The sequence below is a fragment of the Elaeis guineensis genome, chromosome 4, assembly GCF_000442705.2.
Source record: "Elaeis guineensis isolate ETL-2024a chromosome 4, EG11, whole genome shotgun sequence".
Classification (NCBI taxonomy): Eukaryota; Viridiplantae; Streptophyta; class Magnoliopsida; order Arecales; family Arecaceae; genus Elaeis; species Elaeis guineensis.
Window position 1 is genome coordinate 40,724,465 of NC_025996.2, and position 72,089 is coordinate 40,796,553.

The window sequence follows — 72,089 nt, forward strand, 5'->3', positions numbered from 1 at the left end:
TTTTGATTTTATTCTGATTTCTATAGTAAAAGAAGGAAAGGAGGCATGGTTAATTAGAGGAGAAGAATTTCTTCCTTCCTGGGTCCACAAAATCTGCAAAACAAAGTAAGGTTTTGGCTGCCCAAATCAAGTTTTTCAAGAATTGGTTCCAATTCTTTCTAAGTTTGCTCCTCATGCAGAATTAGTTTGGACTCTGATTTTTTTTCATTTAATTCTTTCCAAGATAGCTCTTTGCCACCCAAAATTGGTTGCCATATCAGATCTTTGTGCCAAGAAACACTAAGAAGAATCTGGGTGTATCGGGTGTTTCTTGTTGTGTCCAACATTGTTACCAACTTCAACCTACAGTAGCCACCTCATCTGGAATCCAAATTTAATTCTATAAATTATGTTCCTTTTTTGCTTCTCTCAAAATTTGTAGGATCTAATCTTGCTCAATTTGGAGTCCTGTAGCTTACCTTTTAGGGGTCCTCACACCAAAATATCCAAAATTTAGATTAGTTGATTAGATGGAGAGATTAACTGCTTGATTTATTTTCTACACCTCTAGTTTCTTTTCTGGCTGATGATGCCAAAAAGGATAAGGTGTGGGGTCCATTGATATCTTGATTTGGTTATTCTACTTTGAGATGGACTCTGATTTTGATGCAAGACCTGATGACTCCGGATGACAAACCCTGCTGAATCGGACTCAACCAATTTCACTTAATTTGACCTTTAAAATATGGTTAAGCCCAATTAGGTGTGACTGGCTCAATTACCTGCAATTGACATAAAATATATCAGTTCTTATATTTATTTAGTTAATTATTATACAATTTCATCAAAATCATTAAAAACTAATAATAATAATTACTATAAAAATGCAATACATCAAGATGCAATACTGAACTCGCTATCCAAGTCTTATCTCCATTTCTCACTCATTATAGAATGACAAAGCCTGAAGTAAACTACCACGGATTACTGGGGTTGCTTCAGAACTTTGAGAAGGATCACCAACTCCACAAGGAGTCAATGAACTTAGTGGGAGGTTCGTCTTCTGGTTCTCGATCCTTTAAGAAAGGAAAGAAGAACAAGAAGAAGAAAGTGAAGAAGGTACAAGTTCAGGCTGGGACATCAGTGCAGGGCCAGACCAGAAAGATCAAGCCCGATAAGAGTCAAACTGAATGCTTCTTTTGCAAGAAGCGGGGGCACTGAAAAAGGAACTGTCCTCAGTACATTGCCTCCCTAGACCCGAACAGGCAAAGAAAGCAGCAAGCTGTTGCTGGGCAAGGTATTTATATGATAACTCCATGTAATTTTCTATTTGTAATATAACTGACTGGGTATTGGATACCGGTAGCCTTTACCATATTTGCAATTCATTGTAGGGGATGCAGATCAGTAGGAGATTCGAGCAAGGTGAGAGGTTTCTGAATGTTGGAGATGGAAGATTAGTTTCAGTTCTAGTATTAGAAATCTTGAAACTTATATTTGAGTCCCATACCGTTGTTCTTAATGATTGTCATTTATGTCCCATTTTTTTTTAAATGTTATTTCTGTAGGCCTTCTAGCCAAAAATGATTATAAAATTTCAATAAAGAAATAAGTTTGTAATATCTTTATGAATGGTGTTACTATTTTTTGTGGATATTTGAACAATGATGTGTATATGTTATCACAACCTGTTAACGTAGTCTATTCTACTGGCAAGCACCTTAGATTAGATAGTGTATCAGATATTTACTTATGGCACTATAGGTTAGGTCATATAAACAAGAACAGGATAAACAGGTTGACTCAAGAGGAATCCTCAAAGTCAGTGATTGTGAATTACTTCCAACCTGTGAGTCCGTCTTCTTGGTAAAATGACCAAGTCACCTTTTACTGGAAAAGATGAGAGAGCTACTGAGCTCTTGGCCTAGTACATACTGATGTATGCGGGCCTATAAGCACAAGTGCTAGAGGTGGATATTTCTACTTCATCACTTTTACGAATGATCTATCCAGATATGGATATGTTTATCTGATGAAATATAAGTCAGATTCATTTGAAATGTTCAAACGATTCCGAAGTGAAGTAGAAAAACAAACTGGGAAGAGTATTAAAACTCTTCGATCTGACCGAGGAGGGGAATACCTTTCTGATAAGTTTCTCACATATCTAGGAGAGAATGAGATTTTCTCCAATGGACTCTTCCAGGAACACCACAGCATAATGGTATGTCTGAAAGAAGAAATCGGACTCTATTAGACATGGTCCGATCCATGATGGTTTTGCCAGCTTGTTGATATCCTTCTGGGGATATGCACTCGAATCGACCTGTTATCTATTAAATAGGGTTCCAAGTAAATCTGTAATTAAGACTTCATATGAGATATGGACAGGACGTAAGCCAGCACCTTCACACCTTAGGGTCTGGGGGTGCCCGACCTATGTCAAATGGTTAGTTACAGATAAACTTGGACCTACATTGACAAATGTACATTCATAGGGTACCCCAAAGAGATCAAAAGATATTTTTTCTACCATGCTGATGAACAAAAGGTGTTCGTCAGCCTTAAGGCAATCTTTTTAGAAAAAGAATTCCTTGATGAAGGAACCGTTGCCTCTAAGGTTGAACTTGATGAAGTTCAACAGGTAGAAGGATCGACACCAATAGCTGAACCTAAGTCGAATTTGATTAGATCAGATCCAGAGCTCAATGTACCTGCATCATTAAAGTGATCCATAGAGTACCGCATCAGCCGAACAGATACTACGGTTTCTTGATCCGAGATGATGATCCCATCGAACTTGATGAGAACGATGAGGATCCGATCACATATATGGATGCAATGCAAAGACCTGATTCCGAGAAATGGCTTGAAGTCATGAAATCTGAAATGGAGTCCATGAAGGTCAATGATGTATGGACATTGGTTGACCCACCTGAAGGGGTTAAACCTATTGGGTGTAAATGGGTCTTCAAAAGGAAGAGAGGCGCAGACGGAAAGGTGGAGACTTATAAAGCCCGTCTAGTTGCCAAAGGGTATCATCAACATTATAGTATTGACTATAACGAGACGTTCTCTCCTGTGGCAATGCTCAAATCCATTCAGATAACGCTAGCAATAGCTGCCCATCTGGATTATGAGATCTAGCAGATGGATGTAAAGACAGCTTTCCTGAATGGAGAACTGACCGAAGAGGTATATATGATACAACCTGAGGGGTTTACATCCACAGATGAGTCCAAGGTGTGCAAGCTTCAGAGATCCATTTATGGATTGAAGCAAGCTTCTCGGAGTTGGAACATGCGTTTTGATAAGGTAATCAAAATGTATGGCTTCATTAAAAACAGAGAAGAGCCCTGCATCTATAAATGGGCAAATGGTCCAGTTGTGGTATTTCTTATCTTATACGTGGATGATATTTTCTCAATCGAAAATAACATCTCCACACTACAAAGAATAAATGTTTGGTTGTCATCGCAGTTCTCCATGAAGGACTTGGGTGAAGCATCCTACATCCTAGGGATGAAGATCTATAGGGATAGATCTAAAAGGATGCTTGGGTTATCCCAATCCACGTACATAGACACTGTGCTGAAGAGGTTCAGCATGGAGAATTCTAAGAAGGGCTATCTATCGATAGGTCATGAAATTTCTCTCTCTAAGAAGGATTGTCCGATAACTCCTGGAGAGAGAGAGCGTATGAGTAGAGTCCCATATGCTTCGGCCGTAGGATCTATCATGTACGCCATGATATGTACAAGGCCAGATGTGGCATACTCACTAGGAGTAGTGAGTAGATACCAATCTGATCCTGGATAAAATCACTGAAAAGTGGTTAAAGCCATCCTTAAGTATTTGAGAAATACTAAGGACCAATGGTTGGTTTATGACGAGTCAGATCTGAAACTTGTGGGTTTACAGACTCTAGCTTTCAATCTGACCATGATGAGAGCAGAAGCGTGTCAGATTATATCTTTACTCTGAATGGTGGACCCATCTGCTAGAAGAGTTTCAAGCAGCATACTGTGGCAGACTCTGTTTGTGACGTGGAGTACATCGCAGCATCGGATGCCGTGAAGGAAGCTGTGTAGTTTAGAAATTCATCACCGAGCTCGGAGTAGTACCCTCCCTCGATGGTCCGATCTTGCTCTACTGCGATAGCACTGGTGCCATTGCTCAGGCAAAGGAACCCAAAGCACACCAGTGGACGAAGCACATTTTGCGTCGCTTCCATCTGGTCTGGGAGATCAGGATCAAGATGACGTCGATCTTCAGAAGATCGACGAAAAGAAGAACCTGGTCGACCCCTTCACTAAAGCTCTAGCGATAAAGAAGTTCGACAACCACAAGTCAAAGATGGGTATTAGATACTATGTCGAGTGGCTTTAGGACAAGTGGGAGTTGTCAGAAAATATGTCCCAAAAGTCAATCGTCAGCCTGTTGACGGTTGAGCAACCTTGTATTATAATTGATTTCTTAATAAATAAAATATATGTTTATATTTTCATCATAAGTTTTTATCTTCTAATGAACTCCATTGTTGTGTTAAAATTTTTAGGATTATTTAGGTTCGATAAAGAGAGAATTTATCGATTAGTCCTTAAAACTGTTCATGACCAAATGATAGGCTGTTAATAAGGATGACAGCTTTATCGAGCATAGGTCACTGTAGGCCATATGGGTTGGTTGTCCTCTTAATCTAGGAGTGTGGAGATACTGGTATAGCATACAGATGAGATGTAAGGATACATCATCATTGAACGTGACCAACCCCAGAGTATTCTGCTGTCGAGAATGTCTTTGATGGGATATAGGTATAAGTGTCCTTTAGACCTGAGATCGCCTCAGTGACTGCAAGCAACTCACTGTGCTTTGATAATGGACTAACTGAATTTTAATTCAGTGATGGAAGGCTTCTGGGCACAGTCAAGTACTTATGAAGTCGGAGTGTGATCAAGATGGGATTGACCACTCCAAGAGTTGGAGAAGAATGAGTCGCTATATTTCAATTTAGCAAAACTTGGCCAGGATAATCCATCAGATGGATTTGATATTTTAAAATACAATATGGATAACCTGATCAGAGTTGACAGTTGAACTCTGAGGTGTCCTATGAGTATTTTGGTCAAGAGAATGAATTATATGGAAACTATATCTGTATGAGTTCTAAGAATGTTGTTCTACACATTCGACCTATTCGACATCGGGTACTATTGCTAGATGATCACTTCGATTGGTATAAAAATTTATTTCTATACTATTGGCTTAGTTTGGATCTATGAGATCACACACATTAGAGTTCATGATCCGATCGGATGGTTGATCAACGATTAAAATCGTTCTAGGGTTAAACGATCTATACGATTGACATTTAACCTAGTGCAAGTGTTGCAGGAGGATCGATTAGCAATTCGATTGCTAATTAGCTTAATTTGATTAAGTCAATGGATTAAGATTAAGTCTAATTGAATATATTTAATTAGATTTGTTTGGGTTTGATTGGATCAAGTCCAATTGGTTTATTGGATAAGCCAAGTGCAAGGAAAAACTAGTCCTAGTTCAATTAGATTTGGGTCAACCTAATTTTAATTCAATTAAAAAATTAAATCAGATTTAAATTTAACTTAATTTGATTAAATTATATTCTTAATTGGATTAAGACCTATTTTAATTGGGTTATTTGATTTTGGTTTGATTTGGTTTGAGAAACCAAATTTGAACAAGTCATAAATTGAACCTAGTAAGACTAGGATTCCATCTTGCGCCATCTTAGCCCCCCATGCCCACTCCTCTTATTTTGTGCGATAAAACCTTCTCTCCCAGGCCTTCACACATGCCCAAACTTTTCACTCTCTCTCTTACATGAAATATGGTTGTGGACCAAGTCAAAGTAGGAATTAGTTTGGATTTCAAATTCTATGAGATAGAAGTTTAGGAAATCAAAACTCTTTCCTTATGGCACTGATTTTATCCAAATTTTTTTTGAAATTTTTGTGAGTTTTTATGGCACATATTGTGTGCCCTTTTCTGGTGGTCCATGGCAGAAAAAGAGGGGGCACCCAAGAGTTGGCACCCTTTGTCTTGCCCTGTTTGGATTTTTCTTGACTAGGTATTTGACCTAGATAAGGATTCTTTATATCTCTTGATTTAAGATAATTTTTTCTTAAAATTTTCATGGGTTATAGAGCATTGAGAGACCTTTGGGTCGTATGAAAATAGGAAGAAAGAGTGTTGGAGCGTGGAGATATAATAGACACAAAATAAGTGTTTGGGTTAGAGCAAAGAGAAGAAGAAGAGGGTCTTCTTCTAGGATTGCTGAGTTCACCTCTTTTCTTCCTCCATCTGTGAGTTTGCTGAGAGTGTCTCATATCTAAAACTCCTTCTCCTACTTCTCATCTTTGAAGAGTCAAATCAAGAAGAAAGAGGTATCGATCGACCATCGAAGAAGGATCAGCATAGTACTAGCATACTGTGCTGATTTTCTGGACAAGAACTTCTGATGTGATTCGTGGGCTCATGTGGACGACTCCTAGAGGTGGATGTATGTATGGCTCACAACATCATCCTTAAGCCCAGATCAGCAAAGTTAGAACGTCTAACTTGCAAGGTAATAGATCTGATCTATTATATTTTACATACATTAGATGTAGTATAGAAACACGTTGATATGATCAATATGTAGTTCTTGCTCTTTATTTTTTAATTTTTGATTTAATATCATGTAATAATCATGTAATAGGATCTTAGATCTAGAAATTCTTTAATTTTAATAAGATAAATTTTAATTTATTTTAATCTTCTGCTGTCTGATCCTAAAAAAGTTTCAAGATCTAACCCTGAAACCCTAGATCTGATTTTTTCACGAACCTCTACCACAAAGAGCCCTCCAATCTATTGATTAGCACCCCCGATCTCAATGATCGGGAGAGATCCAACCTGACACAAGCCCAAGCAAAGCTGAGACTTCCCGATTGGGAAGTGCAGGCTCTGTCGTGCAATCGTCCAACACTTCCCGTTCGCCAGCCTAGGTGAGCATGCTCCAAATCACCACCTCCCCTAGAGTTCCACCTGGAGTTGCGGCAATCACACCCAAATCAAGGTTGAACAGATGACCCCTTTCGATCGGAGGAATCTTAGCCACCAGGGTTCCATCGCCAGCACTTGGCTGGTGACCATCCAAGACTGGTCGAGGATTAACTACCTCTCTCCTACCTCCATAAACCAGACCATTAGGTGGCCCCATTCCAAGTTATAGCCTATCACCAACCCCTTGAGCCCCACTCACTGGCGAAACTCCCTGGCCACCACCTCTACCACCACCCTTCAGCCGAGGCTTCTCACGACCACCACTGAAGCTACTCACCTCTTCGTGTCCACCCTGATCTCTTCCTCCGGAAGGTCAGCCACCTCTGGAAACCTTCACATGAGCTCCTTCACCTCCTCCGTTGAAGATTCTGACGAGATCCAAATGTGCGCCCTTGCACCGCTCTCTTCCACCTTGAATCTAGTCGATCCCCCTTGCGAGGCCTCCGAACAACTCCCAACCCTGCTCGCCATCCCCCTGGTGCCGTCGACCACTGTATCCTATCTAGTCACCAATGATCCCATATAAAATGCTCCATGCACAAATCTTAAAGCACCAATGGTCGCTGTTCACTAGTCTACCTATCCTGAAACCCTTTATTCATCTACCTATATAGATCCCAAAGCATCCTTAGTATATATGTTCTATAGTAAAAGATCACCTACTACATAAATCTCAAAGCAACATCTTCATTCATCCACCTACACATATCTCAAAGCACCCTTAATATATGTTCCATAGTTAAGGATCACCCATTGTACAAATCTCAAAGCACATTGAACCCTTTAATTCATCCATCTATACATATCTTAAAGCACTATTAGCACATGGTTCGTAATTAAGGATCATCCATAGTATAGATACCAAAGCACCTAGAACACCTCCATTCATTTGCTTGCATGGATCTCGAAACACCCTTAGTATATGTTCTATAATAAAAGATCACCTATTGCACAAATCTCAAAGCACTCTCAACATCTTCATTCCTCCAACTGCATAGATCTCAAAGCATCATTAGTGTATGACCCAAGGTTAAAGATCACCCACCATACAGACCTCAAAGCACTCCAACCCCTTATTCATCCATATTTAGGAGAATATAAAGGTATTTCAGTTGTATGTAATTGTAGACTAATATTGTCTGGTGGTCGGGAAGCTAAAGGATCAATTTGGAATAGTTTGGAAACTTGAAGACTATTTGGAACTTTTTAAAGTCGAGGGAGTGCCTCTTAGGACAGTCTCTAAGTTGAGAGGGTGTCTCTATAATTTTCTCTAGATATGCCCATATTATACAATATAGATTGCAGGCATCAACCTGTCTGCTCAAAGACATGATTATTACATGATTCAAATGTAGCCCATGATGGTATGAGATGATATGGGACAACTTAGTGAATGGAATTAGACATGGAATTTGAAGTTTTATACAGGTGAAATTGGAAATTGCACCAGCTCATGAGTGAGCGCTGTCAAAATTTTCACCTCGACCTGCAGTAAATGAATTGTTTAGAGACGTGTCAGCATTCGGGCCTAGGTACCTTATAATCATATGAGAAACCATTCAAACGTACGAATTACTCCTGTAGTAACTTCCATCATAACAAACCTTAGCTTGGGTTTTGATTATGTGGTGATCAATTTACATCCATTCTCTGCTTTTATTAGATATATTCCTCTTTTCTTAATATTAGAGCAACGCACCTTTTCTTTGCATCTGCATAACAAAGAAGAAGAGGGAAGAAAAAGCAAGGTCCTCAGAGCTTCATCCTTTAGTCCGTAACGTCCTTTTCCTAGTTTCCAAGTTCCTTTCCTTATTTTGCCTCAAAGTCAACAGTAAATGCCAATAATTGAAGCATGGGATGATCAATTCTCTCCACTTTGCTGAATCTCATACCTTCCTTCAAAGAGGAAAATGTTGCGACAAAGTTAAGAACCGATGCATACTTTCATCATACATCCACATGACAAAAGGGAAAAATTAGGGAGAGGGAATCTCCTTTCCCTTCAAATTAAGCTGATTTCTTACCCTTCTTGTTCCCATAGTTCCCAAAGATCAGTTAGCTGAAACATGGCTGAAGCTCTTGTAATGTCTGTGATCGAAAAGATGGGATCAGATGTCATTGAAGAAGGGCTCAAACTTGTTTGTTCCCAACTATTCAAAGCAGTTTCACCATGGGAGGTAATAACATGCCATAAATTCTCTCAATTCAAAATTTAAATTTTAAATTTTGAATTAAAATTATTGATGTAATCTTTTTCTTATCTTTCTCCTACCTTTTTCTCTATTCAAATTCAAATTCAAATTTTAAATTTGAATTGTTGCTGAAATGTTTTCCTTATTTTCACATATGTATGCTATATATATTCAATACATACTCCGAGAAATTTTAATGAATCAAATGAGAATTTTAGCCATTTTATTATATTTCTTTCATTATATCAGAGTCATAACTTGACATCACTATCTTCTTTATCCAAACTCAACCCTTCTTCTTATATCAAAAATTTCTATACCAACAATGTCAACAACATCACATTCTTTGTATGAATTTCGAATCCTCTTCTGCTACCTCCCTTGTCATCTTCAATATCATAAATCTAATCCCATTCAAGCTTGATGGCAGTAACTATCTCTTTTAGAAGTCTCTCTTTGAACCATTTCTATGGGAATGTAAGCTTATACCCTTCTGTAACAATTCAGGACCTCATTCAAAAAGATTTGCTGGAAGATATTATTTAGATTCTTTGGTCATGGATACCCAAGATCTTTCTTGTAAATAACCAATATGAAACTAAATACATGCTTGCACAAGTCGTCACATACTCTCCCCGTTTAAGTCTTGGCGTCCTTCTCATGCTAAGGTTCTAAATTCTTACATTCATTCATAAAAACCATGATTGGCCCATATTCAGTCCCATTAAACTTGTGTAACAGTATCCTCTAGTCCACATAGGCTATAGGCTGGATCGGTTTTGATATTATTTGTAATAATTTAGGACCTCATTAAAAAAGACTAGTCGGAAGATATTATTTGAATTTTTTAGCCTTATATAAATATCCAAGATCTTGCGAACGAATAACCGATGTTTGACTAAATATACATTCATATGGATCCTCACACCTTCATTGATGGCTCGCTTCCACCACCTTCCCCAGTGCATTCAACCTATGCTTCATGGTATAAATGTGATCAGATGCTCCTTTCTTAGACCAATGCCATATTATGAGAATCGATTTTTCCTTATATAGTTGGAGTCACCTCAATTAAGCAAACTTGGGATGCTTTCTCTCTTGTTGCTTTGCATCCCTTGCTCCTTCTCATATCATCACTATGAAATGACAGCTTCATCACATTAAGAAGGGATCATCCTCTATGCAATATTATCTTTAGCAATTCAAGATTCTTGCCGACAAGTTAGCTAAATATGGATTGCTAGTAAGTGATGGTGATTCACTTATCTACATCCTAAATGGACTTTCTCCATCTTATCACTCATTCTCTTTTTGAATTCGGATTCATGCTCGCACTTGTCCTCCCTCTTGAAGAACTTCACACTTGATTAATCTACGAGGAAATTAGTCTCATGGAAGAGACCTCCATGCAATATACAAATGCATTTATTGCCTCAAGATCTACTAAAGCATTCAATCTAGACCATGATTCTACTCACCATGAAAATAATCGGCATCATAATAATGGCTGATAACCCAATCACCCCTCAAGTGATGGCATCTTGCCATCTCCTAATGAGCATTTTCATTTTTTTCCTCACATGACTACTCTTCACAGTCTACTTGACCAATCTGTCAAATCTGTAATCCTTTTCCTGCTTTTTCATGCTCAAATTTCTCTTACTATATATTATTTGTTGATGATTTTCACGTTATCAATGGTTATTTCCGATGCATTACAAATATGATTTCTTTGATATTTTTATTTCTTTTAAAGCATAAGTTAAAATTTATTTAATAGTAAAATTAAAATCTTCCATGTTGATGGGGGTGGTGAATTCAAAAGTAATATTTCTAAGCATTTTCTGTCTTTACATAGTGTAATATGCTAATATTCTTGCCCCCATACTCCAGAATAAAATAGTATTATTGAAAGAAAACATCATCATATAGTTGAAATCAACTTACACTTCTGGCTCATGCATCTCTTCCTTCAAAATTCTGGTTAGAAGTTTTTCTACTGTAGTATATTTAATATATCAAATACCTATTATTTCTCATCTCAAAATTTCAGCATATGAGAAGCTTTTTCAAAAATCTCCCAACTTTTTTGATTTATGGGCTTTCAGTTGTTTATGTTTGCCTTGGCTTCGACCATACAAGTCCAATAACTAAAATTTCGATCTACTAAATATTATTTCTTAGGATATAGTAGTATTCACAATGGATATAAATATCTTGATTTAGTGAAAAAAATTATATATCACGTCATGCATGTTAATTTTGATGAATATATCTTTTCTTTTTCAACCACCTCACCATCTCAATCAACTTCTCACAACCCCACTTCAACTCTTCACTTTCTTTCTATATAATTACCTTAACTTTCTATACCTACTGACACTATCTGGACTACCAATAACCATATATTCTCATATTATTCTATAGGTAGTCTGAAGATTTTTTTATGGCAACAACATCCAATTCAATCACTATACCATATGACAATACAAGTATCCTAATTGAATCCATCCTACCATCTCGACATAAGATCACTTCTTACCTTTCTTACCCTGAATCTTCTCTACCACCATCTATCACCAAACTCCCCTCTCAAACCAACCAACCTACCTACCTACCATAGGGCACCCATCCCATGACCATCCAATCTCAATCTGGTATCTCCAAATGTAAAAATATCATACCATACCTACTACCCTCTCCCAACTGCCCTTACTAGGTCCCATTCTTTTGAACCCACATATTATCCACAAACCTCAAAAAGTTAGGGATGAAGATAGTGCCATGAATCTCGAATTTACATCTCTTCAAAATCAGTGAACTTCAACTTTTGTCCCTATTTATCTAAATATGAACATTATCGGCTGCAAGTGGCTATTTCAAATTAAACACAATCTGGATGGATTCATCAACAACTATAAAGTTCGCTTGATTGCCAAAGATTTTCACCAACAATCTGGAGTTGACTTTATTGAGACATTCAGTCCTATGGTTAAGCATACTACAATCAAAAGTATTCTCACAATAGCTTTGACTCACAATTGGTCACTCTAACTTGATGTAAAATGTGCTTTTTTACATGATGACCTTCAAGAAACGATATTTATGTCTTTACCTTTTGGCTATATTGATCCATCAAAATCTACTCATGTCTGTCAGATGCTAAATCAATTTACGGACTCCGACAGGCTCCTTGCATGTTTGGTATGAAAAGTTTTGCTCAACTTGTAGAGTTGGGGTTCGTTATTTCATAATTTGATCATTTACTATTTATATATCATCATAATAGCATTACATTATATTTTTTTCTTTATGTTGATGATATTATTCTCAATAGCAATAATAACATTGCTCTCCACAAGCTTATTATGGAACTTTCTGATTCATGTAAGATGAAGGATATGGACTTATTGTTATACTTTCTTAGTATCCAAGTAGATTGAACGAGTAATAAAATTTTCTTACATCAATCCAAATATATTTTAGACTCGTTATATTGCACCAGTATGCTTGGATACAAACCATATTTAAGTTCTTGCTCTATCAAAAAGCTGGATCATATAAATAGCCCTCCTCTTGATAATCCTGCATTTTATTAGAGTATTGTTGGAGCCCTCCAATATATAATCATATGTAGTTTTCTCAGTCAGTCAATTCTTACAAAATCCATTGGAGGCTCATATGGTAGCAATCAAATGCATACTTTGGTTTCTTAAAGGCACCATCATTTTTTGACTTCAGCTATGAATGGGCCCATTAAATTTGGTTGCATACTTAGACGCAAATTGGACCGGCAGTCCTAGTGATAGATGCTCCATAAGTGGTTTTTATGTTTTTCGAAGATCTAATCCTATTTCTTGGAATGCTAAAAAGCAAACAGCAATCACTCGATCATCTACTGAAGTGGAGCATCGATGTCTTATTCAAGCTACTGCTGAACTACAATAGTTATGCTCTCTATTAATTACGTAAATTGCATATTCCTCTCTATTTAGTTTCTTTAATCTGGTGTGATAATATTCTACTATTTCTCTTGCCTACAACCCAATATTCCAAATACTTCGAGATTGACTATCATTATGTTCGAGAATTGATGGGTCGTAACCTTTTAGATATCAAATTCATCTCTTCTATCGATCAAGTCACTGACATCTATATCAAAGTTCTTTACTCCAACCATTTTCGATATTTACAATTCAAACTTTATACTCAACCGAATGCTCAGCTTAAGGGTATCATAAATTCTCTCAATTCAAAATATAATTTTTGAATTTTGAATTCAAATTATTGTTGTAATTTTTTTTTTCTCTCCTATTTTTTCTCTATTTAAATTCAAATTCAAATTCAAATTTGGAATTTGAATTGTTGCTGAAATATTTTTCCTTATTTTCATGTGTACATGCTATATATATTCAATATATACTCTAATAAATTCGAATGAATCAAATGAGGTTTTTAGACATTTTATTGCATTTCTTTCAGGAGGAAGTACACAGCAAAATTAAATTGATAAAGCATGAGTTTGAACTCATGGTAGCCTACGTAAGATATGTGGATACAAGGAAAGATGTTGACAAACGATGGGAAGCATGGGTGAAAATACTAAGGGACCTGGTCCACCAGCTCGAAGACATCATCGACGAATATGCTTATCTCGTGGGAGAGCAACATCGGCATGGATTCTATGATTCCCTCCATAGAACTTTCAGACACTTCAAGTATATCAAGTCTTGGCGTGGCATCAGAAGGAATTACAAGATGTTGAGGCCATACTTGATGACCTCTCAATGCAGAAAGCACGTTACGGCGTCCAAGAGGGTACAACTTACACTGATGACTCTACTGGAAGACGTCAACACGGTAAAGAGCCTCCTTATGCCTTCGATGAAGATGAGATTGTGGGCTTTGAGACATACAAGAGCCTACTAGTAGGATGGCTGACTGATGAGGAACCACTGCGCACCATAATTTCAGTATGGGGAATGGGGGGTCTGGGAAAGACCACTCTCGTCAATGATGTCTACAGAAGCCAAGAAGTCAAGCGGTATTTTGATCGCAGAGCATGGGTGCGCTTTCCCAGAAATATACAACTGAAGATCTAATGAGAAGACTCATCAAAGACCTCTACAATGAAAATCGTGATATTCTTCCAGACAACATTGACACAATGCCTTGCGACACTTTGGCGGAGGTACTTCATGCTTATTTGCAGCAAAAGAGGTATCTGATCATCCTAGATGATATGTGGCATATAAATGGTTGGTTTGATGAATTAAGTCCAGTGCTGGTAGATAGTAAATGTAGAAGTAGAATTGTTATAACAACTCGGAATCATGATGTAGCTTACCTAGCGGTTGAAAGCCGTGTTCTGGAGCTGCAGCCTCTGCAAGAGGGTGACGCATGGATTCTCTTCCGTAATAAAGCATTCTGGAAATATAAGGACAGAAGTTGTCCTTCAGATCTAGAGTACTGGGCTAGAAAAATCTTGCAGAGGTGCCACGGCTTGCCTCTAGCTATTGTGGCCGCAGGAAGCTCGCTGTCATACCGAGAGAGGGAAGAGTTGGAATGGAGGAAATTCTGTGAGGGTCTCGATTGGGAAGAGACTAATATGCCAATGTCCGAAAGGGTAAGAAATATATTGAAGCTCAGTTTTGGAGATCTATCGTATCATTTACGGAACTGCTTTTTATATTGTAGCATCTTTCCAGAGGATTATCTCATAAAGAGGAAGAGGCTAATCCGGTTATGGGTTGCAGAAGGTTTTGTTGAGAAAAGGGAAGGAATATCAAAGGAAGAGGTGGCAGAGGAGAACCTCAAAGAGCTCATTCGCCGATGTATGCTTCAGGTTGTGAGAAGGAATCATTTTGGTAGACCGAAGATGTACAGAATGCATGATATTGTGAGAGAGTTAACTCGAAAAATATCCGAACAAGAATACTTCTGCATGATTTACAGTGGTGAAGAAACTGAATCGATTGGCAAAGCTCACCGCTTATCAGTTCAAAAGGGCATCAAAGATTCGGATCCACACAGAGGTATGTCAAATATTCGCTCTTTGTTGGTGTTTGACATGAGTAGTTTCTCTTTGAAGTCATGGATTTCAAGGTCAACTAGCTTTCGACTTCTGCGGGTTTTGGATCTAGAAGGCGTTCCTATTGAGAGGGTTCCAGAAGAAGTGACCATTTTATTCAACTTGCATTACCTGGGTTTAAGGAGAACCTTGGTGAAGGAGCTTCCCAGATCCTTGGGTAGGCTGAGAAACCTACAAATCTTAGATCTTAACTATAGTAAAATTGAGAAGCTGCCTAATGGGATAACTCAACTCAAGAATCTGCGGCATTTGTTCGCATGGAGCATCCATGATCTAGCATATGCCGAGCTGGCTAGTAATCCTGGTGTTAAAGCACCTGAAGGGATATGGAATTTGAAGAACTTGCAGGCTCTGAAGTCGGTTGAAGCAGATGAAGACATGGTTCGACACATAGGTAATTTGACACAACTGAGAACCTTGAGAATAACCAAAGTAAAAGGCATGCATTCAGTGGAGCTGTGTTCCTCCATATCAAAGATGAGCCACCTGGTCAACCTGGACATTACAACCAGCAACGAAGGAGAGGCACTGCAGCTGGAAGCTCTAAATCCGCCTTCGTTCCTCTATCAGAAGCTGGAGCTACGAGGGCAGCTAGAACACGGGGTGCTTCCTCACTGGTTCAGTTCTCTGGCAGGCCTTCGGCAATTGGGATTGTCTTACTCTAGGTTGAAAGAAGACCCGCTACCGTGCCTGCATGGGCTGCCTAACTTGGCTATTCTAGGCATGTACAATGCCTATGACGGGCAGGAGTTGCGCTTCCATGCAGGAGGGTTCCCTAAACTCAAATTCCTCATATTGGGTGGTTCGAACCAGCTCGATTCAATAAGCATGGATGAAGGGGCATTGCCAAGCCTGTCTGAGTTGTTGCTGCTGCGCTGCACAGGGATGAAGCTGCTACCTCAGGGCATTGAACATATAAAAAGCCTCCAAGTTTTGTACTTGATGGCGATGCCGCTGGAATTCGTTGACAGAATGCGTGGAGGAAATGGGAACATGGAGGAGAGACAGAAGGTTCAACACATCCCCCTAATCAGACATGTATTCCAGAGTGGAGACAAGTGGACAGGAGAGACTCTTTCCTAAAACCCTCTTCAATGAAACTATACGTTGGCAGATGGAAGGTTAGTTTCTTATTCATCTTTTCTTTTCCGGTGTCTAGGCACGCTTTCTAGTTGAGCTTTTTTTTTTTTTCTCATTCCTTTTTTCAGATCACGATTTCGCGGGATTTGTTATATTTTTCGAACATTAATTGTTGAGGCCGACTGTTGCACTAGTGATGCATTTGAAGCCCTGTTTCACAAACAAAGATAATCATGTATGATAATCTAAAGACCGTATTTCATCATCAGAACATGAGTGGTTAGTTGACATAGCTATTAAATGTGATGAAAATAATTATCGTTCTAATCAGAAGTGTTAGGATTTGACGCCTCGAGATTCAGCCCACATTGAGCCCACAGTGAGGTTCGCGGCGAAAAACGGAGTCCAACGAGACCAAGATCACCTGAATCGGAGCTCGGATGGAGAAGATACGAGCTTTCGAAGATAGCACGAAAACCGAGGCGGCGGAGGACCGCCGGCGACCGGCGGCGGGCGGCAGCGGCGCGGCCGCAGGCGGCGGCGCGCGGGACGCGCGTCCCAGGCCCGCTGGCCCGCGTGGGACGCGGGACCCAGGCCCGGGCGGGACGCGGGACCCAGGCCCGCACGGGACGCGCGTCCCAGGCCCAGGCCCGCGCGGGACGCGCGACCCAGGCCCAGGCCCGTGCGGGACTCGCGACCCAGCAGCCTGCTGGCCCATCCCCGGTCCACCGTGGACCGGGTGGTCCACGGCGCGGCCTGTGGACCGCGTGGACGCTTCCCACTCGTTTCTCGCGGTCCACGGCCCTATTCCGTGGACCGAAGCGCGATCTAAGGGTCCAGAGAGCTCCCGGTGTTGATCGGACGGCTTGGGACGTGATTTGGCTTGATTAAGGATTCCTAATCACCCTCTAACCTATGTTTAAGGCTTTAAAAGGCCTGAGACACAGCAGAGAACGAGCGGGTTTGGTTTCTCGCAGCCGTACGAACCGAGAGGAGAGAGAGGCGTGAGGCGTTTTGAGAGAAGGAGCAGGAGGCTCCTGGACAGCGGTCGCCAGGCTCTTCAGGGGTTCAGGGGGGTCTCCAAGAGAGAGAGAGCTTTTGTGAGGGGAACTTCATGTGAGAGAGAATTGGGTGTACAAGGGTTGAGGGTGAGGTCTCCTCTTGTAAAATTTTCTTTTCATAGTGAAGTTTGCATGCCCCGTGGAGGCGAGCCCTTTTGTGGCTGATCCACGTATTTTGATTGTTTTTCCTTTTGTTTTGTTTCTTCTTTCTTCCTGCTGCATCGCGTGGTACTGAAAGGATCTTGGGAGGTGGTGTCCTGGCCAGACATCCACCCAACAAGTGGTATCAGAGCAAGGCAGTACAAGGACGCAGATTGCAGTGGTGGTGAGCAAGACTGAAGATGGAGAAAACAGGAACAATCAGGATGGAGATCAACAAGTTTGATGGTAAGAGCAATTTCTCCTTGTGGCAGGCAAGGGTGAAGGACGTGCTCATCCAACAGGGGTTGATCGAAGCTCTCTTGTGCGATGAGAAACCGACCACCATGGAGGTGCGGGATTGGAAACGGCTACAGATGCAGGCGGTGAGTACCATCCGCATGTACCTGGCGGATGAGGTGGTGATCCATGTGCTGAGCGAGACTTCCCCGACGGTGCTGTGGTCGAAGCTCGAGGAGTTGTACATGGCGAAGTCTCTCACCAACACTCTTTTCCTCTGGAGGCAGTTTTACCAACTGCGGATGACTGAGAGACAGAGCGTGCAGGAGCATCTCAGCCACTTCCAGAAGATCCTCACCGACCTTCTCAGCGTTGGCGAGAACGTTGAGGAGAAGACCAGGGCGCTGGTTTTGCTGGCGTCGCTTCCTTCTTCGTACGAGTCCTTGGTGACTGCTCTTCTAGTGGGGAAGAGCACTATCAAGATGGACGAGGTCACCGCGGCGATACTCCAGAACGATGTTCTCAGGAGGGAGAACCCAGCTTCGAGCTCAGGTGTCGATAGCTCAGCTTTGGTGGCTTCTGGAGGTGCAGGAGGCGGTAGACGGAGCGACAGGAGATCGCAACGAGGGCGGTCTAAGTCCAGGAGGGACTTGAGCAAAATCAGGTGTTACCGGTGTGAAGAGTTGGGGCATCTAGCCAGAGATTGCCCTCAACTGAAAAATCGGACGGTGGCTGCTGTAGCGACGGCCGGCAGCGATTCAGATGGAGATGTCCTGGAGATATCTGACGAGGTATCTACTTCTTCCCAGCAGTGGATATTAGATTCTGCATGTCCCTATCATGTGTGTTGCAGAGAGGAGCAGTTTGACTTCCTGGAGAACAGTGAGAGCACTGTATATCTGCCGAATGGATCGAGCTGTGCGATCAGAGGCATTGGGACGGTCAGCTGGAGGACACATGACGGTGCAGTGAGGAGATTGGGGGAGGTCCGATACATACCCGATTTCAGACGGAATCTTATCTCACTTAGCAGACTGGATTCGAGAGGCTACAGGACGGTAGCTGGTGGAGGAATCCTGAGGGTGCTACGCGGCGATAGGATTGTGCTGGAGGGGAAGAAGGGGAGCAGAGGACATTATTACCTGGCAGGGAGCCCAGTGCGAGGTGGAGCATCGGGAGCCAGGTGGAGCCCAGAGCGAGGTGGAGCTCCAGGAGGTGGATCGGGCACGAGACAGGAGACTCGGGAGGACGAGAGGCGACGTCGCAAGGTAAGATTCCTATTGCCGCAGGATGATGCCCCGAGCAGGTCTCAGGTCAGGAGGAGCACAGCATACGACGGAGATGGGATCGAGCAGCCTGGCTCGACTCCCATGTTTGCCCATCCATGATCAGCAGGCGATTGCCCCAGGGCATGGGGGCGAGGAGATCCAGATGCTCTCGAAGTTTGGAGGAGGCCGAATATCGAGTCGAGGTGGAGATTGTTAGGATTTGACGCCTCGAGATTCAGCCCACATTGAGCCCACAGTGAGGTTCGCGGCGAAAAACGGAGTCCAACGAGACCAAGATCACCTGAATCGGAGCTCGGATGGAGAAGATACGAGCTTTCGAAGATAGCACGAAAACCGAGGCGGCGGAGGACCGCCGGCGACCGGCGGCGGGCGGCAGCGGCGCGGCCGCAGGCGGCGGCGCGCGGGACGCGCGTCCCAGGCCCGCTGGCCCGCGTGGGACGCGGGACCCAGGCCCGGGCGGGACGCGGGACCCAGGCCCGCACGGGACGCGCGTCCCAGGCCCAGGCCCGCGCGGGACGCGCGACCCAGGCCCAGGCCCGTGCGGGACTCGCGACCCAGCAGCCTGCTGGCCCATCCCCGGTCCACCGTGGACCGGGTGGTCCACGGCGCGGCCTGTGGACCGCGTGGACGCTTCCCACTCGTTTCTCGCGGTCCACGGCCCTATTCCGTGGACCGAAGCGCGATCTAAGGGTCCAGAGAGCTCCCGGTGTTGATCGGACGGCTTGGGACGTGATTTGGCTTGATTAAGGATTCCTAATCACCCTCTAACCTATGTTTAAGGCTTTAAAAGGCCTGAGACACAGCAGAGAACGAGCGGGTTTGGTTTCTCGCAGCCGTACGAACCGAGAGGAGAGAGAGGCGTGAGGCGTTTTGAGAGAAGGAGCAGGAGGCTCCTGGACAGCGGTCGCCAGGCTCTTCAGGGGTTCAGGGGGGTCTCCAAGAGAGAGAGAGCTTTTGTGAGGGGAACTTCATGTGAGAGAGAATTGGGTGTACAAGGGTTGAGGGTGAGGTCTCCTCTTGTAAAATTTTCTTTTCATAGTGAAGTTTGCATGCCCCGTGGAGGCGAGCCCTTTTGTGGCTGATCCACGTATTTTGATTGTTTTTCCTTTTGTTTTGTTTCTTCTTTCTTCCTGCTGCATCGCGTGGTACTGAAAGGATCTTGGGAGGTGGTGTCCTGGCCAGACATCCACCCAACAAGAAGGATGTATACCAACTAATAGGAGTCTATTGGAATATGCCCATGAGCTTAACAAACGCATGGCAAACATAAGAGATCTTCAAAACAGAGGGAACCATGTATTTGGAACTTAGTCCACACGCATGTGCACTGACATCCACAGATATGTATGCATGTATGCATGCATGCATTCATCGATCCATATATGAATGCATTTACGCATATATGTACTTATATATGTATGTACGTATATGTGCATATATGTTCTATATACTTTTCTTTGCATTTCATCATGATTCAGTCTTTTGCATATATTAGTGAAGTGAAATTCATGAGAAACTTTTTCATTGGTATTCTGGTGTCTTAATTTCTACCGTGGATATTTTAGATGATATCTGGCTCGCCATTTGGTGTTCTGGTGTCTTAATTTGTTAGATCTGACATGCTTCCTCAATCAGAAGAGTCACAGACTTGGTAAAAAAAAGATTTAAAATTTCGCTAAAACTAGTTGATAAATCTCACTTTCTTTATTTATTCTTTGCTAGGTTTACACTGGGGATGGAATGATGGATGCATCTCTCTGGAAAGGGCAATGACTATGCCATCTTGAGGAATCCACCAAGCAAGCTGGTTCATTGATCAATAATAATTCATCATTGCATTGCAAGGAAATTTAAGCAGTACTGAATTGATTGCATGTATCTCCAAAATCCATCAGCCAGAATTTCTATTGCCATGTGTGCGTGTGCGTCCGCGTGTTTGCATGTCTATTACCATTCTTGCATGCGTTTGTGTGTATGTGCATGTGTGTGTTCTTTATGAGTGTGTGTACGCTAGAAAGTAAAATGTTACAGCATATTATTGTAACTGGTGAGATTACCAATAAAACTGTACTTATATGGACATTATAGCTTGTAAGTGGTATTGCTATTAATCAGCTTGGAATTGCAAGTCTTCTGGTAAAGTTGAAGTTGTTGTTTCTAATTCAACCATCTTATCTGTTAATTTAAATGCATATCACAAATGACTATATATACTTGTATTCAAGTAGCAATGTACGATGCACCTATTACTATTCAATGGTGGATTCTTTCGAGAGAATGAAAAAGAAATAGGAATGGGAGTTAAGCTAGAGCAGGTGCGGTGGGTAGGGGGTTCAAATCAACAAAATTGAATTGCAGAGAGGATCGGGGTGATGAGCATGCACCAGATTCTCCATGATTTAATGCTTCAAGAAGAATAGATACGTAGGTCTGAACAAAGTTGACAAAGACCCTTTCTTTATCAAACATTTACATTGAGAGCAATCCTTTAATGAGTATCTGGAGTGAATTGCAGGTATTGATCGATTGAAAAATCAAATTGCAGCCGTCTAGCGAAAAGTATGAATGGCTCAAAAAAAAAAAAGTTATAAGATACTGAAGCTCTATAATGAACTTGAACTTCCAAACAACTATATTGTCCAACCTAAACTACACCCTTTAGCACCCATGGAAAATAAGACAAAACAACAATAACTGAGATGGCCCGATCTATAGGCTTGGTCCACTTGATTCGTTTGACCAAGATTTGGATTGGCCTAAACTAACTATTATTGATGATCCGATCGAAGAGAAGAAAGATTCTTTTAACCTGCTCAACTCTAATCTCTCAAAAAAAAAAAAAGATAGAAGAAGAGGAGAATTTTCGAAAGTAGCGATCAAATCCCTTTTCTTCTCTTTTTATTTTTTTTATTGATTAAAAATGAGGTACATATCCTCTATTTATAATAACGAGGTCCGTCGGCCTAACACAAATTAGATCGGATTCTTCTTCTAATTCTAAAAGGACTCCTTTATCTAAAATAAATGTGTTTAGTAGAACTAATCAAAAAAAATTAAAGCTTTTTAGGACATAGATCTCATCTTTTATATCAACCTTTTTTGCTGTCACTCTATTAAATTCTTCTCGGATTAAAAGTCATGTTTGGTCAAAATCTTATCCGAAAGAAAATTTTTTGGATTGGCTGGCCCATTTCATGGCCCAAACGAAGGAATTACGTCCCGATCATCGTCATAGATTTCGAAAAACTATCCAATTTTAAAGAAAAGATCATCGAAATTAGATGTTGTATATCAAATTATGACCTCTGAAAGTTTGGCTTGTGAATTGACTTTTCGATGTGATGGATCTTGATTCTAGAGCCTATCCAGCCCCACTCATAATGGCTAAAGTAGTTCACATCGAGATCAGTGATTCTCCTGGATCAAGGCTCCTCCTGTTTGGAGGACTTAGCTTCCACTAAGTCAAAACTAAAGATGGAGAAACATTTGCTTCCCCATCTCGTAGTTGTACCACTTGACTTTGCTCAAAGATGGTTTCTAACCTTGGTCTTCTTCACTCTTGAGTCTTGACAACCAGTTGGTTTGCTCTCAAATCTCAACTTTGTGGTAAGGACACTGTTTGCTATCCTTCCTCATTGTCATCGATGCCTACGGTGACTCCTCTTCGATCTTAATCTCATTTGATCGGCCAGTGGAACAATAGGACAAGAGCTTGGCTGACAATGAGTAGTATCGATTTCTCAAACCATTATCATGAGCTTGTTGTGGGCATTAACAAGATGCTTCGCCTGGGCAGTAGTTGTAACGTTTATATTTTCTTGTGACTTCGAAGCATTGATCATAAATTTTTTTCCATCCTTGATAAGATGATACTCTTTCTATCGCCTGTAGAAGATTGCATCTTGATCTCAAAGATATGGGCTCCCTAGAACAACTTGGCAAACATCCAAAAGAACTACTTCACAAGTTATCTCATCAATATATTTCTCAATGATGATGAGCTTAAAGGTATACTACTTGGTGAACTTTAATTCGACATCTTTTTAAATCTAGCTAAGAAGATAAGGACGTGGATGAGGCTTAGTTTGCAAGCCCAAACTTTGAACTAGATTTTCAATATTAGATCCTTCAAGCTTCGTGATCTAGAATAGCCTCAATGATGCTCTACTTCATCTGGATCTTCAAGCAAAAGAGTTCCACACACACATCTAGATCTGCCTCAATTGTTGTTTTTAGTTTTCTCACCATCAAGCTCAATTTGAAGTTTGCTTGCTCAAATTCAAATAACTCCTCAACCTTCATAGCATCGAGCACAATCTTCTCTTCCTTCTTTTCCTTCTGGGAATCATCATCCTCTGACTTTCTCCTCCTCTTGGGATGCAACTCAGGGTGAAGTTTCCAACATTGTTCCTTCGTATCGATGGTCATAATAATTTGTTTAGGTCACATTAACATACTTCTTGCCCTTCTTGTCTTCTTTAGAGAGATCCTTCTTCTCAATCACCATGGCCCTCATGCTATAGCTTCGCTGATGCCTTTAATTTTGATGAGCTTCAGCTCCTTTCAAATGCTCTCATGAAGACCTCCAACATACTTCATAAAAACTACATGATTGTCGATAGAGATATCGAGGAAGATTGCTTGCTTATGAAACTTGGTAGTGTAGTCTTGGACAGATTGTTCATACTTCTACCATAAGTACTACCACTTGATCTACTGATCCTCCCCATAGCCGATTGGATAAAATTGCCTCTTGATTAGGCTCTCGAATTTGCTCTACATTAGATTAGAAACTTCATTGTTTCTCATGTACAAATTCCACCATATGAGAGCATAGATAAAAAGTTTGAGATAGACAAAAGCTACTTTCTGGATACTAGCTAAAGTATCCATAGATACTGAAGTAGGACTTTAATTAGTCTAGCCAGTTATCTAGCTTTTCTATGTCAACAGTCCCATCATACATGCAGATATCGACTTGAGCTTCAACCTGAAATGATTGAATAGAAAGATTTTTCGTACCTTTAGGTTGTTCATCCTCTTTGCTGGATGGAGGATCGTCATCTCCAAATGTTGGAGATACTTTCACCATCAGAGTTGTTAGCACTTGTGCTTACATTGAAGGTGTCACCAATCTTGAGACGATCTCGATGAGTTAGATAATCTTATTCTCTAATTGTGTGAGATCTCTTCATCGCATCATCCATTAAGGAAAAACTAGCAACCATACTCGTCTTTGTCCTCTAATGTAGTTGAAGCATGGATAACCCTTCTCCTGATTGTTTGTATTGATCACATATCTAGACTATGAACTAAGGCACCTATAGATGTAGAGGACTGACTCTTTGATACCAACTTGATCCAATTGGAAAGAAGGAAGATTTTTTTCAACCCACTCAACTCGAATCTCTCAAAGAAAAGATAGAAGAAGAGGAGAATTTTCAAAAATAGAGATCAATCTCTTTTCTTTTTTATTTTATTTTTTTATTAATTAAAAATAAGATACATATCCTTTATTTATAATAACGAGATCCGTCCTAGCATAAATTAGATTGGATTCCTTTTCTAGTTCTAAAGAGACTCTTTCATCTAAAATAGATGCATCTAATAGAAATAATCTGAAAAAAACTAAAACTTTTAAAAGATAGATCTCAACTTCTACATCAACTCTGTATTTTATCGCTCTATCAGATTCTTCTCATATTGTAAGATATGCTCAATTAAAGTCTTGTCTGTAAAAAAATTATTGCATTGATTGATCTATTTCAAATTCAGATGAAGAAATTTCACTCTGATCACTAAGGATCATCCCCGTAATGGGTGGCATCATATTGTAGATCTCAAAAAACTATCCAATTTTTAAAAAAAGATCATTGAAATCGAACGTCGTATGACCAATTTATGGCCTTCAAAATTTTGGCTTGCGAATTAGCTTTTCGATGCATCTAACCTTGCTCCTAGACCCTATCCAACCTTACTCTAATGGCCAGAATGATCCATATTGAATTCAATGATCCTCTTGGATTAGTCAACTACCCTACAATGGGCAGTGCATGTATCGCACATGAACCCCGGAACTGGGGGCCACTGGAATAGCAAAGCAGCTCTGGGATTAGGGGTGGCAAAATATAACCCGACCCCCAACCCGACCTGCATTCAACCCGCCATAAGCAGGTTTGGATTTGGATTAAATGGGTTCGGGTCGTAAACGGATCAACCTGTTTAACTCATTTATTAAACAGATCGGATTTGGATTTAAAGTTTTCAACCTGCCTAACCTGTTTAACTCGTTTATAAATAGACTATTAGGTTTGGGCTATGAGGATATAGGCCAGGGCCATGGGTGTGTGCCATGAGGATACAGGCTAGACCCATTTATTAAACAGGCTCCACGCATGATGCGCTCACACTAGGGGTGGCAAAATATAACCCGACCCACCAATCCGACCTGCGTTCGACCCGCCATAAGCAGGTTTGTGTTTGAATTAAACGGATTCGGATCGTAAACGGGTCGATCTATTTAACTCATTTATTAAACAGGTCATATTTGGGTTTAAAGTTTTCAACCTACCTAATCTGTTTAACCCATTTATAAATAGACTATTGGGTTTGGGCCATGAGGATATAGGTCAGGGCCATGGGTGTGGACCATGAGGATACAGGTCAGAGCCATTTATTAAACAGGCTCCATGCGTGATGCGCTCACACCCCTGCACTTCATCCTTTTCGGCTTTTCCTCTTCTCTTTCTCCTAAAAAGTCCTTGGATGGCAGAGCCCTTCACCCCTTCCATGATCCACTAATCCGTCACTGCCTCAGTGCCTCACCCACTCCTTCCGTCACCTCCCTCTCCCACACAGAATCTACCTCGCTCCTCTCCTCTCACCCTTTCTTTCGATCGAACTCGCTCTTGCCTCTCGATCGCTCTCCTTTTTCTTCTCTCTCTTGCTCTCACGGTCTCAGATCTTGTCGATCTTTCGAGAGAAAATGATGGCAGTGGGGGCAAAGGGGAAGAGGAGAGGGACGGCTCTATTGATCAATGGGGTAGAGCCACCAGAAAAATAAATCGAGTGGCTAATAGGGGAGAATCCGGTGGTGATCTTCAATCGGCAGCCCATCGGCATGTGCTCCACTGCTCGGAGCCTTCGCGGCGATGATGGCCCTCCTCCACCTGTTTCTCCTCCTTGTAGTGGGGCTTCACTGCTTCTGACTTCCTTTTGATCGTCGGTGGCGGAGATCAGCATAACGGAGGTCCAATCTGACAGTCTAGAACCTCGACCTCGATGAAGGCAGACGATCGGGCAAAGCTGGAGGTGGCCGAGAGCACCGCGAGGGTGGCGGTCGGAGAGATGGTCAAACGGAGATGCGGCTAGGGCGAAGGCGGAGACGATCGATTGTAGAGACAGAAGTCAGGTATTTTTTTTAATTTTTTTTATAAATGGATGTTGAGTTTTATTTTTTTTAAGGGTTATAAATGGATTGTAAACAGGTCAGGTCGGATAACCTGTTTATTAAATAGGTTGGGTTCGGATTTTAAAATCTGACCTGTTTATTTAAACAGGTCGGATTCGGATTCAAAATCTTTTGACTTGACCCGTATCTGATCTGACCCATTTATATCCGATCCGACCCGATTGCCACCCCTAGCTCACACCCCCGCGCTTCATCCTTTTCGGATTTTCCTCTTCTCCTTCTCCTAAAAAGCCCTCGGATGGCAGAGTTCTTCACCCCTTCCGTGATCCATTGATCCATCATCGCCTCAGTGCCTCACCCACTCCTTCCGTCACCTCCCTCTCCCACACAGAATCTACCTCGCTCCTCTCCACTCGCCCATTCTTCTGATCGAACTCGCTCTTGCCTCTCGATCGCACTCCTTTTTCTTCTCTCTCTTGCTCTTACGATCTCAGATCTCGTCGATCTTTCGAGAGAAAACGACGGCAGTGGGGGCAGAGGGGAAGAGGAGAGGGGCGGCTCTGTTGATTGACAGGGTAGAGCCACCAGAAAAGTGGATCAAGCGGCTAATAGGGGAGAATCCGATGGTGATCTTCAGCCGGCGGCCCATTGGCGTGTGTTCCACGGCTCAGAGCCTTCGGTGGCGATGATGGCCCTCCTCCACCTATTTCTCCTCACAGTGGGGCTTCACTGCTTCTGGCTTCCTTTTAGTCATCGACGGCGGAGATCAGCATGATGGAGGTCCAGTCCAATAGTCTAGAACCTCGAGCTCGGTGAAGGTGGTTGGTCAGGCGGAGTTGGAGGCAGCCGAGAGCACAGTGAGGGTGGCGGTTAGAGAGATGGTCAAACAGAGATGCGGCGAGGGTGAAGGTGGAGACGATCGGTGGTAGAGATGGAAGTCAATTTTTTTTTAATTTTTTTATAAATGATGTTGATTTTATTTTTTTTTTAAGTTATAAATAAATTTTAAACTGGTCGGGTCAGATAACCCGTTTATTAAATAGGTCGGGTTCAGGTTTTAAAGTTTGATCTGTTTATTTAAACTAGTCGGATCCGGATTCAGAATTTTTTGACTCGATCCGTATCTAATCCGATCCATTTATATTCACTCTGATCCAATTGCCATCCCTATTAGAAATCCTCCATAAAAGACTGTCCTCTCCCTTTTAAGTACTTCCATAACTGAACAACAGCGCTCTCTCTACCCATCCTCATGAGAGCCACTGCTTGTGTTTACTATGTCCCCTGAAACCATGACCAAAATGCTTGCTATAGATGATGTATGATGCATCTCAACCCTGTCTACTCTCTTCCCTAGTCTTTCCCTTTTTCTATTAAGTTGCTATCACCTAGATACTGGCAAAGAATCATTAGAAAAGGACATGAAAATACTGCTCCCCTATTTCACAAATTACTGATCATTTTCCCCATTTTTTCTTTTATTTATTGGAGCTAGCCGCCGTCAGTTGCATTCTCGGCCAGCTTCCCAAGACATGCCTTAGCTGGCACCGGAGCCTGATGTCACGCCCGAACCCAACACCCGGGTCGGATATGTGATGGCCGCACACTCCTTAAAGCAAGCCCTAAAGAATATGCAAGGCCAAAATAAATCATTACAACCTTAACATCCATAACAATTAATTTCAATAATAATTCGTAAAACTTGCATAATTACAATTAACATTTCTTCAATCCTCTAATTAGGTATCAACGGTACTCTATCTATGCATCTGCTCACTCATAAATCTATACCATAGCCAACTATGGACATCTTGTAACTCTGAGAAGAAAAAAGAAAGATGAAGGGGTGTGAGCTTTACAGCCCAGTAAGAATTTCCATATCACACTGATATAATAATATAATCTAAAAATAAGAATAAGCAATAAAATATAAAATCTCATGTTCAATGTCCAGAATAATGCAAACATCCATAAATTTTCTGTCTTGTTAAAATAGATGCATCATCATATGTTAACAAGTGAAATACTATTCTTCAACAATTGTTTCATGTCTTATCTTTCATTTCTCTTTTCACAATCACATGATTTTTAACCTTTTCTTTCTAGCTTTGGACTATCCAAGTCTATACCTCAGTCATCATCCGAATCAATTTTCACATAAAAAACCTTTCAAGACTGTCCCAGAATGAGCTCCTGGCCGGCTGTCCCATACGAAAGCCCATGAGACTGTCCAGGCATAAGCTCCTGGCGGACTGTCCCAGGCATGAGCTCCTGGTCGGCTGATCCACCTGTAAGCCAGTGGGGGCTGTCCCAGGCATAAGCTCCTGACGGGTTGTCCCAAGCATAAGTTCCTGGCTGGCTGTTCCACATGACAAGGCTAGTCCATACCATATATTTTTTTCTTTTATTTAATCATTATTTGTTGATTTCATCAAATCAATTCTGACTTGCATTATGATCAATTCAGATATGTCATATCCATATAATCATGCCATCAATTTCTGATACATATATATTGACATAACATACTCATGCTCAAAATCAAATAATAGTATCTCAGATATAATAAATTCATCGATCTCAAATCCGACGATACAAAACCAATGATGCAAGACCAAAAGTAAAATAGCATATATACAATAGTGATCATGTACAGGGATTCTTACCTTTACCGATGACTGATTCAAGCACAGAAATCAATGTTCTTCTTTAATTTATGAATTTTTTTAACAAAATATTCCACTTGACATCTTATGCAGACAATTATATCTTTTGTAACCCTGATCAAATATAAAAATCATATATGGAAAAAATTACCGATAATCGATCCTAATAACACAAATCTAGGACCTCTCTTAGAATTAACCAAAATTAAGATTTGTCTAAGTATCTAGATCCTCCATTGATCCATAAGACTTTTAGAGAGAGAAAATCCATGAAGAGAGAGAAAATTTAGAGAGAGAAAGTAGAGAGAAAGTGGGAGAAAATCTTTGTATCCTTCCTTTCTCTCTCTTCTTCTTCTTCTTTTTATTTTATTTTTATTTTTTTCTTTCTTTTTTCTTTTTTTTCTCTTTTTCTTTTCTTTTCTTTTTCTTTTCCTTCTTTCTTCTTCTTTCTTCTTCTTTCTTTTTCCTTTTCTTCCCACGGCCTCCCTTGGGCCGAAACAGGGGAAGGACCAGAGAGGGCTCGGTGGCTCGACTCCGACGAAGGTGGCAGCACGGTCGGAGGTCCAACAGCGGCGATTGATAGCGGTGGGGCAAAGGATGGCCGGCGGCAAGGTTTGACCGACGAGAAATCAAGAAGAGATCGGAAAAACAGAGGACTGCCATTTTTCTTTTGTTTTCCGGTCATTGGCCGGTCACCGACGGCCAATACCTTCAGGAAAGAGAGATAAAGGGATGAGGATCCTATCCTAGGGGTGAGACACCACAAATGGCGATGTCGGTGGCCGAAAAAGAGAGGAAGATGGCTTGTTCGAACAGAGCAAAATAGGGTCATGATGTTTTGTGGATTTTTCGATGATCCTGACGGTCGGCGAGGGTGCACGAGGCCATGGAAAGGAGGGGAAGGAAGAGAGGAAGGAGGAAAAGGGTTTACCTCAAGCTTCAGCAGCGTCGTCGGCTTCAATTTCCGACGAGCACGAGTATGAGAGGTCACGACTTCAATGGAAGAAATCAAGAGATCAAGCTCGAAGATCGTCGATGGAGAGTCTTAAGGGAGGGAAGGAGGGTTTTATAGGGAAGGTCTTCTACCCTAGCGGACTCCTTGAATCGATCATCGAAAAAAAAAAACTTGAAGGAGTCTTCCTCCTTCCGTTAATTTTTTTTTTCTTCGTTGGGCCGTCAAGGGTTTACAGGCCCAAGAACCTGGGCTGTTACAATCTCCCCCTTAAAAAAATTTCATCCTCGAAATTAAGTTGTATTATTTGAGGTATATATTTCAAAATATCCATTCTTCATGTCATTCTCACATTTTCGATAATGTCTTACATTTTATTATTTATTTCTGATGATCTTGTTATAACAAAAATTATTTGAAATCTCAAACTCATCCCTTCTTATTGATTTCTCAATTTTTTTTTGAAAAATAGTAATATTTTGATCTTGTATTAAAATACTCTAGTTATTTATCTAATACATTCCAGTCAAAGTTCATAATTATCTCAGGCTACCTATAATGAAAAAAAATAAAAGAAGATCGAACATTGGACACTCTTCACAATCATCAATTTTTTTCTTCTTTTATCCTTCCAACAAATTTAACAGGTGAAATTTCATTTTTAAAAAAAATTTAATCTTCTATGTCATTTTGAGTAACAACATTAAATTTCAAAAATATGAGATCTGTGTCAAGATATTTTAGATTTGAACTAATAACAAAACTATCAAGCTGTTAATAATAAATTTGAGATATTTAAAATTTCTTAACATCATCTATAATAAAAATAACCTACTGATAAAAATTATCCAGCTATGATTAGATTAGATCAAAATCAATAGCATCTTTTCATTATCAATAAAATCTTTCATTATTTGCAACTAATGTATTCCATCATAATATCTTTTGAATCAAAAGATTAATATTTTAATTTATTTAATCCACCATGCTTTTGCTGCGTACTTTGATCTTAATTTATCAAATTATATAAGTCTATCAAAGATAAAAATATCCTTATATGTTAGATCAATCCAGGATAGATCCAACCTTCAAATTTCATATAAGACTTAGGGCAAAATTTTAAGTTTCTTTATTTTTACTACCTTTGGATATAGCATATAAAAATTAAATCTTGATCCACTTCCTATGTTTGAAATCATTGCATAAGTTTCATCACTCTTCAAGAATCCAACATGTCTAGAATCAATTGGAGTTAACCTTAGATTTACCTTACAATCATTTAGATAATTTCTAAATCAATCTTCTTTTTAAAAGAATTAATTCTAACTTGACAAATTAGAAGAACTCAAGCCAACATCCTTAAGTAGAATCAACTAGATTATTTCTTATAGAGCTCCCTTCATCACAACCCTTAATATTAATCAATAAATCCATACAAAATTTTATTTCTTGTATAAGTCATTCAAAATTTAACACTAGCATGATGTCTTAGTTCAATTCAGAAATCCAAACTTTGATTTGAATAATTAATACACTTCACCATCTTCAACAATCACAAAAAAAATTAAAAAAATCTAATCCAAAGATGGTAATACGAATTATTAAAGATTTCATCATAACCTGTATATCATACTCTGACAAAATAAATTTTTCTTCTTCAATTTAACAACAATATCAAAATACTTTTGATCCACTTAGAAAAATAAACTTTTGACTTGAAATTCAATACAACTTGAAAGATAAAAAAAAATCACATCCGAATATGATATTTGAATAATTAAAAATTTATCAAGATGTATATCTCATATTCTCATAATAAAGTCCAAGTATATTTTTCATCTAAAATTGAGTTTCATATATGACCTCTTATAGGTTCAATGCTCAAAAATATTTCTCTCTCATATGATGTAATTTTTTCTTAGACCATACCCTAATTAACTTTCTTTTGATAAGTCCAAAATTCATAATGCTCAGACAATTATCATCGAAATTAGAAAAAAAATATCATGATCTTCAATCATATAAGTTTAACATTCCAAAATCATCTAGTATACTCAACATAACTTATCAATACCTCCCACTTCATTCCAAGGTCAACTCTTCTCATACTTAGATCAACCTTACTAATTGAAATCCAATATGTACTTATCAATTTTATTATAAACATCATATTCCACTTATATATAAATTTTCATCATAGTATTTATTGATTCAAAATCCAAATATTGATTCCTTTCTTTTATGTCAATCATGTTCCTTATGATCATAACCTAAGTTTAAATATCACTAAAGTCATAATTTTAAATAATCATAATCTTAAGCTCAAATACCACTTAAATCATATTCTTTAATGATCATAACCTAAACTATAATATCATTCTATTACATCCTTAATGATTATAACCTTAAACTCTGATATTATCTATCATACTCTATTGATTATAATCTCAAAGTTTTGATATCACTTATATGACAATCCCTAGTGACCTTAAACTTGGCTCTAGTACTATTCTGTCATATCCTAATCACTTGTATCATTGTCTCCAAATGAACGTAACCTAAGCTCTAAGCTCAGATATCACTCTATCACATCCTATTGATCTTACATAAAGTTTTAATATCGCTTCATAATCTTTAGTGATCTTAAACCTAAGCTTTGATATTATTTTATCACATCCTAATCATTTATATCGTAATCTCCAACGATCATAACTAAGCTCTGATATTATTCTATCATATCTTAATCACTTATATCATAGACCTCACATGATCATAACTTATGCTCTGATATCATTCTATAATATTCAAATCACTTACATTATAATCTTTAGTGATCATAACCTGAGCTCTGATATTATTCTATCACATCCTAATCACTTATATCCTAGTTCCCAAATGATCATAATCTAGGCTCTGATATCATTCTGTCATACCCCAAACCCAACATCCGGGTCAGATACGTGATGGCCACACACTCCTTAGAGCAAGCCCTAAAGAATATGCAAGGCCAAAATAAATCATTACAACCTTAACATCCATTACAATTAATTTCAATAATAATTCATAAAACTTGCATAATTATAATTAACATTCCTTCAATCCTCTGATCAGGTATCAATGGTACTCTATCTATACATCTGCTCACTCACAAATCCATACCATAGCCAACTATGGACATCTTATAACTCTGAGAAGAAAAAAGAAAGATGAAGGGATGTGAGCTTTACAGCCCAGTAAGAATTTTCATATCACACTGATATAATAATATAATCTGAAAATAAGAATAAGCAATAAAATATAAAATCTCATGTTCAATATCCAGAATAATGCAAACATCCATAAATTTTCTGTCTTGTTAAAATAGATGCATCATCATATGTTAACAGGTGAAATACTATTGTTCAACAATTGTTTCATGTCTTATCTTTCATTTCTCTTTTCACAATCACATGATTTTTAACCTTTTCTTTCTGGCTCTGGACTATCCAAGTCTATACCTCAGTCATCATCCGAATCAATTTTCATATAAAAAACCTTTCAAGGCTGTCCCAGATGAGCTCCTGGCCGGCTGTCCCACGTACGAAAGCCCATGAGAGGCTGTCCCAGGCATAAGCTCCTGGCGGGCTGTCCCAAGCATGAGCTCCTGGCCGGCTGATCCACCTGTAAGCCAGTGGGGGCTGTCCCAGGCATAAGCTCCTGGCGGACTGTCCCAGACATAAGCTCCTGCGGCTGTTCCACATGACAAGGCTAGTCCATACCATATATCTCTTTCTTTTCATTTAATCATTATGTGTTGATTTCATCAAATCAATTCTAACTTGCATTATGATCAATTCAGATATGTTATATCTATATAATCATGCCATCAATTTCTGATACATATATATTGACATAACAACTCATACTTAAAATCAAATAACAGTATCTAAATATGATAAATTTAATCGATCTCAAATCCGACGATACAAAATAAATGATGCAAGACCAACAGTAAAATAGCATATATACAATAGTGATCATGTATAGGGATTCTTACCTTTATCGATGACTGATCCAAGCATAAAAATCAATATTCTTCTTTAATTTATGAATTTTTTTAAAAAATATTCTACTTGACATCTTATGCAGACAATCATATCTCTTCGTAACCCTGATCAAATATAAAAATCATATATAAAAAAATTATCGATAATCGATCCTAATAACACAAATCTAGGAACCTCTTAGAATTAACCAAAATTAAGATTTGTCTAAGTATCTAGATCCTCCACTGATCCATAAGACTTTTAGAGAGAGAAAATCCATGAAGAGAGAGAAAATTCTAGAGAGAGAAAGTAGAGAGAGAAAGTGAGGAGAGAATCTTCATATCCTTTCGATGAGGCAATCATGATCGAGATCATCAGAGGTCATATCAGGATGACTCAATATGGATTAACCATGATTGATGTTATCAATTTCAAATAAAGATCGGATCGAAATCTAATCTACTGCACGAATTTCGGAGCAATCTCAGTCATCATATTTTCATATCAATTTTATCCTAAGATTCGTGATGAAATCAAAGAGAGAAAGATACTAGAGAGATAAAATCCATCAGAGAGAGAAAGTCTAGAGAGAGAATCTAGAGAGAAAAATATAGAGAGAAGGTAGAGAGAGGAGAGAGGAAAGAGAGAAAGGAGGGAGAGGAGAGAGAGAAAATTTCTCTCTCTTCTTCTTTTTTTATTTTATTTTTATTTTTTTCTTTCTCTTTTTCTTTTTCTTTTTCTCTTTTTCTTTTCTTTTTCTTTTTCTTTTCCTTCTTCTTCTTTCTTTTTCCTTTTCTTCCCACGGCCTCCCTTGGGTCGAAACAGGGGAAGGACTAGAAAGGGCTCGATGGCTTGACTCCGACGAAGGTGGCAGCACGGTCGGAGGTCCGACACGGTGATTGACAGTGGTGGGGCAAAGGATGGCCGATGGCAAGGTTCGACCGACGAGAAATCAAGAAGAGATCGAAAAAATAGAGGACTGTCACTTTTTTTTTTGTTTTTCGATCATTGGCCGATCACCGACGGCCAATACCTTAGGGAAGAGAGATAAAGGGATGAGGGTCCTATCCTAGGGGTGAGACCCGCAAACGATGATGTCGGTGGCCAGAAAAGAGAGGAAGATGGCTCGTTCGAACAAAGCAAAATAGGGTCATGATATTTTGTGGATTTTTCGACAATCCAATGGCCGCGAGGGTGTACGAGGCCATGGAAAGGAGGGAAGGAAGAGAGGAAGAGGAAAAGGGTTTACCTCAAGCTTCAGTAGCGTCATCGGCTCCAATTTCCGGCGAGCACTAGTATGAGAGGTCACAGCTTCAACGAAAGAAATCAAGAGATCAAGCTCAAAGATCGCCGGTGGAGAGTCTTAAGGGAGGGAAGGAGGATTTTATAGGGAAGGTCTTCTACCCTAGCCGGACTCCTTGAGTCCGATTTCATCGAAAACGGAGAGGAAGAAGACTCCGATTAGGAGTCTTCCTCCTTCCGTTAATTTTTTTTTTCTTCGTTGGGCCGTCAAGGGTTTACAGGCCCAAGAACCTAGGCTGTTACACCTGAACTATGGACCAGTGGGATGGGACTCGAAATCCACTAGCTAAAGGATGCCCCTGTTCAGCCTATTTTTCTCCTTTCCCTTTTTCTTTAGTCAGTCGCTCGTCACAGTCGTTTGCTATCGGACCTTGGCTACATCATTATTCCCTATGGTTGCGATGGATTGCCACCCATTGGCCACCACTCTTGGGGTGTTTGGTGACCAAATTTGGATCACCACATTCATCTAAGATCAATGATGATTCAAATCCTGAGATGATTTAATCTCTAGTGATCTAAGATCACTATATTTGGTTAGTTATAGTGCAGTGATTAAAGATCCTGAATATGTGCAAGCTATTATTTGATATGCTACAGAAATTCAAAATCACTGGTCATATAATATCAAAAATATCCCTGACAACTTATTTGAGAGTTGGGATTGAGGATTGGGATTGGGATAGAGAAAATTTTAGAATAAAATGAGTTAGATTTTTTTTTCTTTCTAATCAGCACGACGAGAGAAAAAAAGATTTCTTTCTCTTTCATAGAGATGACGCCCAACTACGCGCGCACATTCTTCTCTTCCATGGAGAAAATGCCTCAACTATCCACCCCACACGCACAAAAAAACATCATAGCAAAAAAAAATAATTTTCTCTTCCCAAAAGTCTCTCAATTGTGAGGGTATTTTAGTTAACATAGTTTAATATAAGATCACCGTAATAGAGTGATATTGGATATCTATCCTCGAGAGTGGATTTTCTATCATCACGTTGGATGGTGATTTGAGGAGTGAGGATAATTTAAAATCACTGCCACATAGGATCACCATGGTGCAACTAAATATGATGATTTTGTCACCTCTACTCGCATCACCCCTGATCCTCGGTGGATCACTCCAACATCAAACGACCCCTTGATTCCTTCACTCTATTTCTCTCATCTATTCTTGGTCTATGGACCCCACTATCCGAGCCTTCTATATCATATGTTGACCATAATCAGGGTCCTCGCTATTGGTACGTCGACCACACCTAGCTTTTGCCGAATACCTCCAGAATCTAGTCCTCATCAATGTCTATGGAGTGACCTATATCGTAGTTGATCTTGACTATTTGAGTTCACCATGTTCAGACCTATCTAAAGCAACTGAATATGATGACCATGTTCAGATCTTGAGGCAAGTGATTTATGATTTTATTTATGATGTACACTTAGAGCCACATTTATGAAAAATTAATGATTTATGCATGTATCATTGGCTTTGTGAGTTGCTTGATTAGAATATACTATAAAAAATTTATTTTATAATAATTATTATTTTCACTAAATGATGCATCGATTCCCACAAAAATTTATATCTTATCCGGTAAGATAAAGTTTACTTTACTGGGCAGTGTAGTTCACCTTTTTTTCTCTTCTAACTTTTCTAGATAAACAAGGAAGCTGCTAAAACCAGGAAGTAGTTCGGACTGAAAAATCATACTAAGAGGGTTTAGTAGCAGGATTTTAGTTTATTAGTTGATTATGGACTTGTAGTTAATAAATTTTTGGATTTTTGAAATATGGATCTTTGAATATATGAGAATCTTGGGTGTAGATGCTATGTACTAGCAACTTGATTCATATTTAATTGATGAAAGATTTTGGACCATTATTATTTTATTTTGTATGAGTTCGATTTTCATATAGGTTGTTATGATTGGATTCATGTTATCATGGGTAATACCCTATGGCAACATGGCTGTGTTATCTCCCAAATTTGAGATATATTACTTTGGTGGTATCAGAGCATAGGTTTGATTAAGTATAAAACTTATATTTTAGTAATTGATAAAACTTAAGCTTAGGTTGATCATCTGTAGAGCTAAGTATAGAATAAGTATTGCAAAGTAGGCTTAGATCAAAGTTTCATAGTCGAAGTGTGGTGGTGTTCTCTTTCAAGTGGCAGTATCTAACGTGGATCGTGGATAGAAGGATTAAGTCTTGAGGCAACAAATCATCAAGATTATCTAAAATGATCATCCTAGGAGAGAAGCTACTTGGGAGCTAAACAATGAGATGAAGACTAAGGATCCTCACTTGCATGCACACGAAGATACGTCATGTTTTGGGGATGAAACTCTTGGAGAATGAGATGGCCCAGTCAAAGCTCATCCACTTGATTAGCCCAACCAAGATCTGGATCAACCTGAATCAACTATCAGTTGATGACCCAATCAATCGGACATCACATGCATCGTGCATGACCCCTACATCTCGATGGGAGTCTCTTGCTCCCTCTGACTCCTAGTAGGCCAGTTAGGAACCTAGGGCCACTAGAATACGAAAGTGATCCTAGGAATCCTCCATAAAAGACCCTCTCTCTCTCTCCTTTGAGTGAACACATAGCTAAACAACACTGCTCTCTTCCCTTGCTTGCAAGAGCCACCACCAGTGTTTCCCATGTGCACCGGAATCACAGCCAAAGGATGCACTAGTTTGGCATCTTTTTCTCTTTTTCCCTCATTTTTCAGATCAACTGCTCATCCCCGTTGTTTGCTCTTTTTCCCCACCTCAACTCTAGTCGAGTACCACTAGAATCAACCATTTAATTGTGAAGTTTTGGCACAGATCTCAAAGAACTCATAGTATATGATCTATAGCTAAGTATCGCCAATTGCATACATCTCAAAGTACTCCGAACACCTTCATTCATCTATCTACATAGATCTCAAAATATTTATGCACTGTAACATTAAACATGTATATTTATTAGTTTGAAACAAAATTGTGACTAAGAATATTTCATATGGTTGGTTGTTGGATATTGTAGTTTTTGCTGGAAGAGATACAGTCTCAAACTCAAGAAGAATGCAGTGCAGGTGTAGAAAAAGTTACAAAAATTTTAGAAAAAAAATCTAAATGTGTTTATCTTTATAGAAGGGAGGTCACTCAAAAGGACTTATAGAAAAAAATTTAATGATGACAATCATTTTGAGAGAGCCCAACAGCAAGAGATGGATAACTTCAAAAAAGTTGTATAGGTAGATATACAGAAGAAGTTTGATGAAGAGAGAGTAAATATGGCCTAGAAGATTGATCAAAAGAGAGTACACATGGCTTATGGATTCTAAATAATGCTCACACAACTACACCAGAGCAATCCGAATTGGTCATTCTACAAGGATTAATGGACTTTTTATTAGTAAATAATCGATCTTCTGGTGATGCTATCAGTAACATCGGGATATCATGCATGCCATGAATCATCTTCAGCTGATGTGCATGATCCTTTTTCTTTAGAAAAATGTATGATCTATTTGTCTATATAGCAAAATATTTTAATTATTTTATAAAAATAAATTATTTTCATTATATATAGTAAATTATATTGTTTAGGATTTTGGTTATTTAACGTTGTTTTCATTTATGACAAGACATGCTTCAGGGGAGACAATGCTAGGGAGAGAGAAGATCATTCATCGAGTGGATAATCAAGAAAAAATACAATGACTATTAAATATTATTTTTTGTATTTTCTTAGAATGTTGATGGTATATGAAGTTATAGACTGTATTTTGGTAATCATACACTATTGAGATTTTATTATAATGAACATATTTTACAACTATAATTTTAATTGTTATGTGTTATCATAATTTATTAATATTTTAAAAATATAAGTTATTGAGAAAAATATTAAAATGGGATATGTAATTATTATATTTTGAAAATATAGGTTATAAACATAAAAATAGAATATGCAATAATTGTAAACTATTGTTTAAAAAAGGATATGCAATAGTAAAAATTTGTTGTCTAAATATAAAAAAATATTATCAAAAAAATCTAACAAAATCATTGCCCATAATCAAAAACTAGTGACACAAAAATTCTTAAAAACTATTACCTAAACATAAAAAAATTATTGTCAAAAAAATAATAAAATCATTGTCTATATTCAAAAAATTGTTTCACAAGATTTCTTGAAAATCAATGCTTAAACAATTTAAAATTGCCATCAAAATATTAAAAATTATATATAAATATAAAAAATTTATTGCCTAAGTATAAACAACCACTGCTTAAACAGATAAATATTTTTGGCTAAACATAAAAAACCATTGCCTAAAATAAAAAGAAGTGTTGTCACAATCTTTAGAAAACCATTTTCTAAATATAAATAACCATTATCTAAAATATAAAAATTACCATCAAATCCTTTCAAAAATTGTTGCTGCAAAAAACTACTATAAAAACTTATAATAAATCATTTGTTTGAAGTGAATAACTATTGCTAATAATTACTTCAGAAAAACCATTGTCTAAACAAGAAAAATTGTTGTCAACATCTCAGAAAAAAATGCTAACTTAGTAAAAGCAACTATTACATTTTATTTATTACAATTATTATAAATACTCATTAAAAATCCTTGCATAAGGTTATATTAGGTAGCAATGATTTAACTATTGTCTTAAAATCAAAACACCGTTGCTTTTGACATTAGGCAACGGCCGCATAAGCAGCAGCTAAAAAGTCATTGTCAAAATCATTAGGCAATAATTTTAGATATTCTAGTAATATTTTTTAGCTATTACTACAACAAAAATAATATTAGGCGACAGCCAAAAATATTGCTTGAATATCCAAAATCATTGCCTAATGATTTTGACAATGGCTTTTTGACCGCTGCTTATGCGACTGTTACCTAAAATCAAAAGCAACGATGCTGTTTTAATTTTAAGTCAACGATTAAATCACTGTCGGCTAATAGAACCTTATGCAATGATATTTAATGAGTATTTATAATTGTTGTAATAAAAAAAATACAACAGTTATTTTTGTTAAGCTAGCACTTTTTTCTGATATATTGGCAATGGTTTTTCTTGTTTAGGCAATGATTTTTTTTAGAGTAATTAATAATAGTTATTCACTTTATGTAATGATTTATTAGAAGTTTTTACAATAGTTATGATTGTTTAGGTAATGATTTTCAAAAGGATTTGATAGTGATTTTTATATTTTAAAAAATGGTTATTCATATTTAGACAATAGTTTTCTAAAGATTACTTCTTTTCATTTTAGACAATAATTTTTTATGTTTAGCCAACAATATTTTTTTATTTAAGAAATAGTTAATTATACTTAGGCAATAAATTTTTTATATTTATATAATAATTTTTAATATTTTGATAATAATTTTAAATTATTTAAGCAATAATTTTCAAGAAATATTGTGCAATGATTTTTTGATTATAGGTAATGATTTTATTATTTTTTTGACAATAATTTTTTATGTTTGGGAAATGGTTTTTAAGAATTTTTATGCAATAAGTTTTTGATTATAGATGATGATTTTGTCAGATTTTTTGGCCATAATTTTTTATGTTTAGGCAAAAAAATTCTACTATTGCATATCCTATTTTAAACAATAGTTTGCAATTGTTGTATGTTCTATTTTTATGTTTATAACCTATATTTTCAAAATATAATTATTGTATCCCATTTTAATATTTTGCTTAATAATCTATATTTTTTAGATATCAATAAATCATGATAACATATAACAATTAAAATTATAGTTGCAAAATATATTCATTACAATAAAATCTCAATAGTATACGAACATCAAAATATAGTCCATAATTTCATATACTATCGATATTCAACAATTAACATTCAAAAACAAATAAAAAATATAATATTTAATAGTCATTGTATCTTTTTTTTGATTATCCACTCGATGAATGATCTTCTCTCTCTATAGCATTATCTCCCCTTGAAGCATGTCTCTGTCATAAATGAAAACAACGTCGAACAATCAAAATCCTAAACAATATAAATTTACTATATGTATTGAAAATGATGTATTTTTTATATGCAACAACCAAAATATTTTAGTATATAGATAAATAAATCATACATTCTTATAAAGAAAAAAGAATTATGTGCATTAGTTGAAGATGGTTCATGCATGCATGGTATCCCGATTTTACTAATAACATCACTATGAGATCAATTATTCACTAATATAAAATTCATTAATCTTTGTAAAATAATCAATTCTAGATTGCTCTGCTATAGTTGTATGAGTATTATTTGGAATCCATAAGCCATATGTACTCTCTTAATCAAATATCTGGGCCATATTTACTCTCTCTTCATCAAACTTCTTCTACATATCTTTTTGTATAATTTTTTTGAAGTTATCCATCTCTTGTTGTTGGGCTCTCTTAGAATGATCATCATCATTAATTTTTTTTCTACGAGTCATTTTGGCTGACCCCCTTCCATAAAGATGCACACATCTATATTTTTCTTTTCTTAAATTTTTTGAAACTTTTTCTACATCTGCACTACTTTCTCCTTGGGTTCGAGACTGTATTTCCTCGCTGAGATTATAATATCCAACAACCAGCCATATTAAATACTCTTAATCATAATTTTATTTCAAAACTAATAATATACATGTTTAATGTAACAATGCATAAATACTTAGAGATCTATGCAGATAGATGAATGAAGGTGTTCGGAGTACTTTAAGATCCATGCAATAGGTGATCCTTAGCTATAGGTAATATACTATAAGTTCTTTGAGATTTGTGCCAAAACATCGCACTATAAATGATGACACAAAGGGTATTTTGATCATAACATAATTTTATGCTATCACTACAAGAAAAGAAGATTTTTGCGATGGAATTATTTACGATGCAAATATTTTCGACGTCAATAATTATATTTATAATAAAAAATCAAATAAAATATTTATGATAAAAATAATTTTTAATCATGAATAATTGCATACTAGTGACAGAAAAAAATTTCATCATAAATATAAATTATTTACAATAAAAATTTTTATTATAAATAATTTATCATTTATTTTAATTTTAAATCCTTAAATATTTATGATAAAAATATTTTTATCATAAATAATTTAAGTATTTATGATGAAAATAACTTTTTCATTGGTAATAAATTTATTCTCAATGAAAATATTTTCATCATCAATATTTGAAAAAAAATAAAAACTTCAAAAAATTCAAAAATTATAGATTATTTACAATAAAATCATTGCATTGTAAATAATTGAGTATTTATGATGAAAATAAATTTTCATCATAAATAAATTTATTACGATGAAAATATTTTTATTATAAATAATTAAAAAATAATAAAAAATTTAAAAAAATCAAAAATTTCTTATTATTCATGATGAAAATATTCCATCACAAGTAAGCTATTTTTATGATGAAAAATAAAATTTTGTTATCAATATGAGATTATTTTTGATGAAAATATTTTCATCGTCAATAGTTAAAAAAATTAAAAATTAAAAAAAAATCAAAAATTGATCATTATTTATGATAAAAAAAATTTATCATAAATAAAAACTTTTTACGATTAGAAACCAATTTTCATCATAAATATGGGATTATTTCTGACGAAAATATTTTCATCATCAATAGTTGAAAAATAAAAAATTTGAAAAAAATCAAAAGTTGATCATTATTTATGATAAAACTTTTTCATTGTAAATAAGTTCTTTTTATGATGAAAAAAAAATTTCATCATAAATATAAGATTATTACCGATGAAAATAATTTCATCATCAACAGTTAAAAAATTAAAAATTTGAAAAAAATCAAAAGTTGATCATTATTTGCGATGAAAATTTTTTTCATAATTAATATTTTTTTATGATGAAAAAAAATTCATCGTAAATACTGTATTATTAACGATAAAAATATTTTTATCATAAATAATTAAAAAATATAAAAATCAAAAGTTAATCATCATTTACAATAAAATTTTTTATCATAAATAATGATTATTTACGATAAAATTTTATTTTCATCATAAATACATTGATTTACGATGAACATATATATTTTCATTGCCAATATGTAAAATGATCAGAACTTTAAAAAAATCATAAAATTGAAATTCTTGATTTTGTGTGGGGCAACTGTATCTATTTTTTGTAGTAGCTATATACATCTTTTATCCTTTTACATGATAAAGAAACAAATATGAGTTATGATCCAAATCAAACTTTTTGTATGAAAAAATCATATAAAAGTGAGTAATATTCATGGATTAGAATGAATAGATCTTTTTGAATGAAATGAGCTATACGTTTATTTATGCATAAAATTCATCTATTCATCGCTATCGCTGTTACTAGTGATATCAATAAATTTGTCTGATGGAGTGTCTGTTCTAAATTGCATGAAAGGAGTCCCATTTCATGTAGAAACCATATAATTAAACAGCGCATTCTAATATGGCTTTCACAATCTCGAAAGGTACCATACTTTCCGCATCGAATCGATGTTCAAATGTACCTCTGTAAGAGTTCTAATCATGAGAAGATAAACAATACAAGCACTCATCTTCCTAATAATACAAAGTATAAATATGAGCTTGTGCTGTATAATACAACTTGCACTATCCCCAGGTCAGCTTTGATTCTGATTAATTGCTAGATTTTTTATGTTCACACAATTTTTGATGACTTTTTCAATCTCGATCCTTACATGCATGCAATATACGAGCTTCTGAAATGAGGACTCTGACTTCTGAAATGAAGACTCCAAGAAGAAGACAAGCTCCTTGAAGATCGAAGACCTCAAAGCTATTGATCTCCCATAGTGTCCATTCCATTGTGAAAATTAAAGAGCTGTTCTTATAACAATTATTAGCGACATAAATTAAAATTTTTATTATAATTATATTTTTTATGTACGTAATTTTTTTGAAGAAAAAAATTTTTTTTGAAGAAAAAATTATAAATTAACTATTTATATAAATTTTTATTGATTAATAAAAAATTAATTTTTTTGATGAAATTATTTTGAAAAAAAATTTTAGATCAAAAATTTTTTAGATTAAAAAAAAATTATTTTATTTTTCACCATAAATATTTTTTAATGTCATTTTTTTGTTAAATTTTTTGGATGAAAAATTTACTTGGTGGACAAAATTCAAAATTATTTTTTATAAAATTATTATTAGAAAGATATTTAATTATTAGCAATGTAAAACTAATTTTCATCATAAATAGATATTAAATTTTTTATAAAAATTTTTATAAAATAGGCGATTGGCTAAAGAAAAGGGGAAAATAGGCTGACCAGGGGCATCCTTTAGCTCAATCAGTTCCGGGTCCCATCCCACTTGTTAGCATTCGGGCTCCAGTGCAGGCTAAGGTATGTCTCAGGAAGATGGTCAAGAAAGCAACTAACAGCGGCTGGCTCCAATAAATAAAAGAAAAAAGTGGGAAAATGATTTGTGATTTGTGAAATAGGAGAGCAGTTTTTCCATGTCCTTTTCTGATGATTCATTGCCAGAATCTAGCTGTCAGCAACTTAATAGAAAAGGGTAAAGACTAGGGAGGAGAATCGACACAGCAAGCATTTTGGTCATGATTTTAGGGACATGGTAAACACATGCAGGCAGTGGCTCCCACAACGAAGGGTAAAGAGAGCGCTGTTGTTCAGATATGGAGGTGCTTAGAGGGGAGAGGGCAGCGTTTTATGGAGGATCCCTAAGGCTGTTTTGCTAATCCAGTGGCCCTCAATTCTTGAGGTCATATACGAAGCATGCACTGACCCATTGTAGGGTAGTTGACTGATCTAGTAGAATCACTAAACTAGATGTGGATCATTTTAGCTACTATGGATAGCAGTAGATAAGATTTAGAAACAAAATCCACCACATCGGAAAACTAGTTCGTAAGCCAAACTTTCAGAGGCATAACTTAGTCATACGACGTCTAATTTTAATGCTTTTTTAAAAAAAAATAAAATAGTTTTTTGATATCTACAATATGACACCACCTTGTTAACGGGATGGTGCCCCTAGTGATCGCAAAATTTCTTTATCTTGGTCTAAAACGAGTTAGTCAACTTGAAAATTTTTTTTTGGATAAAACTTTGATCAAGCGCAGCTTTCAATCCAAAAAAAATCCAGTGGAGCGACAAAATATAGAGTTGATATAAAAACCGAAATCTACCTCCTGTAGTATTTTAGCTTTTTTCATATTATTTCTATTAGAACTAGAAAAAGAATATGACTTTGTTATGCTAGAACGGACCTTGTTATTATAAATAAAGAATATATATCTTATTATTAATCCATAAAAAAATAAAAAGAGAAAGAAAAGGGACTTAACCCCCACTTCTGAAAATTCTTCTCTTCTTCTATCTCTTCTTTGAAAAATCTAAGTTGAGCAGGTTGAAGAAAATCTTCCTTCTCCCTGATTGGATCAAGTTGGTATCAAAGTATTGGTCATGACATCTATGAGGGTTTTAGTTCATAGTCTAGATATGTGATCAATACAAGCAATCAGGAAAAGGCCTATTCATACTTCAAGTACATCAAAGGACAAAGGCAAGTATGGCTGCTAGTTCTTCCTCGATGGATGATAAGATGAAGGAATGTATAATATAATTAACAAAGAAGATTATCCAACTCACTGAGATCATTTTAAGATTGGTGATATTTTTAACGCAAGCACAAGTGCCAACAACTTCGGTTGCGAAATTGTCACCAATGTTTGGAAATGACAATCCCCCATCCAGCAAAGAGGATAAACAACATAGAGGTACGAAAGATCTCTCCCTTTAGTCATTTAAAGTTGAAGCTCAAATTGATATCCCCATGTACAATGGGATTGTTGATGCAGAAATACTAGATAACTGGCTGGACCAGTTAAAGACATTTTAATATCTATGGATACTCTAGTATGTAGAAGGTAGCTTTTGTCCATCTCAAAATTTTTAGCTATGCCCCCACATGGTGGAATTTATACAGAAAAAAATTTCTAATCTGATGTAGAGAAAATTCAAAAGCCTGATCAAGAGGTAATTTTATCCAATCAACCATAAGGAGGATCGATAAATCAACTAGTAATACTTGTGGTAGAGTATGAACAATCTATCCAAGACTACACCACTGAGTTCCCCAAGCAAGCAATCTCCCTCGATATCTTCATCGATGATCATGCAATTTTTATAAAGTACATTGGAGGTTTTTATGAGAGCATCCAACAGAAGCTAAAGCTCTTCAAAATTAAAGATATTAGTGAAGCTAGTGTGAAGGCCATGGCAATTAGGGAGAAGAATTACTCTAAAGAAGACAAGAAGGACAAGAAGTACATCAACATGACTCAAACAAATTATTGTGATCATTGTAACCTTTGCAGACATACGAAGGAACAATGCTGGAAGCTTCACCCCAAGTTATATCCTGAGAGGAGAAGGAAGCCGGAGGATGATGACTTCGAAAAGAAAAGAGAAGAAAGAGAGAATGGTTTTCAATGCTATGGAGGTTGAGAAGCTGCTTGAATTTGAGCAATCAGACTCCAAATTCAGCTTGATAGCGAGAAAACCTAAGACAACAACAGAGATATATCTAGAGACATGAGAAACTCTTCGATCTACTTGAAGATCAAAATGAAGCAGAGTATCATCGAGATTATTCTAGATTCTGAAAGCTAGAAAGATCTAATCTCCAAAAATCTAGTTCAGAAGTTGGGGTTGTAGACCAAGCCTCATCCATATCCTTATCCTCTTAGCTAGATTCAAAAAGATGTCGAATTGAAAATCACCAAGTAGTGTACCTTCAAGTTCGCCATCATTGAGAGATATATTGATGAGATAACTTGTGAAATAGTTCTTTTGGATATTTGCCAGGTTATTTTAGGGAGCTCATATTTTTGGAATTGAGATGCAGTTTTCTATAAATGATAGAGAAAGTATCATCTTGTCAAGGACAGAAAAAAATTCATGATCAACACTTCCAAGCCACAAGGAAATGTAAACCTTACAACTATTGCCCAGGCAAAGCATCTTGTTAATGTCTGCAGTAAGCTCATAATGATGATCCAAAAAATCGATACTACTTATAATCAGCTAAACTCTCATCTTGTGGTTCCACCATCCAATCAATTGAGATCGAGATGAAGAAGAGTTGCTGTAGACATCATCGACAGCAATTAAGGATTGCAAGAAGCATCCCTACCACAAAGTCGAGATTTCAGAGCAAACCAAGTGGTTCGCCAAAACCTGAGATTGAAGAAGACCAAGGTCAGAAATCATCTTTAAGCAAAGTCAAGTGGTACGTACAATCGCGAAATGGAGAAGCAAGCATTTCTCCATCTTCAGTTCTAATTTAGTGACGGCTAAATCCTCTAAATAGAAGGAGCTCTAATTCAAGAGGATCATCAAACTTAATATGGACTACTTTAGCCACTAAAGATAGGACTAAATAGGCTTTAGGAGCAAGATTCACCATATCAGAAAGTCTAATTTGTAAGTTAAACTTCTGAAAGCCATAACTTGGTCATACAACGTCCAATTTTGATGAATTTTTTTTAAAATTAGATAGTTTTTCTAGATCTACGATGATGATTGGGTTGGGACAAAATTCTTTCATCTGGGCTACGAAACTTACCAACCAATTTAAAAATTTTTCTTTCAGATAAGATTTTGACTAAGCATATGTTGGGAATAGTGTCCCAAAGCCAATCGTCAGCTTGTTGACGGTTGTGCTCATTTTTATATTTGTACATAATTATGAATTAATAAAAATTATTTTGATATTTTTCATCACAAAATATTTCATCTTCTAATGAACTCCTATGTTGTGGTGAAGTCCTTAGGACTATTTAGACTCGACAAAGGAGGATTTATCGTTTAGTCCTTAAATCTGTTTGCGACCAAATGATACATTGTTACCAAGGATGACAATGTTTATCAAGCATAGGTCGTTGTGTGCCATATAGATTGGTTGTCCTCTTACCAATGAGTGTGGAGACACTGGTATGGCATATAGGTGAGATGTAAGGGTACATCTGCACTGAACGTGACCGACTCCGGAGCTATTTCTGCTGTCAAGATTTGCTCCGATGAATATGGGTATAAATATCCCTCCGACCTGAGACCGCCACGGTGACTTGCAAGCAACTCACTGCACTTAGGCACAGGACTATCTAAATTTTTAATTCAGTGACGGAAGGCTGCTGGGTGTAGTCAAGTACTTGACTTGTCGGTGCGTGTGTCAAGATGGGATTGACCACTCCAGTTTAGGAGCTGTGTACAGTCATATTTTAATTTAGCAAAACCTTGATCAGGGTAGTCCTTGTGAGGAGTCACAGGACTGTTTGAGTTAAGCACGATTCGGATGATCTGATCAAGGTTGACAATTTAACCCTGAGTCGTCCTAAACACAGGGGTTAAAAGGATGAATTATACAGTAACCATATTCATGTAGGTTCTGAGTACTGTGATTGCGACTCTTCGACCTATCTGGATGTTGGGTACCATTGCTAGATGGTCACTTCGATTAGTACAAGAATTGATTCCTGTGCTACCGGCTTAGGTTCGAACCTGCGAGGTCACACACATTAGAGGTTCCTATCTGATCTGATGGCTGATGTAGAATCCTACATATTTGAGACTCAGTGATCGATAATCAGGATTCTCTGATCATGAGTTCCACACATTATGGGTACCGGGGTCAAGAGTCCCGCTGGTTGGGACTTTTCGATCAGGGTTACATATCGATGAATTCTGATGCCCGATTGCCCATCAGATTTGGACTCAGTATTTATGAGAAGTTTAATTAGTGATTTGATCGCTAATTAACTCAATTTGATTGAGTAATTATTTTTGATCAAGTCCAATTGAATTGGATTCAGTTGGGTTTGACCCGATTAGGTTAAGAGTTGACCTAATCGTCAAGATGGTTTGGTCCCTGATTTGATCAGGGATTGGGCTTAGTCAATTCCTGATTTGATTAGGATTTTATTGAGCCTAATTAAGCCTAATTAAGTTGGGTTTAAATTAGTCTAATTGGATCTAACTTATTTGGTTCAATTAGGTTGGTTTAAATAATTAAACCACCTTGACCCAATCTCCATGCGCCACCTCACTTCCATTGCACCCATTTGAATTCATGAGAAGGAACTTCTCATGAATTTTTTCCTCACGCCAAGCCCTCTCCACGGCCCACTTTAATGTGCCAAATGAATGGATAAGGATGATTGGTTGGCCATTCAAATTCAAAATAAAGTTTGAATTTGAATGGGCAATCAATCTTTGCACCTTATCCCTTTTTTTACGCCCCATTTACTATATGAGAAAAGATTTCTCATGAAAACACTCCATGAATAATTTAAGCCATGCCTCACACCTTTAGTGGATAAGGGATGAGTTGGTGTCCATTTGAATTCAAAATTTAATTTGAATTTAAATGTGCAATTACTCATCTTTATCTTTTCTTTTGGATAAGACATTTGACGTTGTTATAAAAGGGAGAGAAGAGTGGGGCGTGCAAGAAGAAGAAGATTTTTGGAGAAAAATTTTGGGGCGTAAGAAAGTCTTGTGCGTGAGAAGGAAGTCCATATCCTTCCAAGAGAAAAGGAAAGAAAAGAAAGAAAAGTGGGTGTAAGATTTTTGGTGAATTCCCTAGAGTTTTAATCTAGGGTTCGGGAAGTGAGAAAGTGAGCTATGAGTGTCGTGAGCTCATAAAATCTCAGAGAGATCTTCAACATCCTCTCAAGCACGTCTGTTGATGATCCAGAGTATTTGAAGAATCGACAGATATCGATCGAAGGAGTTCGATCAGCATCCATCGTCAAAAGGGCTCTACAACGAGCTAGCACTCGTGAGGAGTCGATCAGACGGGAGCTTCATGTGGACGATCTGTAGAGGTCAGACACACTATGTGACTGCATCGCGATGATTAGACTCTCCCAACGGTGATCAGATTGCGGCGATCTATTACCCGCACAAAGGTATTGTGTTCTGAACACATTACAGTAAAGTGTTTACTGTTCGAATTTGAATTTCAAATTTAAATGCATGCATGCTATATATCATATGTAGATCCTAGTATAGGATAAATTTATATTAATTAATTAGATTAATTAATATTTTTTCACTATAAAATTATAATTTTGAAAAAGTTTTAAAATTACCATTTTACCCCTGCACTGAATTTTCCACATATGGTATCAGAGCGGGTTCTTAGATATGATATATATATTTGCATGCGTAGATTAAGTTGTAATCTAAAAGTTTAAATTTAAATTTTAAAATTCAAAATTTAAAATTTGAATTTTAAAGTTGTTCGAAATTCAAAATTCAAAAATTTGAAATTCAAAATTTGAAATTTGAATTTTGAAATTTGAAATTCGAAATTCAAAATTCAAAATTTGAAATTTAAAATTTGAAATTTGAAATTTGGTTGAAATTTAAATTTCAAATTTGAAATTCAAAATTTAAAATTCAAAATTTGAAATTTAAAATTTTGAAATTTGAAATTTGAAATTTGTTTGAAATTTAAAATTCAAAATTTAAAATTTAAAATTTGAAATTTAAATTTTAAAATTGGTATATTTAGATATACTAGATCCAAGTAGCAAGTAATCAAATTGGGTTGGTTGACATGGTCGTCCGATCATAGGAGAAAAGCAGGGTTTAAAGGTCCTCTCCTCCCATTCGATGGGGTCTCCTATGGCGGTAGGGGTGCCGCTGCAATTATATGCCATGCAGATGAAGCAGCGAAAGGAATTAATTGTAAAGATTCAATTGTGAAATTTATCATGAATGTGTTAGATTAGATCTAAAGAATATTCATGATTTATTTTGATTGAGTTATTTTCTGTTATGTAATTAGCAATAGGATTGCTATTTATGAAATGTGCTGATCTATTTGTGAAATGAGTCAACATATTTGGTAACAGAAAATAAAACCTTTCAAATTTAAAAATTATTTTCCAAATGCCAAACCCTGACCCATCAGCCCAAATACTTAATTAAAAGAATTAAGTGTTGTCTAGTAGGTCTAGAATTGTGAATTAAGATCTAAGATAATTGCATAAATTTGTGGGTCAATGGGTTAGATGGATTTGATCCATAATTGGGTTAGATCTAAAGTTAGCTTAAAGAAATAGACTAAATTAGAGTAATTGGTCAAATCTAACCAAAAGTTGAATTAGATTAGGTCAAGGATACTCTAGACTCAACTCCAATAGTTGTAGTTGAATGGGTCCATGTCTTTAACTAGACCAAGATGGACTTAATTCATAGCTACACGGTGAAACCCAATTTACTAAGTTGATCAAATTAAAACTAATGAACCGGTTGGTGTCTAAGGTAAGTTTGGCAGTTTGACCAGTGATTTTTAAGCGGGAGCTACTCGCAGTGATTCGATCTCTAACAAGTTAATGGCATATCCCCACCACTAATCTCACTTACCTGGCCAACCTGGTAATTAGGTTTTGATTAGATCACTTTGTGATTAGGGCTCACCCATGTCATTAGGTAAATCAGTTTGACTGATTTAGGTGCTCCTAATGCTGGCTTAATTAAATCCTTTTTAATCTGACTTGGTGAAGTCAGTGGGATGATTGAAATTGGCTAGTAATTTATCTTCTCATCTATTCTTTAATAAAATCCTCAAAAATTATTAGGTCCTAAAAATGATTAAGTTATATTGATAACTAAGTCATAGCCTCCCATTAAGTGAGTGATAATGAGTCCATTAGTTTAATAATCATTGGAGGTCCAAAGGCCTGGTGCTTATTGACTAATGGAATTATCATTCATAATATGATAATTTGGTTTGAGTCTTTCTGATGTGGTCAGGTTGGCCGGCCAAAGTCGGGCCGATCATTTATTGATCCGATTCACCAAATCAAATCATGTTAATGGTTGGACCTAACCAAATCTTTTCAGTGGAGGCCAAAGCCTACTGATTAGGTTCTGGGGCAAAATTAATTACTAGAAGTTGTTTAGAGAAACAACTGGTTATGAACCTACCCATAGATGCACATGGGTTGACCAACCAAAGTTGGGCTCGTGTGTAGTCTGTGTGGATTCTAGTACCCACTAAGGAATTAAAGTAATTCCTCGAATTGGAGGTTGAGGCTACTAATTCATAAAAAGACTAGGAGAAACTTTAGACTAAAGTCCAAGTCTTTAGTATTTATAATTTATGTACTAATAGAGGTCTGGTTTTCTTTTATGCAGCTATGGCCACTACCCTGTCCCTCCGGTCATTATTAGATATTGACAAGCTCATGGGACCTAATTTCGATAGCTGGTATCAAAAATTAAAAATTATCCTTGAGCATGAACGGATCTTTTATATAGTAACGGATCCAGCACCTGAGGAGCCAGCCCCGAATGCTAGAGGGACAGTCCGAGACACTTACCAGAAGTGGCTCAACGACCGCACCACCGTCCGGTGCATAATGCTGGCGGCAATGAATGATGAGTTCAGCCGCAGGTTCGAGAATGCCCAGCCACAGGAGATGCTTCAAATGTTGAATGACTCCTTTGGCATGCCTGACGATGTTGAAAGGCACAAAACTAGTTGTGCCATTTTCAATGCTCGGATGAGGGATGGAGCCTCAGTCACTGATCATGTACTGTACATGATCGAAATGATTGAACGCCTAACTAAACTGGGCTTTCTCCTGCACGAGCAGCTCGGTAAGGATGCGATCCTTAATTTATTGCCCAAGTCCTTCCTCCTCTTCCTTACTCATTTTTGGATGACAAAGCCTGCAGTGAACTACCACGATTTGTTGGGGTTGCTGTAGAACTTTGAGAAGGACCACCAGCTCCATAAGGAGTCGGTGAATGTTGTGGGAGGGTCTTCTTCTGGTTGTCGACCCTTTAAGAAAGGGAAGAAGAACAAGAAGAAGAAGAATAAGAAGGTGCAGCTGCATGCCGGGACGTCTGCACAGGGTCAGACCAAGAAGCGCAAGCCCGATCAGAGCCAGGCGGAGTGCTTCTTTTGCAAGAAGCAGGGGCACTGGAAGAGGAACTGTCCTCTATACATTGCCTCCCTGGACCCGAACAGGCCGAAGAAGAAGCAAGGTACTTATATGATAACACCTTGCAACTTTTTATTTGTGATACTACTGCTGGGTATTGGATACCGGAAATCCTTATCATATTTACAATTCGATGCAGGGTCTGCAGGTCAGTAGGAGATTTGATGAAGGCGAGAGATTCTTGAATGTTGGAGATGGAAGCAAAGTTCCAGTTCTAGCATTAGGAATCATGAACCTTGTAATCAATTCTCGAAACGTAATTCTGAGTGAATGTCACTATTGTCCAAGTTTTTTATTAAATATTATTTCTGTAGGCCTTTTGGCCATGAACGGTTATCAATTTTTAATAAAAGGAAATGTTTGCAATATCATTTTGAATGGTGTTACAATGTTTGTTGGACAACTTAATAATGGAATTTATTTTCTATTACAACCTGTTAATATGGTTCAAACCTCGGTAAACATCCTAGAATAGATAATATGTCAGAAGTCTACCTTTGGCACTGTAGGCTAGGTCATATCAATAAGAACAAGATAAACAGGTTGGCTCAAGAAGGAATTCTTGAAGTAGGTGATTGTGAATCACTTCCAACCTGTGAGTCCTGTCTTCTTGGTAAAATGACCAAGTCACCTTTTACTGAAAAAGGTGAGCGAGCCAGTGAACTCTTGGGTCTGGTACATTCTGATGTATGTGGACTCATGAGCTCAAGTGCAAGAGGTGGATATTTCTACTTCATAACCTTCACAGACGACCTATCGAGATATGGGTATGTCTATTTAATGAAGCATAAGTCGGAGTCGTTTGACATGTTCAAACTATTTCGAAATAAGGTAGAAAAATAAACTGAAAAGTGTATTAAAACTCTTCGATCTGATCGAGGAGGTGAATACCTTTCCAATGAGTTTCTGACATATCTTGGAGAGAATGGGATTCTCTCTCAATGGACTCCTCCTGGAACACCACAGTATAATGGTGTATCTGAAAGGAGGAATCGGACCTTGTTGGACATGGTTTGATCCATGATGGGGTTTGCTGGTCTGCCGATCTCCCTCTGGGGATATGCGCTGAATCGGCTTGTTACCTTCTAAATAGAGTTTCGAGTAAGTCTGTAACCAAAACACCATATGAGATATGGATAGGACGTAAGCCAGTACTCTCGCACCTTAGGATTTGGGGGTGTCCGGCTTATGTTAAACGTTTAATTACGGACAAGCTTGGACCTAGGTCTGACAAGTGTAATTTTATAGGGTACCCAAAAGAGACCAAAGGGTATTACTTCTACCTAGCTGATGAGCAAAAAGTGTTTGTCAGCTTTAAGACAATTTTTTTGGAAAAGAAGTTCCTTGGTGAAGGGACTGTTGCCTCTAAGGTCGAACTTGACGAAGTTCGGCAGGTGAAAAAATCGACACAAGTTGCTGAACCTGAACCAAATTTGGTTAGATCAGATCGGAGCCCATTGTTCAAGCACCCTTAAGGTGATCTGGTAGAGTACCACATCAACCGGATAGATACTATGATTTCTTGGTCCGGAACGGCGATCCTATCGAACTTGATGACAACGATGAGGATCTGATCACCTAAATGGATGCAATGCAGAGACCGACTCTGAGAAATGACTGGAGGCCATGAAATCCGAAATGGAGTCCATGAAGGTCAACGATGTGTGGACATTGGTTGGCCCACCCGAAGGAGTAAAACCCATAGGGTGTAAGTGGGTCTTCAATAGGAAGAGAGGCGCAGACGGAAAGGTGGAAACCTATAAAGCCCGTCTGGTTGCCAAGGGATATCGTCAACGTTATGTTATAGACTATGACGAGACTTTTCTCCTGTGGCAATGCTCAAATCCATTCGGATTATGCTTGCGGTAGCTTCCCATCTGGACTATGAAATCTGGCAGATGGATGTGAAGACAGCTTTCCTAAATGGAGAGCTGGATGAAGAGGTGTATATAATACAACCTGAAGGATTCACATCCACAGATGAGTCTAAGGTGTGCAGGCTACAGAGGTTCATTTATGGACTTAAGCAGGCATCACGGAGTTGGAACATATATTTTGATAAGACGATCAAGACATATGGCTTTGTTAAGAACGGAGAAGAGCCATGCATTTATAAGTGGGCTAATGGTCCAGTAGTAGTATTTCTTGTATTGTATGTGGATGACATTCTCTTAATCGGGAATGATGTCCCTATATTACAGAGAATAAAGATTTGACTGCCGTCACAGTTCTCTATGAAGGATCTGGGAGAAGCTTCCTACATCCTAGGGATGAGGATCTATAGGGATAGATCTAAAAGGTTGCTTGGTTTATCTCAGTCCACATACATTGATACTATGCTGAAGAGGTTCAGCATAGAGAATTCCAAGAAAGGCTATCTTCCGATAGGCCATGGAATTTCTCTCTCGAAGAGGGATTATCCGACAACACCTCAAGAGAGAGAGCATATGGGTAGGATTCTATATACTTCGGCAGTGGGATCTATCATGTACGCCATGACATGTGCACGACCAGATGTGGCATACTCACTAGGGGTAGTGAGTAGATACCAATCTAATCCAAGGGAGAATCACTGGAAGGTTGTTAAAACCATCCTGAAGTATTTAAGAAATACTAAGGACCAGTGGCTTGTTTATGGTGAATCAGACTTGAGACTTATAGGATTTACAGACTCTAGTTTCCAGTCTGATCATGATGATAGCAAAAGTATGTCGGGATTTATTTCTACCCTTAATGGTGGAAAATTATGGATCGAGGTGACGTCGATCTTCAGAAGATCGATGGGAAGGAGAACCTAACTGACCCATTCACTAAAGCCATTACGGTGAAGGAGTTCGACGACTACAAGTCGAAGATGGGTATTAGATACTGCACCGATTGGCTTTAGGCTAAGTGGGAGATTGTTGGGAATAGTGTCCCAAAACCAATCGTCAGCTTGTTGACAGTTGTACTCATTTTTGTATTTGTACATGAATTATGAATTAATAAAAATTATTTTGATATTTTTCATCACAAAATATTTCATCTTCTAATGAACTCCTATGTTGTGGTGAAGTCCTTAGGACTATTTAGACTCGACAAAGGAGGATTTGTCATTTAGTCCTTAAATCTGTTCGTGACCAAATGATACGTTGTTACCAAGGACGACAACGTTTATCAAGCATAGGTCGTTGTGTGCCATATAGGTTGGATGTCCTCTTAACCAATGAGTGTGGAGACACTGGTATGGCATACAGGTGAGATGTAAGGGTACATCTGCACTGAACGTGATCGACTCTGGAGCTATTTCTACTGTCAAGTTTTGCTCTGATGGAATATGGGTATAAATATCCCTCCGACCTGAGACCGCCACGGTGACTTGCAAGCAACTCACTGCACTTAGGCACTGGACTACCTGAATTTTTAATTCAGTGACGGAAGGCTGCTGGGTGTAGTCAAGTACTTGACTTGTCGGTGCGTGTATCAAGATGGGATTGACCACTCCAGTTTAGGAGCTGTGTACAGTCGTGTTTCAATTTAGCAAAATCTTAGTCAGGGTAGTCCTTGTGAGGAGTCACAGGACTGTTTGAGTTGAGCATGATTCGGATGATCTGATCAGGGTTGACAGTTAACCCTGAGTCATCCTAAACACAGGGGTCAAAAGGATGAATTATACAGTAACCATATTCATGTAGGTTCTGAGTGTTGCGATTGCGACTCTTCGACCTATCCGGATGTCGGGTACCATTGCTAGATGGTCACTTCGATTAGTACAGGAATTGGTTCCTGTGCTACCGGTTTAGGTTCGAACCTGCGGGGTCACACACATTAGAGGTTCCTATCTGATCTGATGGCTGATGTAGAATCCTACATGTTTGGGACTCAGTGATCGATAATCAGGATTCTCTGATCACGAGTTCCACACATTATGGGTACCGGGGTCAAGAGTCCCACTGGTTGGGACTTTTCGATCAGGGTTACATATCGATGAATTCTGATGCCCGATTGCCCATCGAATTTGGACTCAATATTTATGAGAGGTTTAATTAGTGATTTGATTGCTAACTAACTCAATTTGATTGAGTAATTATTTTTGATCAAGTCTAATTGAATTGGATTCAGTTGGGTTTGATCCGATTAGGTTAAGAGTTGACATAATCATCAAGATGGTTTGGTCCCTGATTTGATCAGGGGTTGGGCTTAGTCAATTTCTGATTTGATTAAGATTTTATTGAGCCTAATTAAGCTTAATTAAGTTAGATTTAAATTAGTCTAATTGGACCTAACTTATTTGGTTCAATTAGGTTGGTTTAAATAATTAAACCACCTTGACCCAATCTCCATGCGCTACCTCACTTCCATTGCACCCATTTGAATTCATGAGAAAGAACTTCTCATGAATTTTTTTCTCACGCCAGGCCCTCTCCACACCCCACTTTAATGTGCCAAATGAATGGATAAGGATGATTGGTTGGCCATTCAAATTCAAAATAAAGTTTGAATTTGAATGGGCAATCCATCTTTGCACCTTATCTTTTTTTTACGCCCCATTTATTACATGAGAAAAAATTTCTCATGAAATCACTCCATGCACAATTTAAGCCACGCCTCACGTCTTTAGTGGATAAGGGATGAGTTGGTGTCCATTTGAATTCAAATGTGCAATTACTCATCTTTATCTTTTCTTTTGGATAAGACGTTTGACGTTGTTATAAAAGGGGGAGAAGAGTGGGGCGTGCAAGAAGAAGAAGATTTTTGGAGAAAAATTCTGGGGCGTGAGGAAGTCTTGTGCGTGAGAAGGAAGTCCATATCCTTCCAAGAGAAAAGGAAAGAAAAGAAAGAAAAGTGGGTGCAAGGTTTCCGGTGAATTTCCTAGAGTTTTAACCTAGGGTTCGGGAAGTGAGAAAGTGAGCTACGAGTGTCGTGAACCCACAAAATCTCAGGAAGATCTTCAACATCCTCTCAAACATGTCTGTTGATGATCCAGAGCATCTGAAGAATCGACAGACATCGATCGAAGGAGTTCGATCAGCATCCACCGTCAAAAAGGCTCTACAACGAGCTAGCACTTGTGAGGAGTCGATCATACCGGGATCTTCGTGTGGACGATCCGCAGAGGCCAAACACGCTGTGTGGCTGTATCGCGATGATCAGACTCTTCCGATGGTGATCAGATTGCGGCGATCTACTACCCGCATAAAGGTATTGTGTTCTGAACACATTACAGTAAAGTATTTCCTGTTCAAATTTGAATTTTAAATTTAAATACATGCATGCTATATATCATATTTAGATCCTAGTGTAGAATAAATTCATGTTAATTAATTAGATTAATTAATATTTTTTCACTGTAAAATCATAATTTTAAAAAAGTTTTAAAATTATCATTTTACCCTTGCACTGAATTTTTCCACAGCATAGCTTCCAATCCGAGAAGAATCTGATAGAACGATAGAAGATAGAGTTGATAAAAGTCCATATCTACGTCCTGAAGAGTTTTTACTTTTTCAAATTATTTCTACTAGACATATCTATTTTAAGTAAAAGAGTCCTTTTAAAACTAGAAGAAGAATCCGACCTAATTTATATTAGGATGGACCTCATTATTATAAATAGAGAATATGTACCTTATTTTTAATCAATAAAAAATAAAAGAGAAAGAAAAGAGATTTGATTCTTAATTTCAAAAAAAAAAAAAAATTTGAAAGAGGGATCTGAGTTGAATGGATTGAAAAAAATCTTTCTTCTCTCCAACCGGACCATCGACCGATAGTTAGTCTAGGCCAATCCAAATCTTGGTCAAACCAATCGAGTGGACCAAGTCTTGATCGGGCCATCTCAGTTATTGTTGTTTTTGTCTTATTTTCTATGGGTGCTAAAGGGTGTAGTTTAGGTTGGACAATATATTTGTTTGGAAGTTCAAGATCATTATAGATGCTTCAGTATCTTTTAACTTTTTTTTTTTGAGCCATTCATACTTTTGACTAGGCGGCTGCAATTTGATTTTTCAATCGATCAATACATGCAATATTCTCTCCAGATACTCATAAAAGGATTGCTCTCAATGTAGATATTTGATCTTTACCAAAAAAAAAATGTAGATATTTGACAAAGAAAGGGTCTTTGGGTCTTTGTTAACTCTATTAAGACTTGTGTATCTATTCTTCTTGAAGCATGAAATCATGGAGAATCTAGTGCATGCTCATCACCCCGCTCCTCTCTGCAATTCAATTTTGCTCAATTGAATCCCCCTCCCCACTGCACCAAGCTCTATCTTAACACTCATTCCTAGTACCTTTTCATTCCCTCGAAACAACCATCACTGCCAGCATGGGACGAGATTGTATCCTTCGCGCGAAAGAATCCACCATTGAATTGTAATAGGTGCATCATGCTTTGCTACTTGAATTCAAGTATAGTCATTTGTGCTATGCATTTAAATTAACAGATAAGATGGTTGAATTAGAAATTAATAACAACTTCAACTTTACCAGAAGAATTACAATTCCAAGCTGATTAATAGCAGTACCACTTAACAGGCTATAATGTCCCTGTAAGTACAACTTGTTGCGGCCAATCCTCTCGTCGCCTGATTGTCGGAAAATGAGCGCCTGCAAAAAGGGAAGTCCACACTGACCGGAGGCGGCTCCGGCGGGGACCCTCCGACGGTCAAGTCAGAGAGGTGACTGGGCAACAGTGAAATGAAGACAGAGAGCTCAATCGAGAGAGAGAGAGAGAGAGGGGGAGCAAGCCTGTGGTTTCGAAGTCGAAGTGGAGGTCCCCTGCACTGTTGCCTTCCCCGATTTATATAGTGGAGCGTGGTATGGCGCCGTCATTAATGGCGCGGACAATTGAGGAATTGACTATTACGGGCTGTGCCCGACACAACTCGCACCGAACTCGGTTCGGCTGATAGTCAGCTTTGCACTCCTGTGTCGGCTTTTGCCGATCGAACCTCGGATCTCCCTTTTTCGAGTCTTCTTCGTCCTCCGACCCCACCCTAAAGCCCGAGGGTGGTGGTACTTTGTTCCTCGGAAAGGGCTCTCCTTCATTACTGGTCTTCCATCGTCCATTCACGAATGGAAGAACCAGTTCTTGTTTGCGTCATCTTCCGCTCCTTGGGGGTTTTCCATCCGTTGGGGGAATCCCCGAACCGAGCCGAACGAGAACAGTCGGGTGGAGGCTGAAGATCGGGAGGACTTCCACTGGCTGAAGGACATCTCGGTGCCGAAGCAGAGCGAGCTTGTCACCGAGCAGGCCCTGTACGACACCGGCCTTAGCCCGGTCCCCCGTTTAGGTCAGTTTTTCATTTTCCTTACCCCTCTTTCTTCTTTTTGTTTTTTCTTTTCGGCACTGACCATCTACCATCCTTTTCAGATATGCCGCCGAGGACACGACTGACGGCAGCCGACGTACGTCAATACGCCGTGAGGAAGAGGCCGGTGCAAGGCACCGGGCCGTCGCAGCCTCCCAAGAGGCCCCGTGCGGCTCCGCCGAGCGAACCGATCGGGTCAGAGGTGGAGCCGGTCATTGCACTGTCAGCGCCGACAGTGCTCGTCGAAGTCCCGTCCGAGGGACCGTCGAGCAAAGGTGCCGCTTCGCCTGAAAGATGGGCTGCTGATTCCGTAGACGGTGCACCGACCGCCCAGCAGGCGGATGACGACCGGGAGGAGGCTCGCGGACCCGAGCGACCGGCGCCTGCTGCCGCCGTGCCGTCGGTGGAGACTCGGTCGGGCTCAAGCCGGCCGTCGATCTCTGGCGTCAGGGCTTGGTCGTCCGGTCGAGGCAAGGCCCCCATGGCGTTGGGCGACGAAGGTCGGTCGGCTGGCGGAGGATCAACCGACTTCCCGTTACCCGAAGGTGCGTCGGGCCTGGCCAACCACGACTTGGCCAGGAGACTGTGCCAGGCACTCCTCCTTCCCGTCGACATCGATGCGATGAAGAACCAGCGTCTCTCTGACATGCTGTCTTCATTTTATCCGATGATGATCCGGGTAAGCTCCTCTTTCCTTTGCTTTTTAATGCAGTTTCTCATAAATCTGCTTTCTTATCGATCGGTGTTACCTTGTGCAGCTGGTCTTCAATATCTCTGAGCTGGAGGCCGGATATCGAAAGTTCGGTGACATGCGTGTGGCCTGGAGAGACAAGGTCGCGGGCCTTGAAGCCGATAAGGTCATCCTGGTCGACCAGCTGCAACAGTCGACCGACCGGGAGGGCCGACTTGAGGGGGAGGTCTCCCGACTCACGGAGGAGGTCTCCCGACTCAAGGGAGCTTTGGCGTCGTCGGAGTCGGAGCTACAGTCGGCCAAGGATGATGCGAAGAAGAAGTCCCGGACCATCCGCCGGCTTCGGCATGAGCGAGACAGCTTCGCTAAGGAGCTGGAGGCCGATCGCGAGCAGCTCCGAGTAAGTCTCGAAAACCTCGCCAAGGCGAAGAAGGCCTATCCATCGCTCAGGTCGACGCGGACATCGCAGAGGCCGAGGCTGAGTCGACGAAGGAGGCCCTGAGTCGGGCCGTCGAAGACTTCTAGGACTCGAAAGAGTACCGAGAAGAACTTCTGGAGAGCGGCTTCCTCTCGTACCGGGTCGGGTACGAGGATGCTCGGGAAGCCGTTCGAGGCCTGTACCCGGAACTTGATCTCAGCAGCGTAGTTTTGCCAGAGTCAGAGGCCCCAGCTGTGGAGGAAACGGCTGAACCAGTGTCGGAAGGCCTTTCCACCAGGGCGGAAGCCGAAGAAGATGCAGAGCCGGCTACCGAAGATCAGTCGGCCCCGACTGCTGAAGTCAGAGCGGATCCGCCGACTATCCCCCATCGCTTCCCAGTGGAAGAGGCCGACTTCGACGATTAGTCGGCTTTGTTTACCCTTTTTGCTTTTTGCTCCGGCTTGTAATCGGGCTTCGGCCTATCTTTGTAAAATCTATTTTGATCTTCAATGAAATCAAAGTTTTTGGACTTAAACTTTTTTCTCTGCTTGTTTTTCTTTCTCTTATGTGTTGTAGAATGCCTTCGTAAGTCGCTAACTCATATAGGTTGGTTAGGACGTTTGGCAACTCGTACCGCCACGAAGGTAGGACAAGTCCCGACTTTTGATCGGCCTTCGATAGTCAAGGTCGTCAGTCGGGCATCCTTTCCCCGTCGCGAGTTGAGCGCATTTGTTGAGTCAGAAGCCGACCGACCGTGATAAAGGTTCAGTAGTCGGGTCTCTCCCGACATGTTCAGTCGAATGTCGTCCGGCGCATTCAGTCGAGGGAGCACCGATAAGTCGAACTCCGATACCCTTGTGTCGGGCATCTGTACTGCGCCTCACGATATACGGTGGTAAGCCGAATATCTTTCGGCCGGCCGTAGCCCGGTCGGTGAATCATCAATGCGACTGAGGTCGCATTGTGCGATAGACGGTGGCAAGCCGAATATCCTTCGACCGGCCGTAGCTCGATCGGGAGTCACGACGGCGGTCGCGCAAGCATTCTGCCTTTCTTTGGTCGGGGCTCGATCGGTGTGTTAGCCGATGGTCTGGCCCGAAAGTTCGACCGTAGAAGAAGTGTCAACTCCCGTCAATATAGATGCATCGATCCTCGTAAGAGTCCGATGTGTCACCGAAGGTCGGAGGGGTGTGACCCCCGTCCATGTAGATGTATCGGTCCTCGTAAGAGTCCGATGCGTCACCGACGATAGGGTCGTCGGTTTCAGGCGGATACCAAGTCCGAGTCGGCATGTCGGGGCTTGACCTTGGTGAGCGTCGATCGTTAGTCGAAGAGTTAAAACTTCGAGATTTCAAACTGGATTTGCATTCCGACTGGACAAATACAAAGTTCATTGGTAATACAACTTCAGGTTGTCGGCGTTCTACGTTCGGGGAATGGGTTTCCCTTCCAGAGTCTCCAATCGGTAGGCTTTCGGACCATAGGTTTCTGCTACCGTGTAGGGCCCTTCCCAGTTTGGAGCCAGCTTCCCTTAGTCCAGGGGCTTCGAGACCTCTGCCTTTCTCAGGACCAAGTCACCAGACCTGAAGAGCTTTGGTCTGACTTTGGCATTGTAATACCGAGCTACCTTCTATCGATATGAAGCCATGCAAATTTGAGCCTCATTTCACAGTTTGGGGAGGAGGTCTAGGTCGGCCCTCTGGCAATAAGAGTTGTCCGGCTCTTGATACCGCTCGACCCTTGTAGACGGCAGTCCAACCTCGAGTGGGATCATCGCCTCCGTCCCGTAGGCCAAGCTGAAAGGTGACTCCCCGATCGGAATGCGGGGGGTCGTTCGATAAGCCCATAGGACGGAGCCTAGCTCGTCGACCCAGAGGCCTTTGGCTTCATTTAGTCGGGTTTTGAGTCCGTGGAGTAAGGTCCGGTTGGTCACCTCGACTTCACCGTTGGACTGTGGGTGCCCGACTGAAGTCAGTCGGTGCGTGATGTGAAACCTTGCGCAGAAGTCTCTGAAGTCTTGGTTGTCGAATTGCCGTCCATTGTCGGTGATGATAGTATGCGGCAACCCGAACCTGAAGATGATGGATTTTTGGACGAAGTCCTCCATCTTCCGCTCGATGATCTGCGCCAAGGGTTCGGCCTCCACCCACTTGATGAAGTAGTCAATGGCGACAACTATGAACTTTCTTTGACCCGATGCTGGAGGAAAAAGATCGAGAATGTCGACCCCCCACTGAGCGAAGGGCCATGGAGCAACAATAGGAGCGATTTGGCTGGCTGGTCGGTGCTGTACGTTAGCGTACTTCTGGCAAGGTTCGCACCTCCGGACCAACTCGGCCGCGTCCTTCCTCATGGTAGGCCAGAAGTAACCCTGTCACAGGACTTTGTAGGCTAGAGACTTGCCCCCCAAGTGATTCCCGCAGATTCCTTCATGCACTTCTCGGAGAGCATAGTCTGCGTCGGTCGGTCCCAAGCACCTAAGCAATGGAAGAGAGAACGACCTTTTGTAGAGTTGGCCATCCATGATTACATATTGGGAGGCCGACCATCGGAGCCGCTTGGCCTCCGTGGGATCCTCGGAGCTGATCCCGTCGGTCAAATACCGAACGATCGGGTCCATCCAGCCTGGTTCGGCCGCCAGCTGCTGTATTTCTTCGATCCGGTCGATACTCGACTGCTCGAGGTTCTCCACGAACGTCCGACCCAAAGAGTCGAAGGCCAAAGTCGCCAGTCTGGAGAGTGCGTCGGCACGGGCGTTCTCTGACCTAGGGATGTGAGAAATTTTAAAATACCTGAGGCGCGCCACGAGGTCCTTTACTTTCTGGAGATATTTGGCCATGATCGGATCTCGCACCTCAAATTCACCTTTGACCTGCCCCACGATCAGCTGAGAATCGAAGAATGCCCGGAGGCTGTCGACGCCCAGCTCCCTTGCCATCCTCAAGCCGGCGAGGAGTGCTTCGTACTCGGCTTGGTTATTGGAGGCCTTGAAGTCGAATCGGAGGGCGTACTCGGTGACTACCCCATCCGAATTAGTGAGCAGGAGCCCTACCCCACTCCCCTGAGCATTTGAAGCTCCGTCGATGTGCAGTACCCAGGTAGAGACCGGGTCTGGCTCGGAGACCGCGCCTCGTCCCGGGTCCGCAGCTCCCGACCCTAGGTCGGTGGTTGGGCATTCGGCGATGAAGTCGGCCAGGACCTGAGCCTTCAGGGCAGGCCGCGGTCGGTACTGAATATCGAACTCGCTGAGCTTCATCGCCCACTTTGCCAGTCATCCCGATGTGTCCAGTCGGTGCAATATCGCCCTCAGGGGCTGGTTGGTGAGGACCACTATGGCATGAGCCTGGAAGTATGGACGGAGTCGCTGTGCGGAGACGGTCAGGGTGAAAATCATCTTTTCCGTCTCCGAATATCGGGCTTCGACGCCGTGGAGTACTTTGCTGGTATAGTAGATAGGCTGATGGGTTCGGCTCTCATTTTCTCGGACGAGCACCGAACTGACCGCCTCAGAGGATGTGACCAAATAGAGATACAAGGTCTTCCCGACCCGCAGCTTTACGAGCAGCGACGGGGAAGCCAAGTACTTCTTTAGATCTTCGAAGGCCCGTTGGCACTCATCCGACCAAGAAAAATCGTTTGCCTACCGCAAAGTTTTGAAAAACGGAAGGCACCTTTCAGCTGATCGAGAAATGAACCGGCTGAGAGCGACAATTTTTCCGTTCAACTGTTGGACCTCCTTCTTGGTGTTCGGATGACGCATGTCGATGATCGCCTTTATTTTCTTAGGGTTTGCCTCGATCCCTCTCTGAGAAATGAGGAATCCGAGGAACTTCCCCGAGGTTACCCCAAAAGCGCACTTGGTCGGATTAAGCTTCATTCGATGTCGTCGTAGAGTGTGGAAGGTCTCCTCGAGATCCCGAACATGATCCGGGATCTGCGCACTTTTCACCAGCATGTCGTCCACGTATACCTCCATATTGCACCCGATCTGGTCTTTAAAGACCTTATTGACAAGTCGCTGGTAGGTGGCGCCGGCGTTCTTCAGCCCGAAGGGCATCGCCCGATAACAGTAGAGGCCCTTGGGGGTCACAAAGGCAGTGTGCTCCTCGTCTTCAGGCGCCATCCGGATCTGGTTGTATCCGACGAAGGCATCCATGAAGCTGAGCAATCAAAATCCGGACGTCGCATCTACCAGCTGGTCGATCTTTGGAAGTGGAAAGCTATCTTTTGGGCAGGCTCGGTTCAGGTCGGTATAGTCGATGCAAATCCTTCACTTCCCATTGGTTTTTTTGACCATGACAACATTGGCGAGCCAATCGGGATACGTGGATTCTCGGATGAAGCCCGCTTCTAGCAGCTTGTCCACTTCTTCGTCGATGGCCCTCTGTCTCTCTGGAGCGAAGGACCTCTTCTTCTGCCTCACCGGCCTCATCGTCGGGTCAACGTTGAGTCGGTGGGTTATTGTCTCTGGGGGGATGCCCGACATATCTGCTGCCGATCAAGCAAATATATCGGCATTGGCCGTCAGCAGCTCCGTCAATCATCGTCGTTCGGGGTCGGGCAGTTGAGATCCGACCCATACCTTCCGATCAGGATTTTTCGCTATCAGGATCGACAAGAGCTGCTCGGCCGGCGAACCCCGTTCTTCCTTCTCCCGTTGGTCCAGTTTGTCGATCGTCAGGGAGCCCCTCAACTCATCGTTTTGGGTGGAGATCTGGAAGCATCATCGGGCGAGCTGTTGATCCCCGCGCATCTCCCCGACCCCATTTTTGGTCGGAAACCGAACGAGGAGATGGTACGTCGAGACGATTGCCTTGAGGGCGTTTAGTCCGGGTCGTCCAAGTATGGCGTTGTAGGCCGAAGGCACTTGGACAACCGCAAAAGTTAAGGGGACCGTGCTTTGCCGTGGTTCGGTGCCGGCCGTCACAGGCAGGATAATTTCTCCTTCCGTCGCGACAGCGTCCCCGGCAAAGCTGATCAAGGGCATAGAGACCCTCTTAAGTCGGTCGGTTGACAGTTGCATCCGGGAGAAGGTCGAGTAAAACAAAATATTTGTCGAACTTCCATTATCTACAAAAATTCTTTTTACATCATAGTTTGTTATTGTTGCCGAAACAACAATAGCGTCGTCGTGGGAAGTTTGGATGCCCCGAACGTCTTCCTCCATAAAGGTGATCACGTCGTCTGGGTGCGGCTTTTTCATTGGCTCCCCTCCCGCAGACGTCCCCGGGCCCAGTCGCTTGGAGATCATATTGATGACCCCGACCGTCGGCTGATTAGTCGTTGCTTCTTCAGTCGGCTGGGGTCGTCGGTCGGCAACTGATTGGGTCGGCAGGTTCTTCCAAAATTTACCGAGATACCCCCGGCGGATGAGGGCTTCGATCTCATCCTTAAGCTGGATGCATTGCTTGGTGTTGTGGCCGTGGCCTCGATGGAATCGGCAGTACTTCCGTCGGTCGAGGCCTTTTGCCTTCAGAGGCGGAGGCCGTCGCAGGTATTCTTTCCCCTCGATCTCCATCAAAATCTGCGCACGGGGGGCAGAGAGAGGAGTGTAGGAATCATACCTGGAGCGTGTCGGCCTTGGAGTCTGCCGCTGGGGCGACTTTTGGTTCTGTCGCGGTGTCGAGACCCGACTATTGGTCGGGGGCCTGCTGGGTACAGCGGGTTCCTGACCCTTCCTCCGCTTCTCCTTCGGGCCTCTGGGTTCGGCCAGGCGTCGGTCGGAAGCTCCTTCATCCGCATGCATGTACTTGTATGCGCACTCCAGCAGCTCGACGTACGTCCGGGGGAGGGTCTTGTCCAGAGAATAAGTAAATCGGGATGCCCTCAGCCCCCGTTTCATGACTGAGATAGCCATGTCTTCATTGAGGTCCCGGACCTCAAGCGTGGCCGTGTTGAATCGCGCCACGAAGTATCGGAGCATCTCATTCTCTCCCTGTTTGAGGAAGAAAAGGCTGTCCGACGTTCGCGACGGCTTCCGGCTGGTGCTGAAGTGAGCCACGAAAGAGTGCTCGAACTGCCCGAAGGAGTGGATACTTTCCGATCGAAGACCGGAGTACCAGGCCCTGACAGCCTTGCGGAGTGTGGCGGGGAAGCCGATGCAAAAGAGAGCGTCGGTCACCCCCTGAATCATCATGAGAGCTTTATAGCTCTCAAGGTGGTCGATTGGGTCGGTGGAGCCGTCGTATGGCTCCACGTGCGGCATCTTGAACCGACTAGGGATCGGTTCGTCGAGAACGAGTCGGGAGAGAGGTTGGGCGGTCTGGAAGTCGACGTCGTTCGAAGACTTCTGGCCATCCACCTACAACTGCGCAAGCCGATGGTCGATTTCCTCGAACCTGCGCTCGTAGTCGTCCGTCCGTCGGTGCTGAGAGACCCCAGGAGTGGAGTCTCCGGAAGATTCCGAAAGGGAGGCGGACGGCGTTCGCGGTCGCTTCTCCTTCCTCGCCCGTTCCAGCAGGGAAGGAGAGAGCTGCTAGGACTGTCAGTCATCGCGCCATGGCCGTCCCTCCCCCTCTCCGTGGGAGCGCTGTTGCGGGCGCTCACGCGGAGACGACGGGGATCGATGCGGGCGTCGGCGGCTGCTCCTGGAGGGCATCGGACGGGCCGCCAGTTGTTGCTGGAGGCTCTTGACCGCGTCCGTCAATACGGTCATCTACCGTACGATGGCCGCGATCTGCACCTCCGTGGTCACCGCGGGGTGTGGAGAGCTGGGCTCCGCCGCTGAGGATGGCGGGGAGGCCTCTTCCCGACGGGAAGAGCGCCTCGCCGACCCGGTGATCCTCGATCGCTGGGCTCTTGTCTTCGTCATCAGTATCTTCTGCTTGGGGAGGCTTGGTGCCTTGCCATCGTCTCCCCTTCCTGGCGCGCCAATCTGTTGCGGCCAATCCCCTCGTCACCTGATCGCCGGGAAACGAGCGCCTGTAAAAAGGGAAGTCCACACTGACCGGAGGCGGCTCTGATGGGGACCCTCCGACGGTCAAGTCAGAGAGGTGACTGGGCAACAGTGAAATGAAGACAGAGAGCTCAATCGAGAGAGAGAGAGAGAGGGGGGGAGCAAGCCTGTGGTTTCGAAGTCGAAGTGGAGGTCCCCTGCACTGTTGCCTTCCCCGATTTATATAGTGGAGCGTGGTATGGCGCCGTCATTAATGGCGCGGACAATTGAGGAATTGTCAACTCACTGTAGACTGTCAGAGTCGCCGTAAAAGTGTCCCATCGCCGTGGGACTGCCAAATCACTAGGGTTGACAATGCCCCTAGGCGGCAGTGCCGCATGCCGTTGTCAGGGCTGACAGTTTATGGCAGTCGTACGGCGATCGGAAGAGTCGACCGACTCTAGGTCGGTGGCCAGCTGTGTGGCGTCGGATGGAGGTTGGGGTTCCTCTGAAGGCCAGTCGGGCGCGTTGCGAGAGTCGGCCATCAGTCTTCCAGGTTCAGTCGGTCGGGAGAACGGGAAAAGTATGCCCGACCGACACATCCTCAATCGGTTAAGGGCCGCTAATTGGCCGGTGATGGCGTTCGGTCGGTCGGTCGATCGATCGATCGATCGGTCGGACGGTCGGTCGGACGGTCGGACGGTTGGTCGGTCGGCCGTCGGTCCGTCAGTCGGCTATCGGTCGGACGGTCGGTCGGTCAGTCAATCGGCCGTCGGTCCGATTATAAGTCGGTACGGGCGGGGTCGGTCGGTATTCCCCAACACAACTTATTGGCAATCTCACCAATTACAATAATATGCTGTGACATTTTACTTTCTAGCGTGCACACACTCATAAGATACACACATATGCAGTTACGCACAAACGCATACAAAACAGTAATAGACACGCACACGCACACATGGCAATAGAAATTCTGACTGATGGATTTTGGAGAGACATGCAATCAATTCAGGACTGCTCAAATTTCCTTGCAATGCAATGATGAATTATTATGGATCAATGAACCAGCTTGCTTGGTGGATTCCGCAATATGGCATAGTCATTGCCCTTTCCAGAGAGATGCATCCATCATTCCATCCCCAGTTTAAACCTAGCAAAGAATAAATAAAGAAAGTGAGATTTATCAACTAGTTTAAGCAAAGTTTTAAATCTTTTTTTACCTAGTCTGTGACTTTTTTGATTGAGGAAGCATGTCAGATCTAACAAATTAAGACACCAGAACACCAAATGGCGAGCCAGATGTAATCTAAAATATCCACGGTAGAAATCATGACACCCGAACACCAATGAAAAAGTTCCTCATGAATTTCAATTCACTAATATATGCAAAGTAGAAACTTCTTTATATCTCTACACGATGCAAAGACTGAATCATGATGAAATGCAATGAATAGAATGTAGAACATATATACATATATAAATACATACATACCAACATATATAAGTACATATATGTGTAATGGCATTCATACATGGATCCACGCATGCATGCATACATATCTGCGCACATTCCAATTGACTCCAACTAGTTAGTATTCCCTAATATACATCCTTATGATTAGAACAATAATTAATTTTATCACATTTAATATCTATGGTCAACTAACCACTCATATTCTGAGGATGAAATACAGTCTGTAGATTATCATGCATTACTATCTTTGTTTTTAAAACAGGGCTTCAAATGAATTACTAGAGCAACAGTCGGCCTCAAGAACTAATGTTCAGAAAATATGACAGGCACCGCGAAATGGTGATCTAAAAAGAGGAGCTAGAAAAAAAAAATAAAAAGGAAAATGCTTGACTGGAAAGAGTGACTTAACACCGGAAAAGAAAAGCTGAATAATAAACTAATTAACCTTCCATCTGCCAACATAAAGCTTGATTAATTGAACAGGGTTTCAGGAAAGAGTTTCTGATATCCACTTGTCTCCACTCGGGAATACGTGCTTGATTAGGGGGATATGTTGAACCTTCTGTCGCTCCTCGATGTTCCCATTCCCGCCACGCATTCTCTCAATGAACTCTATTGGCATCTCCATCAAGTACAAAACTTGGAGGCTTGTGAGATGTTCAATGCCCTGAGGTAGCAGCTTCATTCCTCCGCAGCGCAGCAAGCACAACTCAGACAGGCTTGGCAGTGCCCCTTCCTCCATGCCTATTGAATCAAGCTGGTTCGAACCACCCAGCATTAGGAATTTGAGTTTGGGGAACCCTCCTGCATGGAAGCACAACTCCTGTCCATCATACGCCTTGTACATGCCCAGCACAGCCAAATTAGGCAGTTCATGCAGGCAGGGCAGTGGGTCCTCTCTCAGCCTAGTCCAAGACAATCCCAAATGCCGAAGGCCTGCCAGAGAAGTATAACAGAACCACTGAGGAAGCACCCCATGTTCTAGCTGCCCTCGTAAATCCAGCTTTTGATAGAGGCATGATGGTGGCTTTAGAGTTCCCAGCTGCAGTGCCTCTCCTTCGTTGCTAGCTACAATGTCCAGGCTGACCAAATGGCTCATCTTTGATATGGAGGAACACAGCTCCACTGAATGCATGCCTCTTACTCTGGTTATTCTCAAGGTTCTCAGCTGTGTCAAATTACCCAGGTGTCGGACCATGTCTTCATCTGCTTCTACTGATTGCAGAGCCCGCAAGTTCTTCAAATTCCATATCCCTTTGGGTGCTTTAACACCAGGATCACTAGCCAACTGAGCAAAAACGGGGTCGCGAATACTCTCCACGAACAAATGCCGCAGATTCTTGAGTTGAGTTATCCCATGAGGCAGCTTCTCAATTTTACTATCATAAAGATCTAATGTTTGTAGGTTTCTCAGTCTTCCCAAAGATCTGGGAAGCTCCTTCACCAAGGTTCTCCTTAAACCCAGGTAACGCAAGTTGAATAACATGGCCACTTCGTTTGGAACCGTGTCAATGGGAACTGATCCTTCTAGATCCAAAACCCGCAGAAGTCGAAAGCTAGTTGACCTTGAAATCCATGACTTCAAAGGGAAACTAGTCATGTCAAACACCAAGAAAGAGCGAACATTTGACATACCTCTGTGCGGATCCAAATCTTTGATGCCCTTTTGAACTGATAAGCGGCGAGCTTCGATCCATTCAGCTTCTTCATCATTGTAAATCATGCCGAAGTATTCTTCTTTAGATATTCTCCAAGATA

The 72,089-nt window shown here is 40.3% G+C and overlaps 2 protein-coding genes across 2 annotated transcripts in view; one reads left to right on the forward strand and one right to left on the reverse strand.

Moving 5' to 3' along the window:
- The first annotated feature begins 8,910 nt into the window (after nucleotides 1-8,910).
- LOC105042897 (disease resistance protein RPM1) lies at nucleotides 8,911-21,248 on the forward strand. The gene is given in 5 exon segments (XM_073256112.1): nucleotides 8,911-9,242; nucleotides 13,740-14,132; nucleotides 14,135-14,332; nucleotides 14,335-16,469; nucleotides 20,879-21,248. Coding segments are annotated over 4 exon segments (2,799 nt in total). The 5' UTR covers nucleotides 8,911-9,131; the 3' UTR covers nucleotides 16,432-16,469; nucleotides 20,879-21,248.
- A 48,527-nt stretch (nucleotides 21,249-69,775) lies between these two features.
- Nucleotides 69,776-72,089, reverse strand: part of LOC140857327 (disease resistance protein RPM1-like) — a 3,928-nt gene continuing 1,614 nt past the window's right edge. Inside the window, exons 1-2 of the mRNA XM_073256113.1 lie at nucleotides 70,777-72,089; nucleotides 69,776-70,007 (exon numbers count right to left, since the gene is read on the reverse strand). The exon at nucleotides 70,777-72,089 is cut by the window's right edge and continues 1,614 nt beyond it. Of these exons, the coding sequence (XP_073112214.1) occupies nucleotides 70,819-72,089 (1,271 nt within the window). The 3' untranslated portion in view covers nucleotides 69,776-70,007; nucleotides 70,777-70,818. The remainder of the gene's footprint in view (nucleotides 70,008-70,776) is intronic.